We start from the raw sequence: 72,089 nt of genomic DNA on the forward strand, positions 1-72,089 counted from the left end.
TACCAAACACATGGCATCTGCTCAGGGAACTGAATTACTTTGAAATTTGTGGGTTTTTTTTTGTTTGTTGCTGTTGAGATGAAGTCTCACTCTGTCACCCAAGCTGGAGTGCAATGGCATGATCTCAGCTCACTGCGACTTCTGCCTCCTGAGTTCAAATGATTCTCCTGCCTCAGCCTCCCAAGTAGCTGGGGTTTCAAGCAAGCATCACCATGCCTGCCTAATTTTTGTAGAGATGGGATTTCATCATGTTTGCCAGACTGGTCTCAAACTCCTGACCTCAGGTCATCTGCCCACCTTGGCTCCCCAAGGTGCTGGGATTACAGATGTGAGCTACTGCGCCTGGCCTTGAAATTTGTTTTAAATAAAATTAAATCTATCTTAGAATCTCACTATTCAAAGTGGCATATAATTTTATGTGTCTCATTAACAGGGGTGGGACAGGCAATAGTTACAGTGACCAAGGATTGGGATGAGGGCCTTCTGTTCTTCACCACTAAGATGCTCAGTTTTCAAGCCCATGTGGCCCATTCTCCTGAAGAGCTAAGTAATCTTTTTCCAAGAGCCTGTAAGCTATGGTATCCATAAAGCAGACAGCAATCCCATTCAAAATCTTGAGCACTGTGTGTGGACACACATCTTTCCCTGACAATTGTACATATGTGCCCCACGTCCATTTTTCCCAGTTGCAGAGAATCTCCATTTTTCCTTGACTCCCTACCACCTTGGGTTTCCCTCGACATACTCCTAAGATCCCACCTCTCTTCCTCTCATTTGCCAACCATTCTCCTTCCAAACGAAAACTGAAATCATTTGTTTGTCTTTAAGGTCTATTGAAGTAGTGCCTGTTTTCAGCCATGAAACACAAATCTTATTAATACTTAAGGTAAAAAAAAGCTCAAATGCAGAACACAGAGATTTGGCTAACTTTGGAAGATGAGAAAGTAAACATTCTTAACACTTTGTTTTCAATTTATTTTGGTCTATAGGCTGTGTTCCCCAGGAAAGATAAGCTCTTCTCTTCAGATATGGGTGTTGGGTAAGAATTCAATGTCAGACCCTTGTTTATATCCAATCTAGTGAGTTTAGGGAAACCAGAAAGTATAAGTTCTAGAATGAAGAGCCCCAGGTACTACCTCCATTTGCTGCCAGCCCTTAAAGAGGCTCTTCTGAAAAGGGATTCTTCCTCTTTTATTTTTCATTTTTTATTTAAAGATGGGGTTTCACCATGATGGCCAGGCTGGTCTTGAACTCCTGACCTCAGGTGATCCACCCACCTCGGCCTCCCAAAGTGCTAGGATTACAGGCATGAGTCACTGCGCCCGGCTCTTCCTCTTTTTTTAAGTTTTATTTTAGCTTTAGGGGCACATAGGTAAACTTGTGTCACAGGGGTTTATGTGGTTGCTTTATAGTGACACTGGTCTGTCTGTTTATATTAGCTGGTAGAAGTCTTTCCTTTCTATATTTAGCGCTCCTTTCAAGATCTCTTGTAAGGCAGGTCTGGTAGTAATGAATTCCCTCAACATTTACTTATCTGAAAAGAATCTTATTTCTTCTTCACTTGGGGAGCTTAGTTTGTCTCGATATGAAATTCTTGGTTGCAGACTTTTTTTCTTTAATAATGTTAAATATAGGCACCCAATGTATTCTGGATTGCAGGGTTTCAGCTGAGAGGTCCACTGTTATCCTGATGAGGTTCCCTTTGTAAGTGACCTGCCTTTTCTCTCTAGCTGCCTTTAACATTCTTTCATTTAGACCCTGGAAAGTCTGACAATTGTGTGTCCTGGGGATTATCTTCTTGTGTAAAATCTTACAGGAGTTCTCTGTATTTCCGGAATTTCTCTGTTGGCCTCTCTAGGTGAGGAAGGAGACCCAGGCATCTGAGATCAAATTCTCCTTTGACTATCACACTGCATTTCAATAGAAAAGGCTGACCGACTGGCACCTCCTGTTTCACCTTCCTGTAGGTGGCAGGCTTGGTATTGGGGAAAGTCTCCGGAAGACACTGTTTTTATGTAAAACAAGATCAAACCCGAAACCTTTTCATATGTGAGTCCTGAAGCTGTAAACCGAAACCCTTTTCATATGTGATTTCTAACGCTGTAAACCTGAGATTCTTCCACGTGTAATATCTAAAGCATAAGCCTATATAAAGGCAGAACCTTCCTTTGTCTGACTAGCTGAATTTGGACAAATCATTCCTCAGCTCCTGGCTGTAATAAAGACCTCTTCCTTCTCCATTCAGTGTTCGGGAGCTTTGTTTCTTGAGGCTGCTCCTGCTACATAGCAAGGTTGGGGAAGTTTTCATAAAAATATCCTGAGATGTTTTCCAAGTTGTTTGCTTTCTCCCAGTTCCTTTCAGGGATGCCAAAGACTTATAGATTTGGCCTTTTTACATAATCCCATACTTCTCAGAGATTTTGTTTATTCCTTTTTATTCTTTTATCTTTATTTTTGTCTATCTTATTTCAGAGAACCAATCTTCAAGTTCTGAGATTCTTTCCTCAGCTTGGTTTACTCTACTGTTAATACTTGGGATTGCATTGTGAAATTCCTGTATTGTGTTATTTAGGTCTGTCAAACCCACATAGGTCCTTTTTCATACTGGCTATTTCATCTTTTAGCTCCCATACTGCTTTATGGTAATTTTTATTTTTCTTAGATTGGGTTTTGTCATCCTCCTGAATCTCAATGATATTCATTCCTATCCATATGCTGGATTCTATTTCTGTCATAGACAGGTCAGCCTGGTTAAGAACTCTTGTTGGAGAATTGGTGCAGTCATTTGGAGGATAAACAACACTCTGGCCATTTGAGTTACAAGACTTCTTGTGTTCATTCTTTCTCATCTCTGCATGCGGGTGTTCCTTTAACTGTGGTATAGATTGAGTATAGTCAACAGACTTCTTTTCTGGATATTTTCACCAGGCTGAGGCTTTGTGCAGGGTCTTTATTTGAAGATGACTTCTCAACTCTAGTTTCAGAGGGGGGTAGGTTAGTGAGGTATTTTTGGTGTTGAAGATCTGGGGTGTGATCCAGCAGGTGGTATTTAGGATTATTGATCAATTGGTAGACTCTTGGTCAGTTGCGTGGTTCCCCTGTTTCCTCACAGTTGCAGTCATGTTCCCTCTTAATGCTCTGAAAGTATAGGTTCCTCTCCCCCTGAGTGTTGGCTGTAATTGTGACTTGGCACTCCTGGGATGCCCACTGTAGCTCTGGGGCAATCCCTGTGTTTATATTCCTTTCTCAACTTGGAAGGAGATGAAGAAGGGAACTTAGTAGTGATTGTAGCCAAGGGTCTTTTGCTTGTTTCCTTGAGGCTCCACCCCAGAAAGACGCAGGTCAGCAGTCTCTCAGTGCAATCAACCCAGGATAGAGGGTCTATGCTGGAAGCCCAATCCAAGGGTTCTCTGTTTGGTGATGAGCAGTTGGGGTGTTGGGGGAACCCATATAAACAGACTGGCCTTCTTTCCTTGGGTTGACTGCAGCTTGTTGGAGGGGTGGATAAAGCACTTAGGGTCTTTGCTCCTTCATTAGTCTGAGGGTAGCAAGGGCAGTTCCACTGCGGAGGCAGTGGCAGAGAAGCTTTCAGTTGACACTGGAGGCTCTGTTCAGGGAGTTTCCGAGTTGCAACTGGCTCACTAGCTCTGGCAGGGGTTGGCTAGAGGCCCAGGCCTGGAGGACCTGCCTCACAGAGACATGGAAATGGACACTCATGTAACAATCTGGCCATTTTCTGTCAGGCTGCTGCAGTATGCTGGGGCCCACCCTAGTCCTTAGTTGCTGCAGATTTTCTAGTACCTGGAGGTATCACCAGTGAAGACTATGAAACATCAAAGATGGTAGCCTGTCCTTCCCTCTGGGAGCTTTGTCCCAGGGAGGTATGGACCTGTTGCCAGCCCAAACATATCTTTAGGAGGTGGCTGGAGATCCTGGTTGAGAGGTCCAAGCCATAAAGGAGGAATGGGATCAGGGAACCTACTTGAAGAAGCAGTCTGGCCACATTTTGGTGGATTAGCTGTGCTGTGCTGTGCTGTGCTGGTTTCCATCCCTGGTTGGCTCAGACTCTCCAAAGCCCAAAGGCTTGAACAGCTAAGTCGCCCAAACAGCAATGATGGCAGCCTGCCCCTCCCTTTGGGAACTTTGTCCCAGGGAGCATTCAAGTGTCTGTCAGCTGGAGAACACTGGCAGGGTGGCTGGAGGCCCCATCAGTGAGAAGGAATTGGACTGGGATACCTGCTTAAAGAAGCAGTCTGTCCATATTTTTGTAGAGCAGCTGTGCTGTGTTGGGAAATTGCTCCCACTCCCAGTCAGCTTGGACTCTCCAAAGCCTGAATGCTGGAGTGGCTAAACTGCCCAAATAGTAGCAGAGATGGCAGCACCCCACCCACAGGGAACTCCGTCTCAGGAAGGTACAAGACTACTACCAGGGGCTGGTTGGATTTCCAAGCCCATGGGTCTTCTCCTATGAATGCTGTGGAAGTGAGGCCTACAGATCGTCACTGTGCAGCCTTTTGGATTCAGCCTCTTTCTTACAGGTATATTCGGGGGTCTAATCTTCTGCTTTGCGGCAGTTGCAGTTACTTTTGCTGGAAAACCTGATTTTCTAAGGCTCCTGGGTCTCTACCCGTGCCTGACCGGTTGCTCTGCTAAGACTCTATGTAGCTGTCTGTCAGACTGAAGGCCCTGGTGGAGTGGGTTAGTGAGATCTCCTGACCTCTGGGTTGCAAAGATCCACAGGAGAAACGTGGGTTTCCAGGGTCACACATTCATTCACCATTTCCCTGGGCAGGGGAGTTTCCCCTGGCTCTGTGTCACTCCAAATTGGGCTGTTGTCCTGTGTGGATTTTCTTTGTTCTCTGTGGGTCAAGTTGTTTCCTTGATTAGTCTCAATGCAAGTACCTGGATGTTTCAGTTGAAGGAGCTATATATATTTAGAAACCCCTCTCATTCCTGTCTGTGAGAGCCATGCACACTACCTGCTTTTCGTCAGCCATCTTCAAATTATGCCAGGGTTCTTCCTTTGAAAGAATCCACTTCAGCATTTTATCAATTTAAGCTTTTTTCCTGCTAGATTATCTTAGTTTCCTAGGTATATAGTTATGTCACACACAAAAATGATAGCTTTATTTTCTAACTCACATCATTTATTGTATTTTCTTGCTTTACTTCATTTTTTGAAAACCTTCCTAAAAACCACATTATACAATAATGCTATATAATAATGCTAGTACTCTAGCTTCTGATTTTAAATAAAATTGTTTTAATGTTTCATTGTTTAGGATACTATTTCTTACTGGTTTCTGATAACTAGTCTTTGCAGTTTTACTACTTTAGTAATAGTTTCACATTGATATGTTTTCTAATATTGAGCTATCATAGGATCTCAAAATAGAGTAAAATATTCCACTCAAAATACATTTCATAACATCCCTTTCTCTCCCTTAGAAAATGGGAGTAACATATGAAGAATCTATGAGTGGACTATTAAGCTTCTATAGTCAGTCATTTACGAATAAATGTATTTTTTTAAATATATTTTTTGAGTAATTACTGTATGTTACTGAACCAAACTTAGGTCCATCCACCTAGCACAGCAAAGCCAAACACTAACACCAAGATCTTCAGTGAGAGAAAGTAAGCATTCATTGCAGGGCACCAAGCAAGGAGAATTGGGCAGCTAATGCTTAAGACTCAAACTCCCCAGTGGCCTATATGCAAAGGTTTTTAAAGGTGGTGAGGCAGAGTTTACAGGCAAAGTCATAAATCCATACATGGAGCTTATGGCCTCCATGCATGGGGCACTGGTTTGGCCCCAAAAGGTGAGATGTCTTGAAGCAGAGGTTTACAGGTGATTAGGTAGATTCAGATTCTTCAATTCACCATTGGTTAAGGAAGCAAGGCTTTGTCTAAAAACTTGGGGTCAGCAGAAAGGAATGTTAAGGGTTTGCCTGAGGGTGTGACTCTGCAGGCCCCTCAGGTAGAAATTTAGAACAAATAAGTTCAGGCCTTAGTTCCTCCTTATCTGAGGTTTACAAGACAAGTCAGCATTTTCCATCAGATGGAGGTTCAAGTTTCTGAAAAACAACTCAAGGACAGGCGTCAAGATGTTATTTTTAGTTTCTATGGGAACCAAACATCTTGCGACTGGAACGAACTTGGGTAACTATTGTTTAAGCTATATTACCTTCTTGCTTATTAAATTGCTCATTTACTTCTCAAGGCTAGCTAGGTCCTTGGAATTTTCCTTAATTTCCATGCTTGAGGGGATCCGGCAGGCCACTAAGAGGAGTCTCTGCCCTGTCTCATGTGTGTTGTACTGTGTGTGTGTGTGTGTGTGTGTGTGTGTGTGTGTGTGTGTGTGTGTGTGTGTGTGTGTGTGTGTGTCCTTCTTAGTACGTTGCAAGAAACTCTTTTTTCAGACTAGTACATACAGCTCAATTTGACTAATGAGGAAATAGACCTAGTGAGGCAGGAGAATAGGGTCTGGAGACAGGGAACTCAAAGCCAATTTGTGCTAACTTTTTAAAAGAGAAAACACCAAGGCCTAGGGGCAGGAAATCTAACGCCAAATCATGCTAACTTCTCAAAGCTGCATCTAAAGGAAAATACCTGGGTCTGGGGGCAGGAAACCTAAGGCCAATTCACACAAACTTCTAAAGCTAAACCAAAAGGGAAAAAACCCATCTCTCTAAGCCAAGTAACAAAGGATCAAAGGCTACTCTCCCTACCACTTCCACCATCTGCATAGGGGGCCAATTCACCTCAGCTCTTAACTATCCCAGCCTAAATCCTTCATCCAGATAAGGGGTAGATGATAAGAACCTCAAATGGGATACTTAAAGCCCAGAAAACTTTGTAACCGGGCCCTTGAGCCACTTGCTCCAGCCCACTCCCACCCTGCAGACTGCTTTCCTGCTTTCATAAATTCCTGATTTTGCTGCTTAATTCCTGCATTTCATTCTTCTGCTACTTTGTTTTGTTCGGTTCTTTGTTCAAATGCCCAGGACCTAGACAACTCCTCGTCAAACCCCTTCACTGGTAACACTAGATACATTAATAATGTGCCCAAAGTCCCACTCCCAAGAACCAGATTTGAATTCAGGTCTAGAGCCTGAGCTTTTACAACTATATTATAATGTTTCTCAGTAAAGCATTAGCAAAGAGCAAGAAATAACAGAAGCTTCAAGATGGCAGAAAAATCTCATGTGCTTATATTTATTGTCTCAAAATTCTACTGAAATGACAGTAAATATTTTTTAAAAGGAATAAATCCAAAACCATATATAGAGCAAGAGGGAAGGCCCAAGAATTTCAGAAATTCTGACAAATTTCTACAAGACAGAAAGCAAGGGGCATCAGAGTAGAGTCATAAACCAGACAAGGCGGCGTTACTTTTAGTCCAGCCAAGTCCCAAAAAGGACTCCAAGCTGAGTCTATAGATACAGAAAGTGGAACTAGGTTGGCAGTATTCAGTTTGACATAAAGGACATTTGGACTAGTTGGTCCTTCCCATACCCTAGTCCACTCATTAACCATCAGCAATGGTATGGAGAAGTGGGGAGTAGCAGTATCTGCACCAACGTTAACAGAGAGGTGCTTTTAAAAGAAATTTGACAATATTACATGCCTGGAAATGGAGTCAGGATCCAAACATGGGAGTTGGCCCCTAGATTATCCCCTCTTCATCACTTGGCGGCAGGGAAGACTTCCCGGAGTCCTTGACCTAATGTACAAGATGAAAAGCAGCCAGCTAAGTAAAACAAAAGAGAAGGCAAGTCATTCTAAGCAAAAGGCATAACTTGAACTTGAGCAAAGGTATAAAGGCAAGGAATAGCATGGTGGCTGAGGGGAATATTTTATAGTTGTCAAAGGTTAGTCCTAAGTATGAGAGATGCTGAGGCTGGTGGGGCAGGCAGTAACCAGATCTAGAGTTTGTACTTATCCTCTGGGCAAAAGAGACAGTGAAGGATGTAGTGCAAAGATGTGAAATGGTCAGGACCATTGTTTTGACAGCTGTGTAGATGAAGGACTGGGAACGAATGAATGCCTTCTGGGTATTCTAATACAGTCTTTCCCAACATGTGGCCTTGGGAAACAGCATCAGGACCTGGGAACTTCCTAGAAACACAAATTATTGGTTTACTACAACCTACTAAACCACAGCCTCTGAGTGTAGGGCCCAGCGATCTGTTTTAACAAGTCCTACAGGTGACTGTGATGCACACTCATTTGAAAACCATTCTTCTAAGGAAGAGTTCATTTCTCAAGACATTTCATCTCCTTTATGAATTCTGTCCCACTCATGTTGAATGGACCATACCCTCTATTGTTAACCCCCAGTATCCCGTGTATACCTCTCATACAGTAGAATTTTATGGTGCTTCCTTATGTCAGTCTTTCCATGATAAGCAGCAAGCTTCTTTATATCAGGTACAGTCTCAACAGATTTTGTAGCCCTGGCAGCACACTACTCGTGTAATAAATTGGCTTGCAAAACGAATGAACACAAAAATAACGATTAGCAGACATTTGCTGCAGTCTAGTCAATAGATAAGGAGGAAATGAGGTCTTAAGCCAAAAGAGTAACAGAGATGGGCACGAGAGTTATTTAGGAAATAAGAGACAGAATGCTAAATAAGAGTTAACAATTATATTACACTTAGTATATATCAGTACTGTTTTAAGCGCTTTATAAAAATTTTCCTATTTAGTCCTCGCAATAACCCTATAAGGTGCTATTTTAATTCCCATTTTATAGACAAGTAAACTTGAGGTTAAATAATTTACCCAAGTCTAACAGCCAGGATTTACACTAATATGATATATGATGCCTGTCTGTAGAGTCCTTCTTTTTTTTTTTCTTGAGACACGGTCTTGCTCTGTCACCCAGGTTGGAGTATAGTGGTGCAATCTTAGGTCACTGCAACCTCCACCTCCAGGGTTCAAGCAATTCTCCTGCCTCAGCCTCCCACATAATTGGGGCTACAGGCATGTGCCACCACATCTAGCTAATTTGTGTTTTTTCAGTAGAGATGGGGATTCGCCATGTTGGCCAGGCTGGTCTCGAACTCCTGACCTCAAGTGATTCACCCACCTTGGCCTCCCAGAGTTCTTGTTTTTTTATCATATTCTGCCTCCAAACTCATGCTATATGAGGCTTTTAGATTTCCAGTTTGAATGGTTGGGGAAATGGGATGCCATCAGCAGAGACAGGAAAAAAAGAGAAAGATGAGTTCAGCTTCATATATGCTGTGTTTGAGTTACCTTTATGAGATGTATGGCAGGTGGTTGGATATAATAGTCTGAAACAGGGGCACGGACTGGGCTAGATGTATAGATTAAGAAATAGATCAGGTGCGGTCGCTCACGCCTGTAATCCCAGCACTTTAGGAGGCCAAGGCGCGTGGATCACCTAAGGTCAGGAGTTCAAGACCAGCCTGGCCAACATGGTGAAACCCCCATCTCTACTACAAACATTAGCCAGGTATGGCGGCACACGCCTGTAATCCCAGCTACTAAGAAGGCTGAAGCAGGAGAATTGCTGGAACCCAGGAGGCGGAGGTTGCAGTGGGCCAAGATCGAGCCACTTCACTCCAGTCTGGGAGACAGAGCAACACTCCATCTCAAAACAGAACAAACAAAAAGAAATCAATAACATTGGGCTGGACAAGGTGGCACTTACAATAATCTCAGCAGTTTGGGAGGCCAAGGCATGAGGACTGCTTGAACCCCGGAGTTTGAGATCACCCTAGACAATGTCATGAGACCCTATCTCTACAAAGAAATAAAAAAATTAGCTGGGTGTGGTGGCACACACCTATACTCCCAGCCACCAGGAGGCTGAGGTGGGAGAATTACTTGAGCCCAGGAAGCCGAGGCTGCAGTGAACCATGTTCATGCTATATACTCCAGCCTAGGCAAGAGTAAGAGCTTGTCTCAAAAACAAACAAAACCTGTGAGGTTATTTGTATTTCAGTTTCCCTTAAATACTGTTCACTAGGTATTTCAGCCCACCTGTCTTATTATTCTATGTAATCCTCATTCTTTTAGGGTCATTTCATTTATTCTTATGGCTGCATGTTGTTTTCTTTTCTTTTTTTTTTTTGGTGGAAACAGGGTCTCACTATGTTGCCTAGGTCTGGTCTCCAACTCCCGTCCTCAAGTGATCCCCCACCTTGGCCTCACAAAGTGCTGAGATTACAGGCCTGAATCTCCATCTGGCCCTGACGTACAATTCTTTAATATTTGTGTGACAGCATTCTACACTAAAATCATTCAATATCCATCAACCATTACTTACTGGTAATAGCAAATTAATTCCAATAGTTCCTAATCTGGAAAGAATGTAATTTTACATAGCATAGGCTTTCTCTCTTCTAAGACCTCAGCAAAATAATTAAACTTGCTAAAATCACCACTAATAAGGTATGAAAGGGACAGGGTATCAAGACTCCAAAAAACAAAATTAAGTATCTCTGTCTACTAAATATCATTCTGAAACCTGACACACTGGCATTATAGGGTCCAAGAAAGCAAAATTATATGCATTACTCCCTTCAGTAGTTTCTGGATTCAGAACTAACTTTCTAAGTTACGAGGAGCAAAAACATGTTGCTGAAAGATCTTGCCTGCAACTACAGCAAAGGTGTTTACAAAATCTTTTCTGGTATTAATAGGAAAACAAGCAACTTGCTGTATTGGAAAAGGAAAATGTATAATTTCATTTTGTAATTCCTTTAAGAAAACAATCTTATCTGATGAGATTTTGGTAGCCTGTAGCCAAATACTTCCACTGTGTTCCATTTTTGCAACCACAAGTATCAAATGAATTTTATTGAAATGGAAAAGTCAGTTAAAACCTGAATATACTTTGTCTAATCAGTAAATGAACGGTTACCATACTGTCAATTCTCCATTTCATAAACAAGATTTCAAAAACAGGTATAAATCTGGGATAGCAGTGGTTTGAAAATTAGGATTGAATTTAAAACAGAGCTAGAATCCAAAATTTACTTGCTGTAATGTTTAAGGTCTTTAATTTCAAAACACTTACTAAGCATAATATATCTAGAGATTGGCAATTCATTTTAACAATTTAGATCTTTAGTAAAATTAATGTGGGCAAAAAATGTTACTTCATTACAAAGTATTACTATATACTTTGTCTTGTGACTAATTACAGCTTACAGGAGTATAAACAACTCAATTGAATTTTTCAATGGCTGAGGATTGTGTATGCTTCCTCATTTTGTACTTCAATCATGATATATAATCATATTCATACATCTGAGACTGAACTAAAGTTACCAGGACACCCACTAGAACTGGTTAATTAGATATGCCCCTATGTTATTTCTTTACTATTTACCCAAGTATGAAGAAAAAAGACTAATTTGGTTTAATTATGGTTACATAAAAATTATGTAAATATTCATTTTATGAAATCATCATATTCCAACCCTTTAAGAATTCTAATTCCTTATGGTTAAACAGCTTTCAGAAATCATTAATAAAATACATGACCATCATTTATAAAATTATCATTCAGTACTATTGATTTTATAAATAACCTTTTAGGTTAAGCCCTGCCTTACCAAATTTCCTTTCTGCCTTCTTTTAAAATACATCAGTTAGACCAAAACTAACTTAAATGTTCTCAAGAAAATGAATAAACAGCTTGGTTTTGTATTAACTTTTAGATCTCCTCAGGAACCTACATGTGGAAAATTGCTAAGTAGAACACCTTAATATTACTAGTAAGCAGCATGAGTGGTAGACTATATCTGGACTCCACACCCTGCCACATCCATTCCAGTATCTGGACCACATCACCACTAGGAGTATGGAGTTAACCATCAGTATGACAAAGCATTTAAATTCTAAGCATTGCTATGTTACCAATTCTGTTAATGTATGTGTATAAACAGGTATCTCAACACTAAAGCCATAAGAGCAGCATCTATTTCTTTAGTACTAAAAGAATTTCAACTGTTAGAAAAATGAGCTGGCTTGCAAGACAAAAACAAAAAACAAAACAAAGATGCATCTAGAAAGTTAAAAACAAATAAACTGAAGAAAAAGCCAGTTGAAGTATGTGGATTTAACTTTACCCAACTAAGACATTCACACAACATATGCATGTCAGTCTCCTATTCAGTCCTAGAGCCTGCAGTATTGTAATTTATTGTGAAACCATGTAACCAAATACTTAAGTATATCCACAACATCTATACCACAGAAATGCATAGTACATAATATACTAACATCTCAAAATAAACTTCTATTACAGTTTTATGCAAATTATGGTATAAGATTATTACCTGCCACATTTAGAAATGGCACCAACTTCAACATCAATGCACTAGTCAAAATCCTTACTAGTAGTGATGTCTTCTGTATTATTATGTGAACATTCAAAATCAAGCTGTTAATCTAATAACCACAGTATGTTATCAATTAAAATCACTGTATATTTGGATGTTAAAGCAGGTAGTAATACAGCAGGTAAAGTGTTTCTAATTCACAGTTTCAAAAATAAAGGGTGCAGTTTTCAAATATCTGATTGCTTAAAACTGGTCACTCATAACAACTGCCTCCTTCAATACATGTAAACTATGTTTGCACAGCATTAGGAGATGTCTTTTATTTCAGAATTAGTTCTTACTGTTACAGGAGCACCACAAATTTGAAAAAAGAGGCTACAGTGTGAAATGAGCTCACTGAAGGATATGTTAAATAAAATTTTAACTACAATATAAGGTACTGCAAAAGCTTTGTTCCCCCAGCACAGATCCCTTAATCAGGAAAAGTAATTAACACTTACCAAATACAATATGTAAATTAGCTCTACAGGAGATGGGGAAAAATCTAACTCAACTAAAAGAAAATACTATTATTGGCTAACAAACCTGTGATAGCTGGCTTCAGAATTTTCCTAAAAGTAAAATTCAAAAGCATACACAGTATTTATATCCTTTGATAAGGAATGTAGACATCCAAAGGAAATGAAAGAAAAATCTGGTTTTAAGAATTTCTAGGTGGAAGCACACGCACACAAATGGTAACTAAGAAAAACTGAGCACTTAAATATTCAAATTTTAAGTGTGTAAGATTTATAATAGAAAAAAGTGGCAAATTGTTACTGTGACTTGATTTGCTGAAAACATCTGCAAATTCACACTGGCATTAGGGAAACCAAAGTCTCAAAAATTTACTCCTTTCTTTCTCTCCAGATAATGTGTTTTCTGTGCAAAAATAAATATCTGAAAATTGCACTAATAATACTTATTTTAACTTCTATATTACGAATAATCTGCACATGCTGCTTTACAGACAATACATTTTTGTAAACTTGCTCATGCAAAATTAGTGTGCGCAACAGGGATATTAATTTTCATACTTAAAAATTATACCTTATTATCATTTTAAAATTGCCAAACCCTCTGAAATGAAAACAAATCTTATATGGATATTCTTGTCTGCCAGCTAAAAATCAATTTATGTCGCTGAAAACAAAGTTATACAAGAAAAAGAAACATGGTTTTTGTTTTGCAAGATTTTTGATTTTTAAATGAGAAAATTATATAAAAGAAAGAAATTCATGGTCACAAAATTTTAACATTTTAATCCTAAACATTACAGGGTAAATATATACTGGACCCTATCTCCATACTCCATAAAATCCTAACTTTTAATTTCCATTTTAAACGTTGCCACAACCACTAAAACAATAGTGGTTTTACAACCTCTGGATTATGGAAATACACATTTCTGAAATAAATGCTACAAAAACAACAATGGAAGAAAGCCAAACAAACTGTCTCCATGAAGGAAAAAAAAGCGGAACATTTTGAAGCTTTTAGACACTTCTCTTTCCATGTCTTATGATTAACCTGTCAATTCAGTGCACTGTATGGTCATATGTAATGGTCCCCATGGTGAACAAACATCTAACTAGTGTCCATTGATTCCAAGTTAGTAGATGATGAATCTTTTTGGATACTTTCAAAGATGGCCGCCAGCTCAGGGTTAGAACTGATCTGTGACTGGAATTCACTCATCAGTGGACTCTTCTCTGCTTCTGGAATGGTTAGCAGTGCTGCTACTGCTCTCATGGCAGATCGCTTTAATTCATCTTGTTTTTCAAATTCCTGCTTTACTGAGTTTGCCTTCACCTGTAACATGGAGTAAACTTAGATTACATGCTATAAAAGACAGCTCTTACAATAACAAAATTTAAGCACAGAGGATCTTTCTGGTAAAAGCTACACTTACAGGTCCATAAGGCATATTATATTCTAAGCACAACTGTTTTTAAACTTATTTTTAAAGCAGCTGTCTCCTTTTGAGGGAATATTTTACACAAAGCCCCATTATAAAGAGAAAATCTAGATCCACATGGTTGAAACAAAGAGTGTAGGACACAACCAGAATTAAAAACATCCTCTTTTGTGGCCTGATCATTTCATCCCATATCAGTACTTCAAATATATATCAGTACTTCAAAATATATATCATAATGATATAGCATAAATAAAAACTTTTAAGAATGGCAGTTAACAGTGCTAAGCTTTAAAAAACATCAGTATTCACTAGGTTAACTTTTTAAACCAGCTGCTACTTAGGGCACTGGAATAATTATATTTGGAAAACTAGAGAAAAGAATTGGCTAGGAATCCCCATTATACCAAATCTAACCTAGGTTGATATTTATCACTTCTTACCTTAGTTGTACATGTTGCACGTAATGGCTCAACAAGTCGGTCCAACCTCTGCAGTACTGCACTTGGACAAAGGGTAGACAGTCTCACCAGCATTAAAAATGTCAGCATCTATTAAGAATAAAAAAGACAGAATTTAGACTTGACATTATTTTCTAAAAACAAAATTCTAAATTTTGACAAATCCTTTACAAGCAAAATAACTAGCATACAAAGTATAAAAGCTTCCTTTTAATGTAATCTGCCTATCAGAATCAGACAGATTTGTCTCAAGCCTTATCTGAGTTAAGTGCTGAAGAGACCTCACCAGATCGTATTTTAGGTAAGGTCTCTTGAGCAGCATATTATAGGTGAAGTGTCTTTAGCACTTCACTCAGATAAGGCTTGAGACAAATCTGTCTCAAACAGATGTGAGAACTAGAAAAGTGGTTTTCAATCTTGGTTGCACATTAGAATCATCCAGAGAGTTTTAGAAACATACCCATTCTTCAAGTCCCACCCCCAGAGAGTTTTACTGAACCTGTCAGAATATGGCCACAGATTCAGTATTCTTTTTTCTTTCGAAAAAAGCTCATGTGCACCAGAATTGAGAATCACTGAACTAGAAAATTACAGAACTGGAACACAAGTTTTGTAGTAAGTTTCCACTGTCATAACAGATTTGACCAGTTAGTTATTCAGATTAATCCATGTGAAACCTGATAATCCATAAACTTTTTTCACTTAGACTATAAACTCATAGAATTAAACAAGCATGTCCTTTTACTTTTTGATGGGGAGCCCTCTTGACTGAGAGGCTCAGGTCACTACCACATATGGGAAGCCTAAGAGTAGGAGTTCGGGTAGTATGGCTGAATTACTTAGTTACCACTTTTGCTCTGCTTGGCCAAAAGCCCTAAATGAAAGAGTAGATGAAAAGACACAATGTATGTATTTTTTTTTTATTTTTCAAATCACCCTTTTACTGTTTACATTTTAAATGAAGTTGAACACACAGGAAAACAAAGAACACTGATAGGCTTCATGCTCCAAACATTGTAAGACAGAGTATGATTTCTCTCAAGTTGCTTCTACAGATTACTTTGTATATCTGAAAAGTTCCATGTTGTCCTCTAACAAAATTCTTGATATTAAACAAAGTATATTATATTGAAAAACAAAAATTCCTCATTTGGGTAAATAATAGTTATAATTCAGATTAGCTCCAAAGTTAACTCAGGAGAATTAATAAAGAATGCTGGGAAGCTAAGAAAACCCTCCATGGGTAGCAACTGCAGTCCAATATTAAGACAGGCCAAAAAGTTACAGATTTATACTTTAAACAGCAAAATCTGTCGGGACTCTTCTGAGGTAAAGGATCTAGCTAGGTGTACTATTCACTAAGCAAGTGGATGCAGAGCATTTTGCATCCACTGCCACTTCCTCCTCCAATAAAAAGAGTTCTGGATCTTTCTTGTATGTCAAGTGATGTGACACTGCCTATTACTTTTGTATATTATAGTTTACAACATGCTTATCCTCAAAATCTTGACAGACAACCTAATTTTTCTCAGACACGTGAGTAAATTATAAGGGTGAAAGCTGCTCTAGCAAAGTCGTCTTCTAAAACATTGTATAAATAGGCACAAACGTCTTACCTTAATATCATAATGGTCCTTCAAACCATCTTCAACGTGATTTAGAAATTCAAAGATATCAAGTCTATCAAGACAACTATCTAGAAGTGTGTACATACATTCAAAAGCTGCCTTTCTAATATCCAGACCATCATCAACTGTATGTTTAAATGGACCCATTTCTACCTGTTAAAGCAAAACAGAACATGTCGATATAAAATACTTAAGTCAAACACAAGGTTAGATAAACTGTGTGATCTAACTTACCTCTCGTATAAGCTCCTTCCTAACTTTTGTTTCATTGTAAAGATGTGGAAGAACAGTATCCAATAGATCTCTTATTAATGATGGCTTATTATGTGCTGCTGAATTAAATGTGACCAAGGCTACTCTTCTCACATTCAAATCTGGGTCTTCCAAAGTTTTCAGGAAATCACCTGAAATATTACAAGAAAAGCAACAGACAGACATGGTAAACTTATAATATACATTTTATTTTCTCTAAGTTGATATAATTTTTTTTTGCTGTGTCATTGCTGTTTCCTCAATAAAAGTCATGGAAGAACCTGATGAAATATTAAGTGAACCATAAAGTTTCTTTCAGCAGCACGACAAATATCATTTCTGAAGGTGAATATATTTTTAATTGATAATCCACTCACAGCACCTATAATGCAGAGGGTGTGGAAGAAGAGTCCATAAAGTTTTTCAATATCACTTTTATAGATACAAGATACGATAGAGACAGCAGCTAAAAAGACTAATAACATGTATGATTCTCCTTGTAGTTCATTAAAAGCAGCAATAAGAATATTTTTAAACCAAGTTCAAAATAAGAATAAAAAAATGAGGTGACAGATTCACTGCTTAATAAAGATGGAGTACTATTAGCAGATATATACAATTCATCAAATGAAAGAAAACTGTGCCTCCAGAAGCCCTACTTTATTTCTGTCTTCAATAAGAAATACATGAATTCACAGAAAAATAATATAAAAGGAGAAAATTGTAACCTAACATAGGATAAAAGCCAGAGAAGGCATCTAGGTACTTTTAAAGTCTGTGTATTCTTGCAAATGTGGGCAAGAAAGTATAATGCAAAGACCTTTGGAGTCATACAGATAATGGTTCAAACCATTTTACTTGTTAAATCTATGATTTCGTGCAAGTTACTTTAGGCAAGAAACTTGCCTAAAGTTTCTCACCTAAGTTTCTCAGTCAATAAAATGAGGATTATAAACCTTTTAGAGTTAAACTGAGCAGAATAAATGGTGTGTACATTGTTGAAGACAATGTTTAATACCCAATAGGTATTCACATATAGCTACTATTCATCATTAAATGATCTCAACTCTATCATCAGTAATCTTTTAGAATATGCAGGGAAATGAAGGAGAGGTAACAAAATACTTGAATGCTAACTTAGAAAACCAGCAATTTGAAAATATGAGAGAAAAGAGAGACTTCAGACTATGTAGACTGGCAAACCCAATGTTGATATCCAGAAAAGTTCCAGCACTGACTTAAAAAAAAAAGTCTGAGAGACAGCACGGTTTCAAAAACAATATAAACATACCAAACTAATCTCCTCTCCCTTTTATTTGCATATGAAACTGGTAGATTAAAAAGAGCAATTACAATAGAGTATATATCTGCTTTCAAGTAAAGCATCTAAAATATTGCTATTATGGACCAAATGGTGTCATGAACTAGCAATTTCAATTTTTTTTAAGTTTGCTAGGTGATTCTGATGTTCAAATAGTCACAAATACTGAACTAGATCATAATTCAATTAGAATGGTAACTACCTGGTTAAGTAACTATATCAACAATGCATACTGGTTGGTTGTTGTCAACATGGAAAAATATTTCTAGAGATATGGGATAGGCCTCTTTCTCTGTCCTATCTTGCATAATACCAAAGTATCAAAGCGGAAAATGGGTGGGGGAAATTTAAGTAAGAAATTTCTCATATAGACTTTAAATAATTTCTAGGCCCTAGCAATAGAATCCATTTGTGCCTGTCCCTTCCTTATTCTGAATTGGAAATCCCTTTCTATATAGTTCAAATTTTAAATTGTATTTGTTTTTTTCTTTCTGACACACTGCAGAATGGTGCAAAGCTACAAAGTTTCTTTGCCAAATCCCTCAATCCTCCCTGATGGTTATCTCCATTATCCTGGCCTCAAGAAAGCAACAAACTAAGTTCCGAGGGTTTTTTGGCTACTACCAAACTCTAGGAAAACCAATAATAAAAACAAAATGCAAGGAGGCTATAAAATCAGAAATAGTCCCTAACGCTAATTCTTGTCTTCACAGAAATAGAGAAAATCCTAGTTTTTCTTGGGTTATCTCCTCTAGTTCTTCTGGGAATTAGCACTACCCAACTTTATATTTTATTCTTAGGTTGTTTCAACCTTAAATACAGTAACCTCCATAGATCTCCTTGGGTATTGAGGGGTTAGCAGTAATAATTGAAAATTGAGGCCTCAACAGCTCAAGTGAGACTCATTTACATCTGGGGAGAAACTTCAGACTGGTCAGATAAATATAATACCTTTTTACTTTTTCCACTAAAGCTACCTTAAGTCAACCCAAAAATGTGGTTATCAAATATGTAGTTGACTCTAAAGATGCTGATATAACTTCAGTTATATGCAAAATCATCTAGGAATAATTATAAACAATATAGGCAAACATAATTTGTTAAAGTTATAAATTCATATCAATTATCTTTTAAGCAATTATGAGCATTTTAATTCCTCGATATTTCTAGTTACTAAATTCAAGAGTTTCCTGGCAATTCTAAAGTCCAAAAATCAGTATGTTTATCTTTGTTTCCACTTACCTATGCAGTTCTTTAACAGTGGATCAATAGGTTGTGGATGGTCAGATATTGTAAATTTCACAGCTGTAACCACTGAGCTTCGGGCATATGATGAGCCTAATTAAAAATAAATTGCAAGTCTATTGGTATGACATAGTCCACTAAAACTCATGGACATCATTTTAAAACCACTTCAAATAACACTAATGCCTTTAATTCCTTAGAATTCTCCTTGGACAAGAAGAGTATTTCTTATTGCATGCATGAACCCAAAGTAACAAAGTTTACTCACTTTACGAGTATAAAATATAATCCCACTAAATTTCAAAAGAATTTCTTCTGGGAAGGGGGGACCTGAAGCAGCAGTGGCAGAATTCATCCTCACAAAAGAGAACTAGCTAAATCTAAAAAAAGCTTAAAAATCTTCAAATCTACTAAAAACGAAAGCAATATCAAAGAATGAATGGCTATTACTGCTATTAATATTACTACCTTCTACTTATTCTAATGGGGATGACATTGGTAATCTGAAAACTCTTCAAGAATATTTCATTCGAAATAAGTATTTTCACCAATTTTACTTATTGTAACTAGTATTAGCAAGCTCTTCAGATTATATTAATTCATGAGATATGTCTTTTCCACATTTTAAGACAATATAGTAACATTAAAATGTAGTCATTATGAGGAATTAGAACTGATTTAACCATTATCTAATTACACTCTTAACCATTATCTAATTACACTCTATCCTTGAAAACAACAAAGTGTCATTTGACTACTGCTCCATACTACACAAGGCAGTTCTTTTTCATCACATACTTAGCTTTTAGGTTTAAGAAAATATAGATACGGCTTAACTTCGTTATTAGACATCTTTTAAGGCAACCAACTACCAAAAAAAATTTTTTTTAAGTAAGAAAATCTAGAAACCCACCTGATATCAAGTACCCTTTAAGCCGTGGAAGGAGAGTTTCTGGATCAATCAGAGTGAGTTTTCCTAGACATTCAGCAACAACATTTCTGGTTCCTTCCTCTGCGCACTCACAGTGCTTTAACAATAAGGCCCAGATGTTTTCAACATATGGTTTAAGGCCCACCACTGATGCAGAGCTAATAATTTCCTTCAAGGAATGAAGTAGAAGATACTGCCTTTTGGGCTGACTGGTTATTTCTTGTAGGACAAATGGCAGATATTCAGGAAGGTTGCCCACACTAATGCTGCCTAATGCATAGGATGCAGCTGATTTGACTTCTTCACTAGGAGATGAGAAAGCTTCTAGTATTACAGATTTTAGTTCCAACTGTCCACTTAAGTCAATATGATGCCCAACTTCTCCAAGAGAAAGTAGAGCTAAGAGACGAATGGAATCTGTAGACCGTGAGTTCTTGACATCTTGAATAAACTGACCTACTACAGCAGGTCCCTCTTTAGGGCATGCTCGAGTAAGGGCAGCTACACATTTGGCAATGGAATAATAAGACTGCTTATGAGTAAGAGCTGTACTCTGAGAGTAAACTGGACCAGTCAACATGCGCAACAAATCCATGTATCCTAAATTATTTGTTCCAGTGACAACCAGAGCTTGGAAAAAGTCTAGCATGGCACTAAGAGCTCCCCCCTGCAATAAGGGTGATCTCACAAGTCCAATAAGTTCATTGAGAATGGATCCACTTATCTTTGAAAGGGAGGAAGGATACACTTTTGCCAGAGTGGTAAGAAAACTGATAGCCATTTGTGAAACATGCATATCACTTTCGCTGATAAGAGGTGGGAGCTCATCTAGAACTGCATCAATCATGGCAGCTGTCAAGCTGTCACTATAGTTTTTTATTAGAATATCTAGGGCAGAAAGAGTACCCAGTTTCAAAGCTCTCTGGTTTTTCCTAAGAAATGAAGCGAGGATAGGAACCCCTTCTCCCAGAACAGGCCTCAAATCTATCTTCAAAGGTGACCCAGCAATCAGTGTCAATGCCTTTACTGTAGTTAACCTGGTAATTTCATTCTTTAGTCTCTCCAAGAAAATCTGAAGTGTATTAGGCAAGTCAGAACCCAAATTGTCTCCAAGGTTGCAAATAATTTGTCCCATACAGGAAATAGCCCTTTCCTTGACTTCCTGATCAATGTCAGCTGCTTTTAATCTCTTAATGGTACAGGTAAATAGATCTTTGATGTAAGGAGTTGCATCAAACGAGGAAGGCTGATCTAAAGGACGAATTACTTTGACAAGCTGTTGCGTAACAAGAAGTGCTTCAGATGTAATTTTGTAAAATGGGTCTCCAACACAAGCCACCACTGGAGGAACCAAAGCCTGAACATGAGGATGGAAGACTTGAGGAGAATGGTTACAGAGGATTACGTATAGACACGACAAAGCATCAATCTTCAAATTCGATGAGCTTGATTTATCATTCAGTGAGAAAATGATTCCTAAAAAGCCAACAAAAAAATCCAATCATTGCTGTGAAGATGTTTAAGAAAGAAAAAATTAAAAATCAACCCCAATAGTACTGCTAATGTTTCCATTTCATTATATTATTTCTACAAGTAGAAATTTTCACCATCTATAATAAATATTAAAGCCAAATATTTCAGGGTAAGACTTTTAATTTGTTACTTACAAACTTCTAGCTTCAGGTATTCAAGACAGTTAGATTTAAACATTTAGCTCTATGCGCATATTAAGTTGTCACAAATATTCCTTTAAATGGGAACATTATTTAAGCTTATCTAAGTCCTAACAAAAAGAGGCTGAGTCCCAAAAGAGTTTTACGTTTCTTTCATACCTGGTACAAGTACAGGAATGTGTTGCGTTAGGGCCCCAGGTAATACATTTACCAGCTCAGTTAACATGTTAAAACAACACTGTCTGGTCTTCACACTTTTTTCTTTCATCTGTTTGTGCAGAGCTTTAACAATGTTGGGAACCTGCAATTATTACATACTCATTAGCTGGTTCAGTTGTTGGTATTTCATCAGCACACTTAACATGAATTCTAGAAAATGAGGATAAAGGGAACAGTTTATCTTTTTTTGTTAAATTCCTAATTCAGCTATCTACTGCTATTGCTAACACTAACAAGACTGTTAGATATGAACAAAGTTTGTTGCATGTATTATATATGTTCTCTTGTAACTATATTTGCTTGATACTTATTAAAAAATTACGTCCGGGCGCGGTGGCTCACGCCTGTAATCTCAATACTGTGGAAGGCCGAGGTGGGTGAATCACGAGGTCAGGAGTTCAAGGCCATATGTAGTAGGCACTACAATGAATGCTCTACACAGAACATCAAGCTCTTACTACCACAGGTAGATATTTCTAAGTACATCCTTATTACAAATGAGAAAACTGAAGTTTAATAAAGTGACTAAACAACTTGTCCAAGATCACACACCTAAATCAGAAGTGAAGCCGGATACGTGAACACAAGTAGTATGACTCCATGGCTCTAAGACTTCTCTATGAACACCAAAGATAAAGATTACTTTACTGAATTTTAAAATTATTTAAATACTGTTTATAAAGTAAAACCAAGAATACTTCGATTAGAATGAACAGTTTATAAGTAACATAATATGAACATACATTAACTATATAAACATATCCCAGAACTTTCTGCCTCTCTATATTCTAGAATTCATATTTCCATATAAAAACAATTTTAACAGCATTGCATTTACTACCATGACTTTCTAAACTGTACTTTAAAACCTACCTGACTCTGAAGCATTGTTAAAGGTGTTTCTCCCTGTTCCATTGCATCAGGGTCACATAGCCAACTTTGTACAGGACGAGTTTGCTTCAAAAGAGAAAGGTATGCGTGAAAAACATCTGCCTTTACATTCTCTTCACGCTCTTTAAATCTGGATATTAGTGCAGGAGAGACAGTCTTGTAGAATTCTGGAAGCATTTCATGCCTTGTGCTAACTACAGCATCCAAGCACTTAGCAGCTGCACGTCTCACTTTCCAACTCATGTCATCATCATCACTGTATTCATCATCGCTCCCTAAAGGGTAAGTTTTAATGTAAACAGGCTATTAATGACAAAAGAAATATATCACTTAAAACAGAAAATGAATGGATATTCTTAACCAAGTCAGTTAATCTAACTTTCCAGTAATATATACAGCAACAGGTAGGTTTCAACAGAACTGGCACTTGAACAAAGAGCTTGTTAGTTCCATACATCTGCACATAAATTCACCTTAAAAAACAATCATAATTGGATTTTTAATTAAACATTTTCTCATTTATTTTGTAATGAACTGCTGCTTATTTATAACTCTTTAAAATAATCAATTAACACATTCAATTTCTTTAGAATGTAAATACTTATAAAGTCATAAATTTCCCAGCCTTTGAAACAAAATTCAAAGAATTTACTTAACAGCATAGGAAAAAAATCAAGCAAACAATAAGGGACTTTATAAGACAAACTATGAAATGGATTTGTAGTAACAGATTAGGTGATAAAAAGAATGGTTACCAATTCCAAAACACTGTAGAACTAATTTTCTGGGAAAAGAAAGAAAGTTGACATCAGCTTTGTGACTACAAAGCAAATTTTCACTCAACTTGTTGATAAGCTATGAAGAACAAATACGTATATTCTAAACCTTTCACAATTTTGTCTTAAAGTACTTTAACAAACCATTTTTCCTTAATTATAACAAGAAAATGCTGCACACTTAACAGAGGACCATTTTCTTCTAGAGGACCATTTTCTTCTAACTCCTAATGCTAAACCTTAAACATTCAAAGCAGTAGCACTAAGAATTGTATCTCGCTTATCTATACTTGATAAATAACACGTGTGTGAAATCTTCAGAAAGTATTTCTTTCTAACACCATCAGGTTTAATTAGTTGGGTAATATGAAGTCAGAAAGGTGGCAGAAATATTAAGCAGTTATCATGATTGTCTAAAATTATCTAACAATAATTTTGTTATTCTTAGATAAGACAATATATAGCCTTGGAATAATTGAGCAGGGTGGTAACTCTGCTGGCTTTTATTCCAATTAGCTTAGCAACAGTCAAATGTAGCCAGCTAGGCCTTAGAAGATTCTATGATACATAAAAAAACAGTAAAATTTCCCAATCTCCAAAGCTTAAAATTCACCTTAGCACATTATAGGAAAATACAACCAAATACTGCTGAATGCAAGGCATTTGCTTATTTACCAGTTTATCTATTTAAATAAAGTTAAAAGACAGTGCCAAAATATACTCTCCATTTAAAAGCACATAAAATTTTTTCCATGTCAATACACCATAGTAATTGCATCCCAGAAATGTGCTTTATTGAAAAGATTACAAAAATTAACAAATGTCCTAATTCACTAAAATTATGTTGATTTTATAAATAACAAAAACATCATCGTAGAAAGACATTTATTAGGTATGATTCATATTAACTGATAAAACAGGTGAAGTACCAGGTTTGTTATAAACTACACAAAAAAACCAATATTCAAAACCTGGAACATACATTGCTACTGTTTTCTTCAGAAGATATTCATAGTAAAATATAAGCTAAGGTTTCCCTTCATTAATATAACCCATTTATTGATTGCCTGTGTGTCAAGCACTGTCCTAGACACTGGAATAAAACAGTCAATCAAGAGATTAAAATATCTAGCCTTCATGAAACTTACATTCTAATAGGTAAGAGACCATCAATTACAGTATATCAGAAAGTTACTAAGTGTAATAAAATAAAAACAGTAAAATGAAAGATAGTTCTGAGGCAGGAGACTAGATGAGGGATGTGTGAAAAAGAAATCAGGTATGACTGCAAGGTTTTTGGCTTGATAAACTAAGAAGAATGGAGGTATCATTCTGAGATGGTAAAGGCTAAAGAACAGATTAGGTGGGAGATGGGGAAGGGGTAGGGAAAAGATATTTTAGATATCCAAGCAGCAATGTTAATTAAGGAGCTGAATATGAATCTGGATTCACAAGCGAGATCTGGAGTAAAGACAGGATCTGGGTTGCCAGCATTCTGACATTAAAGCCAGGAGACTACATGAGATCAACAAAAAATCAAGAGTATAACAGATTAAGTTCAAGCACTGAGCCTGTTCAAGCACTAAGTACAGTGGTCAGGATGAAGAAGAACCAAGCATGGAAGACTGAAGTAATCACAATGATAGAACACCCAGGCTTGAATGGTATCCTGGATGCTAAATAAAGAAATGTTGATTGCATGTGTTTAATCCCAGCACTTTGGGAGGCCGAAGCGGGTGGCTCACAAGTTCAGGAGTTCAAGACCAGCCTGGCCAATACGGTAAAATCCTGTCTCTACTAAAAATACAAAAATTAGCTGGGCGTGGTGACATGTGCCTGTGGTCCCAACCGCGCAGGAGAATCACTCGAACTCAGGAGGCAGGGGTTGCAGTGCTCTGAGATCATGCCGCTGTGCTCCAGCCTGGGTGACAGTGTGAGACTCTGTCTCAAAAAAAAAAAAAAAAAAGAAATGCTGCTTGCTGCGTGGTGGCTCAGCACTTTGGGAGGCTGAGGCAGGCAGATCACCTGAGGTTGGGAGTTCGAGACAACACTGACCAACATGGAAAAACCCCGTCTCTACTAAAAATGCAAAATTAACTGGGCATGGTGGCACATGCCTATAATCACAGCTACTCGGGAGGCTGAGGCAGGAGAATTGCTTGAACCCAGGAGGCAGAGGTCGAGGTGAGCCGAGATTGCACCACTGCACTCCAGCCTGGGCAACAAGAACAAAACTCTGTCTTAAAAAAAAAAGAAAAAGAAAAAGAAATGTTGCTGAGACTGAGCAATATGATAGGCAGACTCAAACATTTTCAATCTTGTCCATCACTGGAGGAGTGGATTCAAGAGAGAAGGAAAAGTAAGAAACTGAATTGCATTGTTTTGAGGAGTTCTGTGGGAGAAGACAGAAACTAGGCAGCAGCTGCTAGAGGAGTATAGGGTGTTAAGAAACTTTTTGGTAGTTGGTTGAAATTAACGACTTGATAGGAAAGTTGTTATATGAATTCATTCAAAGAATCAAACTAAAAAGTATTCTCAAAAATTAACAAGTCTACCAGCCTGTTTACCTAGTGATTTACCAACTTAAATATCTGTTATTATTATTATTATTCCAATATAAACAGAAACAACTGAACATGAGCAACCTGTATGACCGTGAAGTGCTGCTACTCCTTTCCAGAGTAAATATCACAAATCATAGTGTGATGACATGAGGCTTAGAAGCCTCAGAAAAGTTGTAGGCTCTTAATGAAAGTTAAATGGGGCCTCAAACAACATTTAGATTTTTTCATGAACATAACTCTGAATAAACAAACTAATACTCTTTCAAACTAACCTGCCCTAAATATGTCTACAGATTCAATTCTAAAACCTTGATTTATCTCCTTAAAAAAATGCTTTGTAGAAAATCTGAGTAGTACTTAAAATCAAAAATCATATATAGTTACTAAGAGAAAACAAGTGGTAATGGTACTAGTTGTAAATACACAGAATTTTTTCTGTATACTTAAAGAAATAAAATTGGGACATGGTGAGCAATTTTTGCTACATACTTTTCACTCATCTTATTAACAGCATTAATAAATATTTTTTGGCATAATTTTTTAAATGTGTTGCACAACAGTTCAATACATAAATGCCCTTTAACTTAATCAATTTGCTATTATCAAATATTGAGATCACTTCCCTTGTCACTACTATAAATAAAACAGTACAATTTGCACTAAAAATCATCTCCATCCATACCACTGTCTTTCATAAAAATTTAAAAGATTCTATTTAATTTGAAATACCTTGATCATCATCATCACCACCATCAGCGTCCATTGCATTTTCATCTTCATCTTCATCATCATAATTATAATTTGGATCATAGGTAAGATATTTAAGACATATATTTATAATGGTAGAAACATGAGGATATACTTCCTTAGGACATCTAAAGACAAAAACAAAAGCTTCCTTGAAGAGCTGTACTTTTCTCCTTGATTCATCATCTGCCACATTTTGCTTTAATTACCAGCAATAACACAGGAGAGTAGTTCCTAGACTAGCACCAATGATTCTTGGTGCTTTTCTCTCCTATGGATTTAATATTTTAAAAGGTTTACCTTCCAAATTATACTTAATCAATTTTAAGATGATCTTCCCTAATTCCCATTTTAACTATGTTATGGTTACTGTGTGGCAGCATAGAGAGAAATCAGCAAATATTCAACATGTTACAGCTAGGGCTCGACTTACGACCACGTTTGGGACCGCAGACCGGTCGTAACATGATTTGGTCGTAAGTTGAGTAGGTTATATGTACATGTTGAGTAGGTTATATGTTGAAATGGTGCACGCGGAGATGGTAGTGTTGCTGGAAGCTGGTCCGCACTGTCGTACGCCCAGCTGGGCAACGTTTGCGCTGCCAGACGTGGAGCAGTCGTGGCTAGCGATTGTGGTCATAAAGTCGAATGGTCGTAAGTTGCATAGGTGGTAAGTCCATCAATACCTGTATTTAAAAACCCAGCCCAGATGAATGTGCTCTTCAGTAATGATGGTTATTTGTGAAAATGCCAGTGCATAATCACCTAGGCTTGGTATTCTAGCTATACAATGAGGACAGAACATATAAATGCCCACAGAGCCAACAAATAAAATACTTCGTGTTTCTCAATTAAAGGAACAAAATGAATCCAACAATTTCTGATTTTAATAATATGACATGATTAAAAGCCACTTATCAAAACCAGGAGTATCAAGGGATAAATGCAGAAAACAACCTGTAAGGTCTCAAGACACCATGCTAATACATTAGGCACGAGCAAAAATTCTGTTACTTATCTAGTATTGCCTTCTAGTACACAAATATACACTTTTTACTAAGCTTTAAAAAAATATATTAGAATCAATTTCCAAATTGAGAATCACTGACCTAGCAAAATTGATGTGACCTAAGAAACTGTTAAAAGACAATTCACTATATATTTCTGACTGGATAATTTACCCTGCTGTGCTTTCAGTATAAACTATATTATTACACTGGCATTTCTTCCCTTCTAAAGTAAGCCCAAAATAATTATAAATACCTTTCCCAAATTATTTAAATAAAGTCCCAACAATGATAAGACATTTTTCAAAATAAATGTGACGACATTTTATAACAGCAAGATGACATTAGTTTCAAATATTGTATTGTGTCTTGTATCTGAAATCCAATAGGTTGCTTCTACTCACACACCTAATCTAGATCTTATGATTCTATTCTTAAGGGAATAAAAATAAAGATCTTAAAAACGTACCTTCTTACAAATGATTCAAAGGCTTGAATACAGTATTCTCTTAATTCATCATCATCTACATTGCAAAATTTTACCACCAAAGGAATTATCTTCTCAAGGTATTCACCTAAGAAAAGCATAATGGTTCTTTTAAAAACTGCATTAATTTTTTTATTAAAGAAAACTTTAAAACTTTTAAAAATTCCTTACCTATTCTATGACCAGCTTGCCTACTAATAGCAGCAATACATTGTATGTAGGTTCTTGTTGTTGACATGGAATCATTTTTGGACAACTCTGACAACAGATGTTCAATAAGATCTACAAAAACTATATTTCCACAGCTCATAACCAGATGGCCAAGAGCAATAATGGTTCTTTTCCTCACTGCAAGTCTAGGGCTGGTCAACTGGGGAAGCAGACAGGTCAGAATTGAAGGATGGAAATTAACAAGAAGTCCTCCTTGCCTTAAAATAAAATAAAGAAAGAAAACAACAAATGAATTCAAGATGCCTGAGCACTACTACATGTCTGGCCTCTGACCTCAATGTAAATATTCAGAACACAAATTTTGTTGGGACTCAAGGAAAATTAAATTCTCAATTTATCTACCAATTCAATGGAAACCTGAGTTAAGTGAATGCAGCCTTGCACTTTACATTGCCAAACTGACTCCTGGAGTCTAGACCTAAATCCCCAATTATAGCATATCCAATCCAATACCAATTGGCTTGGTATTATAAATTTAAAAAAACCACACACACACAAAACCACAAGGCTGGGTGTGATAGCTCACACCTGTAATTCCAGCACTTTGGGAGGCTGAGGCAGGCAGATTGCTTGAGCCCAGGAGTTCGAGACCAGCCTGGGCAACATGGCAAAACCTCAGCTCCACAAAAAATACAAAAATTAGCCAGGTGTGATGGTGCATGCCTGCAGTCCCAGCTGCTCAGACACTGAAGTGGAAGGATCACCTGAGCCTGATAAGTTGAGGCTGCAATGAGCCGTGATCATGCCAATGCACTCCAGCCTGGCCCAAAACCTGTCTCAAAACCAAACACAACCACCCACCACCAAAAACACACAACAATCTTGTCACTTTCTCCTTTCAAAATCTTTAAATGATTTTCTGGGCCAGTTGCGGTGGCTCACACCTGTAAGCCCAGCACTTTGGGACGCCGAGGCAGGTGGATCACTTGAGGTTACGAGTTCAAAAACGTCCTGGCCAACATGGAAAACCTGGTCTCTACTAAAAATACAAAAATCAGCCAGGCATAGTGGCAGGCGCCTGTAATCCCAGCTACTCAGGAAGCAGAGGCAGAATTATTGAACCTGGGAGGCAGAGGTTGCAGTGAGCTGAGATCAAGGAACTGCACTCCAGCCTGGGTAACAGAGACTCTGCCTCAAAAAAAAAGTAAAAATTAAAAAAAAAAAGGTCTCTAAATGATTTTCTGTATTCTGACTTTCTGTATTGCTTTTTTGGGAGGATTCACAGTACTAAAAATTGAGTTTCTCTTGAGTTCTCCCTCTGCCTTATTGTCTTTCCTCATATATACACACACACACACACACACACACACACATATATATATATATAGTTTCATTGTTCCTGTTGTTCCAACACCCCTTTTCTAAATCATCTCAAATGTACAGTTCAGTGAGTCACTAATACCCAAACCTGTGTCAGGACAGTGTTCGTAATTATATCACATACAGGACAAAAAGTCTGAATTTTCACCATTTACCAAATTAAACATAAATTCCTTATCCACCTCAACATGACCACCATCTTTCAGAATGATTTCCTACTGCTTTTCTATTCATTCTATATTTTAGAAAACTAGAATACACTCCCCCATCCATATACTACTTCTGTTACTGGGCACATCTACCTATTGAAGTGCTACCCATTCTTCAAAACTCAATACAAATGCCAATTTCCATAAAAACAATTTTCTTGAATCCTTCCATTTTAAAACCCAAAACACACTATGCTCCCAGTTAGTCTTTAGTCCCATTGCCCTGTAGCCATTTGTGTTCTTATGTCCTACAGTAAAATATAAGCTCTTTGAGTGCCAGGATGATAGCTCCTCACTTTACACACACACACCCCCACACACTCCACATGAAGGCACTTGATTGTATTTAAGTTGAAATGAATTTGCCACAAAAAATATATGTACAAATAATGGTGGCCTATAATGATTATCAGAATCAGAAATTGGCAGGACCTTTAAAGTATTTTCTCCTAGGAGTTGCTTAGGTCTATGTTTTAACATCTAACTTCCAAAGGAAAGTGAAAGGCAATATATAAAAGCCAAGGTCCTTCCTCCCCTAAAATATGCACTATAAATATAGTTGCTGAAGATTACCAGCATTCTTTTAACTAGAAAATCCGTAACTACTGGCACATCTCTTTATCTAAATAGATCATTGAATGCAAGTACGTAAAACAAAACATGAACTGTGCTAACAAATTTAAAATCACAAACTTTATTAAAGAACTACAAAATGTTTACTATGCAATATTATATACTTATACATAAGTGTAATTAGTTTATTTCCTCCTCACTCCTAATCACACAAATTTATAAAAGAGCCATCATTTAAAAAGGAATAATTTTTGACCAAGTTTACTAGAAAAGGTTTTTAGTAAATCAATGTAATATCTATATTAAAAGTAATGCAAATAAACAGGCACACTTACCTGCTCAACATATCAGCCATAATATCCAAGGCTTCTAGCTGAACAGAGACATCTTCCTGCTTTGCTATTGCACTGGTAAGACGTCCCGTAATCTTTTTACATACGTTAGCAGCTAATGCAGAGCCTGCATGAATAAGAAGCATAACTTCAAAGCAAGCATGTTGAATTCTATCTCATATTCATGGTAGTTACCAAATATTTAACAACTCCACACTTGATCGTGAGACACAAGAGACTCATGGCAGAAAAACACATCTTTTGAAACAGGCTGCTTTTCAATAAAATAATGTATTAGAAATAAACAAGAATTAGGCCAAATATTCAAGAACTCCACACTTGATCATGAGACACAAGAGACCCATGGCAGAAAAACACTTCTTTCAAAGCAGGCTGCTTTATAATAAAATAACTTATTAGACATAAATGAGAATTAGAGATGACAACTTCAGAAGAAGTAAAGGAGGGAAAACAATACGGATGTCAGCAATTTCTACTGGATTAATAGTAGATACTATAGATAACTATTAATAGTAGATAACTATTCTATCTATCAGATAATCTGTATGCACTGGTATGAATGCTAACTATGGGGCCAGTTGTAACTATAGTGCTTGCACCCAGCGTTGACTAAAAAGCAGCAAGGAGAGTTTTCTCTATTTGAGTATTTTCTATTAGACTAGGCTTTCAAACTTCAGTGAATTAAAAAGCATATACTCTGAGCTCCAATGCTTGGCATGTTCTTAAATTAAAAAAAAAAAAGGCCCCGCTCGGTAGCTCATGCCTGTAATCCCAGCACTTTGGGAGGCCAAGGCGGGTGGATCACAAGGTCAAGAAATCGAGACCATCCTGGCCAACATGGTGAAACCCCGTCTCTACTCAAAATACAAAAATTAACCAGATGTGGTGGCATGCGCCTGTGGTCCCAGCTACTCGGGAGGCTGAGGCGGAAGAATCACTTGAACCCAGGAGGCGGAGGTTGCAGTGAGCTGAGATTGCACCACTGCACTCCAGCCTGGCAACAGAGCAAGACTCCCTCTCAAAAAAAAAAGAAAAAAAAGATAACCCTAACTTTTAATAAGGTCATTTCCAACCCAAAGAGTACATAACTTCATTATAAAGCAGAAATCTCATTCCAGAACTCATAAATCAGAATTACTACTTAAAGTAGGTCATGTTGTTACTGAGAGAAAAAAAGGAACAATTAAGAATCTGAATGGTTAAAAAAATTCTTGTAAGAACCAGAAACTGGCTCAATCACAAACACATTTCAATGAGAGAAAAACAGTAAAAAAATATACATAGCTAACACAATTATAAATAATACACTTCTGAGTTGGTGAACTGTTTTATTGAAATAAGCAACTATTTAATAAGGGTAAAATAACACTGGTATGATACACTGGAGAAAGCATCCTTTTTGGATTAAAAGATAATGGATTTGAATCTTTACCCAATTAGCCACCCAACTTTGGGTGAATTAACTTTATCTCCCTCAATTTCAGTTCCCCCATCTACAAACTAGAAAGAATAGTAAGACCTCCCATATGATTGATGTTTAGACTAGTTATATGTATGCAGCATTTAGCAAGAAAACTAGCACAGTGAATGATTTAAGTAAATGAGTGAAAATAACATACCCAGACTACATTATTATTAATCTAAATCTTCACATGAGATAGGCGATAATCTCACTTTTTGCAGATAAGACAATAGCTTTTAGCCTGCTAATTTTGGCAACAGTTTAGTAGTCAAGACCGGTTCTAAAATTTATATTACCTACACATTTCTATTAGAGGCCAAAAGCTATAATTAGTGGACAAATTCATTAATTATAGTTTTAAATTTGTTCAATTACAGAGTAGCTGTTAAAGGCTCAGCTTTAATTAAAGCTACTAGTAAACTGAACTATTTCGCAGCTACGTCTGAACTGTGTTAAATTTTATGTAGCAAATACTGACGCAAAGTGAAATTAATACTGGAAATAGAAAACTAATCAGGACGCATTATTTTGGTTATCTCTTCCCTAACCACATAGGTTAGCATAACTCTAATCTGCAGTCATGGTACACACAGTATAAAATTTTGCTCCAACATATAAAAGTCCTTCACTGACATTCATATGACATACAAGTTCAATGAAAACATTCATTTAACAGCTAATTTACTTCTAAGAAAAACAAGGCTTCAAGCTTTAATTTTCTTAATTGTTCAAAGGGATTCCTAGGAAGATCTGTAAGGACAGCCACCTCCCTCCCTCCCTTGCCAGAAGAGGAAAAAAAAGTGGGAAGAAATACCTCCACATAAAAAGAAAATAGGAAGGAAAATATGTTCTTGCTTACCACTGGAAGCTGGAGGAAGTTCTCCAATCACTGTTTTAAGACCAATACTTGAAATGTCCCGAAGTTGTTCTTTATCAGAAAGCATGTTAGTGCAGAGGGTATCTACAATTGTCTCTACTTGGTATTCTTTCACTTTACTCACTAAAGGACCAAGACTGTAATACAAAGGAGAAATTGTTTTAAAAAATCTAGATAAGCACATAAGAAGGAAAATACATAAGTAGAAATATTAACCTTTCTGCCTAGAACTGTCAATATAAAGTATATACAATGTCTGTATCATAAATAGTATACAAATAAGGATGTTAAAAAAAAATTGTGATTGGTGATTTTTGCAGTTGGTTTCCAAGTTTTTCTCACTGATTTCCATCCTAGTATCATGAAACTGAAGATGCTTTCCATATCATACCCCTAAAGCTAATTAGTTGACAAATACACAGAAAACCTATTTCTTTTTCTTTTTCTTGAGAGAAAGGGTCTCACTGTTGTTTACAATGGCCTTGAACTCCTGGGATCAAGTGATCCTTCCACTTCAGCCTCCTGAGTAACTAGGACTACAAGGGCACACCACCATGGCTGGCACAAAACTTTTTAATAATAAAAAGGTGAGGCTAGATGTGGTGGCTCACGTCTGTAAGCCCAGCACTTTGGAAGGCCAAGGCAGGTGGATCACTTGAGGCCAGGAGTTTGAGACCAGCCTGGCCAACATGGTGAAATCCCATGTCTACTAAATATACAAAAAAATTAGCTGGGCATGATGGTACATAGTCCCAGCTACTTAGGAAGCTGAGGCACAAGAACTGCTTAAACCAAGGAGGCGGAAGTTGCAGTGAGCCGAGATCATGCCACTGCAATCTAGCCTGGGCGACAGAGGAGACTTGTCTCAAAACTAAATAAATAAGTAAATGGAAGTTCCATCCAATACATAGGTTTAGCATCCCTCATCTGAAAATTCAAAACTCTTTGAGTGCCATGATGGAAAATTCCAAACCCAACCTCATGTGCTGGTCACAATCAAAACTTTGTTTCATGCACAGAATTATTTTTTCCTCTTCCTATCCTCAACGTACATAATTACTAAAAATATCATATAAAATTACCTTCAGACTATGTGTATAAGATACATATGAAATATAAATGAATTTCATGTTTAGACTTGGGTTCCCTCCCCAAGTTATCTCATTTTGTATATGCAAATATTCCAAAATCTGGAAAAATACAAAATACTCTGGTCACAAGCATTTCAGATAAAGGACACCAAACCTGCAAATCACTTTGCCAACGTTGACCCTTTCTTCCTATTACCAAACACCACCTCATGAACCAAAAGAATTTCCACTGCCCTTGAGTCTCCTTAATTTATAAAACAATGTGCTTTAAAATTTTCTTGTCTAAATGTTAAAAGCATAAAGTAATTGGTTGTAAAGACGAAAACGGGTGAATGCTACCCTGTGCTCCTAAAACACTCTGCATATACTTTTCTCATTAGTATTAAGGATGTTGTTACAAATTTGCATTACGTCCACCAATTGAACCACTTCTTGAGGATGGAGAAAGTCCTTCCTTTGTGTCATTCCCATAGATTTCAGTAGGTAAGTTTGGTACATGAACATTCATTAAGACAGCAATCCCACACTGTTGGTGGGAGTGTGAATTAGTTCAACCACTGTGGAAGATAGTATGGTGACTCCTCAAGGATCTAGAAATAGAAATTCCATTTGACCCAATAATCCCATTACTGGGTATATACCCAAAGGAGTATCAATCGTTCTATTATAAAGACACATGCACAGGCATGTTCATCGGGCACTGTTTACAATAGCAAAGACCTGGAGCCAACCCATATGCCCATCAATGATAGAATAGACAAAGAAAATGTGGCACATGTACACCATGGAATACTATGCAGCCATAAAAAACAATGAGTTTGTGCCTTTGTAGGAACGTGGATGAACCTGGAAATCATCATTCTCGGCAAACTGACACAAGAACAGAAAATCACACACCGCGTGTTCTCACTCATAGGCGGGTGTTGAACAGTGAGAACACTAGGACACAAGAGGGTAGCATTACACACTGGGGTCCACTGGGGTTGGCTATAGGAGGGATAGTGGGAGTGAGGGTGGGGGAGGGATAATGTGGGGAGAAATGTCAGGTATAGGTAATGGGATGGTGGCAACAAACCACCTTGCCATGAATGTACCTATGCAACAATCTTGCATGATCTGCACATGTACCCCAGAATCTAAAGTACAATAAAAAAATAATAATAATAATAAGACAGCAGTTACCAACCATTGTGGCAGCAGGAACCAATTTCATGGAAGACAGTTTTTCCACGGATTTGCAGGAGAGGAGGTTCTGGGGTAAATTGTTCAACCTCAGATCATCAGGCATTCATTTCTCATAAGGAGCACACAACCTAGATCCCTTGCATGCACAGTTCACAATCAGGTTTGTGCTCCTATGAGAATCTAATACCACCACTGATCTGACAGGAAGCAAAGCCCAGGCAGTGATGCTGGCTCGCGCGCCGCTCTCCTCCTGCTACACGGCCCACTTTCCAACAGGCCAAGGATCTGTACAGGTCCACAGCCCGGGGTTTAAGGACCCCTATATTAAGAAATCACTGTGTTCAAAATTATTGAATAACAAAGGCAGTATGGCCCCTATCTTCAAAAACTTAACCACCTGGCTGATGAACTAAGGAACTCACTTAACTATTTATGAAATAAGGCATTCACTACCCTGGCATGATTAAAAACAAATTAAAAAAAAAATAAAAAAAAACCTTTTAAATGCAATGTCAGCATTTACAGGGTAAGAGATGGAACAGTAACAGTCAGATTCTTAAATATTAAGCTTTTTTTTTTTTTTTTTTTTTGAGACAGAGTCTTGCTCTGTTGCCCCGGCTGGAGTGCAGTGGTGCAATGTTGGCTCACTATCACCTCAGCCTTTCATGTCTCAGCCTCCGGAGTAGCTGGGACTACAGGTGTGAGCCACCACGCCCAACTGATATTTATCTTTCATGAGATACAGTTAGAAATGAAAAGCATTTTAAATAAGGAAGCAAGTTCTTGTAAACACCAGAGACTAAAAGTAGAATGCATATTGAAAGAAATTAGGAGTAAAATGAACTGCTGGATACAAAAGGCAGATGGAAAACACCACAGGAAAAGTAACCCCCTAGGATATTATAGAGAACTTTTAAAGTCTGGTCAATGACTTTAAATGTGATAAAACTGGAAGCCAATTTATTTTTTCAAGTATAAGTGACATGATGAGAATAGTTTAATTTGATAAATGCTCAGATCAATGTCTTAAATAGATGCTCGATTGATGACTGTTGACTACTTGACCAGAGAAGTAGTAGGCAGAACAATCTAGAGATTTAAAAGAAAAAAAAAAAAAAAACTGAAAGGTTAAATATAGCTTAATCCAAAATGAAGGCAGTGATAACTGAAACATGGCAGATACAGGGGAAGACCGAATATAAAGTAATGAAAATTGGGAGTGGAGTTCATAGGAACTCAAAAATGAATTTAAAGAGTTCTAGCTTTCAGCAGGATAGTGGTGACTCACGCATGTAATCCCAGCACTTTGAGAGACTGAGGCAGTTAGGCTGCTTGAGCTTACCCAACCTGGACAACATGGCGGAACCCTGTCTCTACTAAAAATTCTAAAATTAGTTGGGTGTGGTAGCGTGCACCTGTGGTCCCAGCTACTTCGGAGGCTGAGGTGGGAGGATCACTGGAGCCCAGGAAGTCAAGGCTGCAGTGAGCCATGACCACACCACTGCACTCCAGCCTGGGTGACAGAGTGAGACTCTGTATCAAATATAAAATAAAATAAAAATAAAAAATTTAAATGCTGTATTTAAAAACTAAAAATAAAAAAATAAAGGGCAGAAATTATAAAACTGAGTAAATGAAAAAACAAGATTTAACTGCCTGCTATCTATAAGAAACTATTAAAAAAACAGATAAAATAAAAAAGATACATTATGCACATACACCAATCTTGAAACAAACTGGAGTGGCTATATTACTAACATCAGAGAAAATATATTTCAAGGTAAGGTGTATTAGTAGAGAAGAGGAGAAACGTCTTATACTCATAAAAGGGTCATATCAAGATGACATAACTATTATAAATGTGTATGTACCTAGTCATTGACAAAGACTCTCTCCTTGACCAAACTTTACTAAGACTCGTCTGAGCCCTCTTCTCAACAAGCAGTTCTTGACCCTGGGCCCCTGTCCTTGCCAGTCTTGCACAGCCCTATTGTAGTGAGAATCTCACCACCCTTGATGTTTCTTCTTAGTAATGTTCCAATCTCTGACTGACTTTCTGCTTTTCGGCTATAAATGCCCACTTGTCCTAGTATTTGAAGTTGAGACCAATCTCTCCTATTCCAATAGTCTTTACACCTATCACAACAATCCTGCTTAAAGTATTTCTTACTGTTTAAACAAATGTCAGAACAATTTTGTCTATAACATTATACAGCTTTGCCAGGCGCGGCGGCTCACAACTGTAACCCCAGCACTTTGGGAGGCAGAGGTGGGTGGATCACGAGGTCAGGCCATCCTGGCCAACATGGTGAAACCCCGTCTCTGCTAAAATATAAAAAATTAGCTGGGTGTGGTGGAGCGCACCTGTAGTCCCAGCTACCTGGGAGGCTGAGGCAGAGGAATTGCTTAAACCCAGAGGCGGAGGTTGCAGTGAGCCAAGATTGCGCCACTGTACTCCAGCCTGGCAATAGAGCGAGACTCCATCTCAGAAAAACATTAAACAGCTTCAAAATGCAAGAAAAAGAGACTAATATTACTATAGGGAAAAAGTCATAATTGAAAGTTTTAACATACTTCTCACCAGATCAACTAAACAAAAATTCAGAAAGGATGGCCAGGCATGGTGGCTCACATCTGTAATCCCAGCCCTTTGGAAGGCTAAGGTGGGTGGATCACTTGAGGTCAGGAGTTTAAGACCAGCCTGGCCAACATGGTGAAACCCTGTCTCTAATAAAAATGCAAAACTTAGCTGGGCGTGATGGTGTGCGCCTATAACCCCAGTTACCTGGGAGGCTGAGGCAGTCTGAGAATCGCTTGAACCTAGGAGGCAGAGGTTGCAGTGAGTAAATTCCAGCCTGGGCGACACAGTGAGACTCCATCTCAAAAAAAAAAAAAGCAGAAAAGATATAAAACTGAACACTATCAACTACCTTGACCTCATATTTATAAAACATTTTACCCAACAACTGCAGAATATACTTTCTTTTTGAGTATATATAAAACATTTGCCAAGCTCGCCACAAAACAAATCTCAATAAATGTTAAAAGAAAGTGCCCTGACCACAGTAGAATTAAATTGGAAACCAGTAAAAAAAGTAGATAACTTCCAAATATTTGGAAATTGCTTCTAAGTAACAAATGGATTTTTAAAAATCACATCAAAAATTAAAAATATTTCAAACTGAATAATGAAAATATCAAAATTTGTATGATGTAGCTGAAGACATACTTAGAGGAAAATATACACCTTTATATGCTTAAATTAGAAAAAAAGCCATTAGGAATGCAATAATCACAGAAGAAATCAATGAAAGAGACAACAGACAGACAAAATAAATAACACTTTATGTCAGGTCTTTGATAAGATTAGTAAAGTTGGTAAGTTCCTGATTCAATTAACTGTTGATTTTTAAAAAAGGAACACAAATTATCAAAATCAGGATTGAAAAGAGAGGGATATTCACTGATAACATGTTGTTTAGGTAGAAAATCCTGAGGACTCAGCAAAAACGACTTTGACAAGGATGAGATAATATGGTTCATGGTTGAAAGACTAAGTATTTTAATATAACGTGAATTCTTCTCAAATATTTCTAAAGTTTCAACAGAATTCCAATCAAAATTCAAGCAAGCTTCTTTTTAAGAATAAAAGTTGACAATTCTAAAATTTACATAGAAATATAAAGGACCTAAAAAACTAAACTAATTTTTTTTGAGAGTGAGTCTCACTCTGTGGCCCAGGCTGGAATGCAGTGGCATGATCTCGGCTTACTGCAACCTCCGCCTCCCGGGTTCAAGCAATTCTCCTGCCTCAGCCTCCTGAGTAGCCAGGATTACAGATGCGCACCAACACACCTGGCTAATTTTTTTTTTTTTTTAGTAGAGATGGGGTTTCACAGGTTGGTCGGACTGGTCTCAAACTCCTGACCTCATGATCCACACACGTTGGCCTCCAAAAGTGCTGGTATTACAGGCGTGAGCCATGGCACCCAGCTTAACTACTCTTCAGAAAGGAAGACGAAAGCTAGAGAACTTAAAATATCTTTTACTTTACATTTAAGATCTAGACCCGTGTTTCTCAACAGGGCAATTTTTGCCCTCCAAGAGACATTTGGTAATGCCTGGAGACATTTTTGATTATCACAATTGGGAGGGAATACTACTGGCCAATACCGAGTAAAGGCCAGGAATGCTGCTAAACATTCTAAAATACACAGAATACACAGCTCAACAACAAAGAATTATCTGGCCCAAAGAGTCAGTAATGCCAAAGATATTAAACTCCTGAGCTACAATGAATGCAAGTGTTGTACCGGTATAAATATAGACAAAGCAATGGAACAAAACAGCATCTACAAGTAGACCCACACTTTTATAGTCAATTACTTTTTTGACAAGGATGCCAAAGTAAATCAGTGGGGAAGGAAGATCTTTCCAATAAATGGTGCTCCATCAACTGGATATCCATTTGGGGAAAAAAAGAAAAAGTTAATTTCTGCCTCACATCCTTTGCAAAAATAAATACAAGATCCATCATAGAACTAAAAGTAAAGCTAAAATTAGAAATCTCATTTGGAGAAAATCTTTACAACCTAAGGTAAACAAAGATTTCTTAGAACACAGAAAATAGCCATAAACAAAAATTTAAATTAACTTACAAATTAAATCAAACTAAACACTAATTTGAAACCAAAATTTAAAACTTAAGCTCATCAAATTCAGAAAAGAACTACAACTTCACAATAAAAAGTCCACATACACACAAAAATATAGCCAAACAACACATGAAACAGTGCTTGACATTATTAATTATCAGGGAAATATAAATTAAAACCACACTCATACACTTACTGAAGTGGCTAAAATTAAAAACTGACACAACCAAATGGCTGGTGAGAATGTGGAGCAACTGGTACTTTCACATAAAATGGTAGACAGACTTTGGGAAACAATTTGGCATTTTCATAAAATACTAAGTGAACAAGAGCAGTTTCACTCTTGGATATCAATAAGAAATAAAAACACATGTCCTAAAAGGGACTTGTACAGGAACATTCACTGTATATTTATTCACAGTAGTCAAATCCATGAAAGAAACCAAATGAATAAACAAACTATCAATATACTAATTAATAAAAAGGCATGAGCTACTAATATAAACAACATGGATTAATTTCTGGTATTATGAGAGCAAAAGTAGCCAAATACAAGAGCACATACTGTGTAATTCCATTTATATGAAGTTTTTTAACAGGCAAAGCTAATTTAAGGTAAATAAAACCTGAATAATAGTGACCTTGATTGGAGATGTTGTACGATAAAATTATACAATTTTGAAAAAGGTCCATCATTTTCCCAGTGATGCTACTTTCATAACATACTTTACATTCTATTTTACTTCACTGGTCTATTAATGCTCCACTGCCTCACTGCTTTGATTATAGAGACATAATATTTATAGGGCTAACCAACACCTTTCTACCTGCAGCAGTTTTCTGCTTTTTCAGCATTTTCTTGACTATCTTCAGCACATGCTTTCTCTCAACCCTAATATACTTTATAGTCAATTTGTCTAGCTTCTAAAAAAAACTTAATGATTTTTCAAGTTAGGTTAGCATAAAAGTAACCTGAAGAGAACCAAAAACTTTATGGTGTAGAGTTGTCCCATTCAAGGACATGAGATGTCTTTCTGTTTGTTCAAGTACATTTTTGTATCTTAAAGTATTTAAAAATTTTTTTCCCATAAATTTGGAACAGAAAACTGTAACCTTACCTTATACCACACAACACTGCAATCCATGGTCACCATTATAACATTTCTTGTTACATTTATTCCTGTGTATTTTGTCTTTCTATTGCTGTAATAAATGGGTGTTCATTTCCATTATGTCTTCTAATTGGCTATATGAAAAGCTAATGATTTTCATATCAGCAAATGAAAAGCTACTGTATCAAAAGCTTATATGAAAAGCTACTAATTTTGTAAATTTTACATCCTATCTCACCGAATTCTTATTGTAAATTCAATTTTTCTTAATTGACTTGTTTTTCCCACTTAAACTTTTCAATTCTTATGCCTCTAATTTTCCTCCCACCCCTGTCCTACAGTGGTTAATACTCTCAAAAGAAACAACAGAGAGATGCACATATTTGCCTTGTCCCTGACTTTAGGGTGAATGTATCTGGTATTTTATAACTTTTGGGCTGAAGTAAGAGAGAGAGAGAGAGAAAGAGAGAGAGAGAGTGTGTGAGTGTGTGTGTGTGTGTGTGTGTGTGTGTGTGTGTGTGTGTGTATTATACTCCTTTAATGTAAAAGAAAGGACCTATCAATTCCTATGTTGTTACATGTTTTACCTGGAACACATGAATTCTGTGAAGTGGGATAATATATCTTCAACTTGTTTTTAACTTAATGTCAAATCAAGTATGCTGGTTTTTGGAAGTTCTTCACCTCTCTAATTATAGTAAGTAAGCTAAGTGCTTTTAGCTTTGTTTTAATCAAGAGTCAATGCTGACTCTTATCAGTGTCTTGATAACTAACCAGATAGTTTTTTTCTCCCTTTGACCTATTAACATAATAAAACAACTTCATTAATAAAGCAAATAATACTGAACTACCCCCCCTTATAATCTTGGGGTAAACTCTACTTGGTCACAGTATGTTACTCATAATACACTGCTATATTTTACTTTGAACATTTAAATGAAGCTAGTCTATAATTTTCTTTTAAGTGTTATCATTAGGATCTGTCATCAGTATTTAAAGTGTGGAAGGTTTTCATACTTACCCTACGTTGTGGAACAGTACTACAACTCTCTGTACTGGAATTATCTGTTCTTTGAGGTTTTAAAGAACAGAAATATTTCTGGACCTTTCTTTTGAGTGATTAATTCTTGTTGAATTTTTCCAAAAACTGAAAATTTTTGTTCAATTTTTCCAATTTTTTTTATATGGCTGTTTTATTATTTATTGGGATTTTCCCTCCTCCAAGATTCAGCTCTTAGATTATTTACTCATTACCATTTTATCTCCAATATATTTATTTATATCCTACTTCCTTTATTTTCTTGAATATATGTTATTTCTTCCCAACTCCTCTAATTATAAATATAAAAGATCAACAAAAGGTCAGGAAACTCAGGTTCCTAATGAGTAAAGATACATACTAAAGTGACTAAGAACTACATACCTCCCAACTCTCAATTTGGGACAAAGAACTTTTTTAAAGATTTTTTTTTTTTTAAAAACTTGAGAAACATACAGGACATACTCTGAACAAAGCTTAATTTTATTAGGCACATGGCAAAAAAATTAAAAGATAAGAAAATTAAACTAAAATTACTGACTCAACTGTATTATTCTACACCACCACTGTTTTTTTTCTTTTTTGAGACAGAATCTCGCTCTGTCGCCCAGGCTGGCGTGCAATACCGCTATCTCCGCTCCCTGCAACCTCTGCCTTCTGGGAACAAGAGATTCTGCTGCCTCAGCCTTCCGGAATAGCTAGGATTACAGGCATGCACTACTACGCCCAGCTAATTTTTGTATTTTAGTAAAGACAGGGTTTCACCATGTTGGTCAGGCTGGTCTGGAACTCCTGACATCAGGTGATCTGCCTGCCTTGGCCTCCCGAAGTGCTGGGATTACAGTTATGAGCCACCACTCCTGGCCTACAACAGCATTTTTTGAAAGACCCATTTTATTTTAAACTTGCAAATATTCCAAGTTAAAAATATCTGTATTGCATGTCTAGAAATTCTATGCTGACCAATTATTTCTCATATTTTTATTTACTCTTACAAGAGATATGTAAAAGTTTAGGCTAAAACAAATTTAAAATCCTTTGAAAAGGAGTAACAATGGGATGTTGTATTTAAACTGACACCAAATATAATGATGTACAAAAAGACATAATTCCACAACTTTTATAAGGCTAAAGGTTATATAAATAACTATGTAAATTAAGAGTTTCCTTTTGTTTTGTTTTGTTTTGAGATGGAATCTCGCTCTGTTGACCAGGATGGAGTTCAGTGGCTCGCTCTCGGCTCACTGCAACCTCCGCCTCCCGGGTTCAAACGATTCTCCTACCTCAGCCTCCTGAGTAGCTGGACTACAGGCTCATGCCACCATGCCCTGCTAATTGTTTTATATTTTTAGTAGTAATGGGTTTCACTGTGTTAGCCAGGATGGTCTCAATCTCCTAACCTCGTGATCTGCCTGCCTCAGCCTCCAGAAGTGCTGGGATTACAGGTATAAGCAAAAAGGTTGACATTCATAAACTAAATTAATGTTAATGGAATTTATTGAGAACTCAAATTCTTTACCCTACTAAAAATTAGACCAAACTGCCAACATCATGCATAGCAGGAAGCTCCCACTGCATAGTATACAAAAAGGCAATCAGAATCTCCATAACTCTTAAAAAAGACTCTGTAACTATTGTATCATTAGTGTTGTTTTGAGTTAATGATGGTTTAAGTGCTGCTATTCTTTATTAAGAATTTTATTAGTAGTAGTTCTTTGGCCAGGCACAGTGGCTCATGCCTAAAATCCCAGCACTTTGGGAGGCCAAGGCGGGAGGACTGCTTGAGTCCAGGAGTTCAAGACCAGCCTGGGCCACAAAGTAAGACCTTGTCTCTACAAAAACATTTTGAAAAATGAGGCAGAAGGATTGCTTGAGCCCAGGAGGTCAAGGCTGCAGTGAGCTGTGATCATACCACTGCACTCCTACCTGAGTGACAGGGTGAGAGCCTGCATTTAAAAAAAAAAAAAAGGAATTTTATTATTAGTTTTTAATTTTCCTTAATCATTTGGTTTTAAAATTTCATCCCTACTGGAATACAGAGACAGATTGAGACAAGTAGGCCTTTAATCCAGCTAAAAATGTAGGCTATGGTCAAATGAGAATCATTGTTTTTGGAGTTCCCTACATGTACTTCCTAAGAATTAAAAAAAAAAAAAAAATACGATGAAAGGCCACATTTAGCAAGTTATATGCTGTAAGGAAATATATTACATGTACCATATACAAACAGTAAACATTAGTCACCTAAAAATTCTAAATACAAACATGAGAAAGACACAGTACAAGACTAAGATAATTTACTACTTATCATAGAGATTTTAAAAACAGGGTTGGGGGAGCAGGGAGAAAGACTCAACCAGTGAAAAACAACTTACCATTTGACAGCTAAATTCTGTACTTCTCCATTTTTATCTTCCAGTAACTTTAAAATCATTTTCACTACTTTCCTTTCACTATCATCATCCAACTTGATGGAATCTTTCTGCAGTTCCGTCATCAAATCATTTGTAGCCATAAACCTATCAAAAAAATAAAATGTGTTAACTGTAAAATTTTATAAGCATTAATTTTAAAAGCATGATTTTTCAAATTCGGTGCTATACCATTCACTCAACAGGAACATCCTTTATTACAAAACTCATCCACTTTTTAAAAAAGTGATCATAAATTTAATCTAAAAGCTACCAAGGAAAAGAGCAATAATGTACTTAAAATTCATTGTACCCAGAGAGAGAGAAGGTGACAGATTTTTAAAGTACTGATATGCTATATGAGGTATCATTATCCAAAATTATTTTCCCCAGGTTGGTCTTGATTCCAAATTGACTAACAGGACCTACAGTGAGTACTCTTTCATTCTAATTAATTGCATCACTGCTTTTTGGTGTGAAAACCTCCTCTTTACTTTTTCTTTACATAAGATTTGAATTCTATCTAGGAAGCCCTTAACCATAAACATTAGGATCACTAAGAGCATCTGCCAAACATTAGGACATCCAAAACAAGTATGTTGCAATGGGGGTGGGGTGGTGGGTGAGTTACATATTACTGGAAATTTTCCACAATACCCATACCCATCGCCAGGTATGAGATTTCTTTTCTTCTTCTTAAGAGCAAGTATTACTCTGTCACCCAGGCTACAGTGCAGTGGTGGAGTCTTGGCTCACTGCAACCTTCAACTCCCAGGTTCAAGCGATTCTCCTGACGCAGTCTCCCAAGTAGCTGGGATTACAGGTGCCTGCCACCACGCCCAGCTAATTTTAATCTTTTTAGTAGAGATGGGGTTTCACCATGTTGCCTAGGCTGGTCTGGAACTCCTTATCTCAGGTAATCTGCCCGCCTTGGCCTCCCACAGTGCTGGGTTTACAAGTGTGAGCCACCTGCTAGCCACCAGGCTTATTTTCAAAATAGTGAAGAGGGGATTCTAGAAAGTAGCTCCCCCGACATCTCCCGCTTCCCCTCCCCTTAAGAACCACTGCCAAAAGAAGGTTTAAAACTGAACAGCCTGGCAAAAATACAGTGATCAATCATCTAATCTCAGCTTTAAATGAAATAATTGAATAGTAGACAAGGTAAATAGAGTCTCAGGTAAAATAAGGTATAGAGTCTCAGATGTTTTTCTCCATATGTCTTACCAAACAATTCATTGTTTTAAAAGTGATTTCTCAGAATATGAAATAATCACATTGAAATAAAGCCCTAAGACCTCTTTAAAAGCCAAATGAACTTTTCCCATAATTCTTGGCTCCCCTACACTTATGGAAACAATCCAACTAAGATAACTAGTTAATGCTCTTTTCTTTTATTCAAACCAGATCCAGTTTTAGTAAAAATACATTATTTTGTACACTACAGAGAACTGTCAAAATCTATGTTAAAATAAAAAGACTATTACAGTTGAACTGATAAACAGCTATGGAGACAATCCAGCCACATGGGTAATAAACTATGTGGTAAAGGTTGGCAAAACAAGTTAATAATTTAGAAATTCATTATATGTAAGGTAATTTGAAGGATAATTCCAATAACTAGTATAGTTCATTTAATGCTGATCTGACAAAGTTTTACACTACATGCAAGTATGTATTATGGCAAAAAACCACAATTACTTTTACAGCAACCTAATAGTTCAATTCTTACCACATTCTGTAAAATTGCTTATTTTTTAAAAAGCTTATATTTACACTGGGGCTTATATTTACATTATAATACAAGATCAATTTAGCACATACTTTTAAATGGACACAGCTCTCCTAATTGGAAGCCCCTTCCCCATTTTATAATGTGACAAAACAAAATTAAAACTACATGACTAATTTTCATTAATATTCTGGAAAGTGAAAAAACTATATAGCACATTAATGCAGGTACTCCTGCACACAAAGTACTGAAAACATCTTAACCATTTTACTTAAATAAAATTCATTCAATGACGATAACAGTTATGACCTTTAAGAACCGCTGCAATGCCAGTTATCTGTTTCCAGAGAAAAAAATGATGATCAATTTAAGTAAAAAAACATAATCCCAAGCAAAAAGTTGTTTTATGATTCTGTATGGTTCTACTGGCACAAATTCATTCTTTACTTATTATTTATTCACTGCCTATTAGGTAAGAAACCCTAGAGGAAGGAATAAAAAGTTGGCCTCCCCAACTTCAAAGAGCTTATATTGTAATAAAGAAGTCTACTGATTTTCAAAAATCATTAATGGTTAAATATTATTTTAAAAAGTTGAAATGACCACTATCAAAATTAGTAACAGATATTTTTAAAACGCAGAAAAAGTAGATTATTATAATACCAAGAGTTATTTTTCAATGGTGACCCTGAAATCACAAAAGTTCTGGGAATAATTTATTCCTTCTGTAAATTTTATATTAAAAATTAATACTATTAATCTTATTAAGGAAGTTATTTGACCAGTATGAAAGCTGTCCATGGCATATCCATGTCTCTTCAGCATTTACTTTTTTAGGTATGGTGCTAAGGGCACAAATCTCAATCTTACATATTTTATAAAACACTACTCAAGAGTATATGGAAATTATCACACCAAAGAGTTGACTGTTAAGTTGGATCTCAAAGGATAAATAGGGGTTTGCATGGGAAAAATTGGTTTGGTATTTAAATTACTTTTTTCTTTTTGGTGGTGGGGAAGGACAGAACACCTAAGAGTGAAAGACTAAGGAAAGAGTTAAGCATGTAGAGCACAGAAACCTAATAGGAAAATAATGGGAATATAGGTTGAGGTCAAGATGGGAAGGGCCTTACATATTCATGCACCATGTAATGAGAACCTACCACGTAACGGGTACTATACTAGTTGTCGCTGATACAATGGCTAATCAAGGCACACACAATTCTTGCTGTCTTTGAGCTTATATTACAAGAGGCATATTAATTTTTTAAATTGAACATATGAGTAAGCACCTGTAGAACTAAGAATTAAATGCTATGAAGCAAAGGAGCGTGTTATCAAGAAAACACTATAAAGCTGGGCGCAGTGGCTCACGCCTATAATCCCAGCACTTTGGGAGGCTGAGGCAGGCAGATCTCCTGAGGTCAGGAGTTCGAGACCACTCTGGCCAACATGGTGAAACCCCATCTCTATTGAAATTACAAAAATTAGCTGGGTGTGGTGGTGCACACCTGTAATCCTAGCTACTTGGGAGGCTAAGGCAGGAGAATCGCTTCAACGCAGGAGGCAGAGGTTGCAGTGAGCCAATATGGAGCCACTGCACTCCAGCCTGGGTGACAGAGTGAGACTCCATCTCAAAAAGAGAAAACACTATCAAAATAACATTACGTAGACTGGATTGGGAGTTGTGTCAGGAAAGACTGATCTAAAGAGTGAGGGCTGGGCTCAGTGGCTCACAACTGTAATCCTAGCACTTTGGGAGGCCTAGGTGGGTAGATCATTTGAGGTCAGGAGTTCCAGGCCAGCCTGGGCAACATGGTGAAACTCTGTCTCTTCCAAAAATACAAAATTAGCCAGGCATAGTGGTACATGCCTGTAATCCCAGCTATTTGGGAAGCTGAGGCAAGAGAATCGCTTGAACCCAGGAGGCGGTCGCTTGAACCTGGGAGGCAGAAGTTGCGGTGAGCCGAGATCATGCCACTGTACCCCAGCCTGAACAATAGAGTGATACTCCGTCTCAAAAACAAATAAGGACTGGACAGAATTATCATGAAGCAGGGGGAAACTGGTAAACAAGGGCCAGGAATTTAAAGGATTTGTAGACCATATCAGGATTTTTGCCTTTATTCTAAGAGCAATGGGAAGCTACTGAAAAACAACTGGGTTACATACAGGGAATAAATGTAATGATCAGATTTATATTTCAGAAACATTACTCCAGCTACACTGTGGACCATACTTTGGAGAGAACTACGCTTTATTTGGCCAGACTGACTGGCGACTAGTTAGAACTGAGAAATTATGATAGCCCAAGTTAGGGTTATAGAAATTAATGAAGATGGAAAAAATTGACACACAGTTGATCCTCATAATTCCCAGATTCCCTATTTGCAAATTCACATACTCCTTAACATTTATTTGTAACCCCAAAATTAATGCTTCCTATTTCACAGTAATTTGCAGATGAGTGTAGAATGGTGAAAAATTTGAGTAATCCAACACATACATTCCCAAATGTGGTGGGACAAGGCAACACTCTGCCTTCTAGCTCCAGCTCTCACGTTGTTAACAAGGATCTTCTTCTTGGCCTATTTAAGCCCATGTTTTTCACGTTTGTGCTTTTTGTTGGTGCTGTTATTTAATATGGCCCCAAGCATAGTGCTGAAATGCTGCCTAGCATTCCTAAGTGCAAGAAGGCTATAATGTGCCTTCTGAAAAAAAACACATGTTAGATAACCTTCTTTATTTGCTGTGAATTCAATGTTAATGAATCAGCAATATATATTAAGTAAGGCATCTTTAAAAGAAACACTCATAAAACAAGGTTACAAACTCATCAACTGATTAAAACACTGTGACTCATAGAAACCTTATTCCATAATTCCCTCAGAAGCAATGCTGGCTAACTCAGTGTTTTCAGTAACTTTACAAAACATACTACAAATAATGAGAACTAGTTGGTCTGAATTTTACAAATTAAAATTAATAGTTCTTCAAAATGGATTAGATACAGGGATGGTAAGGATGACCTAGAAGGAAAGATGTAAAAGGAAAACCACAAGACTGGGTATTAGAGTCAGCTGATGTACCCTTGTCCAGAGTCTTAATATTACCGTGCAACCACTGTCACATCAGATGGATAAACTGCTCATCTTACGATAGAAGAAAGGATTAACTTTGGTCAAACTGCAAACTACACTGAATGGAAATGCCTCTGATCTTAATAAAATCTCAGCCATAGTGAAGATGTGAAAATCAAAAATGAATGTCCTGCAGCCCAACTTCGTCTGCCCTTGGCCAAAAGTGGGCACTGATAAAGAAAAAAACAGCAGCCCCCACAGTCCAGAAACTTATCTGAGATTCAGACATAAACCTCAATGTTATTACCAACTGATCTGATGCTTACCAGCTAGGGCATATTGTTTTTTTTGGACACAAACAATTTCATAGAACATCCATTTCGGACAAGGTCACTGAGCAACACAAAATACCTAACATTCCGCTCTTCAATTAAATGACTGATACTTCTTTACCAATTACAGCTTTTCCCCTGCTTAGGTCAGCCCTCCCTATAAAATTTATTAAGATGCTGAATCATGGAATTGCCCTCACCTTCTGACAACATTCAATCTAAAGCAAAGCTTCACTTCCTTAGACTCTTCCCCAAATTACTCAAATGAATAGATTCCTTCTAACATCCTCTGATACCCTCAAGTGTGTGTTCTCCCTGACTATTATGGATAATAAACCCAACTTGGTCAGGATGCCCATATAAGAGAATTCCAAGAAGGAAAAAATGGTTTAAAAAAAATGCTTAAATACCAAATAGATGAGCAAAGAAAATATCCACTAAATGAGTTACATTAGGAGACTAGGGAGACTGTTAGGGATTTTAGGGAGAGCAGTTTCTGAAAGTTCAGATGGGCAACAGCTAAGAGATTTGGAGTTCGTCTTGTAGTGAATAGAAATTAGTGAGGGAGGTAATGATCAGCTGCAATATTCAGGAAAATATATTTTTTTTTTTTTTTGTATTTTTAGTAGAGACAGGGTTTTACCATGTTGACCAGGATGGTCTCGATCTCTTGACCTCGTGATTCACCCGCCTCGGCCTCCCAAAGTGCTGGCATTACAGGCCCGGCCTCAGGAAAATATTCTAATGGCCAGAGGGAACAGACTGGATTTAGGAAGAGGCCTGAGGCAGCAAGATTAATTTGAGAAATACTCATCAGAAGACTAAAGAAGACAAACAACAGAAGGGTGACATGAAGGTTTTCTGCCTGTGATTTTAAATGAATGGTAATTTAACAGGCCAAAATAAGGATAAAGGCGGCATAAGATGGGAAAAGTAAAAGGTAAAAGGTTACATTTCAGACTTCAATGGAATTCCCAAATTGATACGACCTGCAGGCAGTGCCATCTCATTCCTTTATTCAAGTATTTTAGCGGGACCAACATAAGGAACTCTGCTCTGCAAATACAGCGATGAATAACACACAGTCTGGAACTTACACTAGATCTAGGCATGTGCTAGATCTTAAACATTTAGCTTACTCTATTGGACTATGGGAAGCACTTTTTCATCTTTAGAAAATCCAACACAGAAAAGCAGAAGCAATGGTAGAGATAGACACCTTGCACTCACAGTAACTCTCAACACAGCTTCTCCCATCATACATAAACACAATTTTACTCTTGCCTTCAACCAGAAATCTAGTTGATATGGTCTTTTTTTTTTTCTTTTTTTCCAGACAGAGTCTCACTCTGCCACCCAGGCTGGAGTGCAGTGGTGTGACCTCGGCTCACTGCGACCTGTCTCCTGGCTTCAAGCAATTCTGCCTCAGCCTCCCGAGTAGCTGAGATTACAGGCTTGCACCACTACACCTGGCTAATTTTTTGTACTTTTAGTAGAGACGAGGTTTCACCATGTTGGCCAAGCTGGTCTTAAACTCCTAACCTCAGGTGATACACCCGCCTTGGCCTCCCAAAGTGCTGGGATTACAGGCGTGAGCCACTGTGCTCGATTGATATGGTCAATTTTACCACTCAGTACACCAATTACCTTTCAGAGATCCTGCACAAACACCACTGCTATTTCACTTTTCCTCGTTAATTCCCCCCTTAGAGTGCTATGAATTCAGTTGGAATAGTCTTTTTTTTTTTTGAGACGGAGTCTCGCAATCTTGGCTCACTGCGACCTCCACCTCTGGGTTCAAGTAATTCTGCTGCCTCAACTTTGCGAGTAGCTGGTATTACAGGCGTGCATCACCATGTCCAGCTAATTTTTGTATTTTAGTAGAGATGTGGTTGTCCAAGCTGGTCATGAACTCCTGACCTCAGGTGATCTGCCCGCCTCGGCCTCCCAAAGTGCTAGGATTTAAAGGCATGAGCCACTGTGCCAGGCCTAAATTGGAATAGTCTTAATATTGTTCATGTAAAGAAATCTAATTTTTACCATTCTTTCTTCCCAGTTTTCTCTGTGAGGTCCCTTTTTCCTCTTTTCCAGTGGTGAGCCCTAATCACTGTTGATAACCAGTTATTATAGCATATATCAAGAAAAAACACCTAAGTAAAATCAAGAAGGTTACTGCCATCTACCTGCTGAGTATTTTAAAAGGTCCCCAGAAATCACCTTCTTAATCTCTGCAAATGTATTTCTGATTAAACCTGCTTTTCTTCAAGCACAAGTACTTAAGATAATTTCATTGTTTCCTGTCATGTTATTATAAATGCCCACACTGTGCTTTCAGCTATGTGATAGGATCTCTAAGGTTCCTTCCAGCTCTGAAAACCTATGATTCCTTAACAGGTTTGAGATTTTTTATAAGCATTTTAAACAGTTTCCAAAAGAAAATACCTCCCAATATCCAAAACACTTAAATAAATAAATCTGGTAATATAAACCTTTAAAAATTGGGAAACACTGCATTCTACAATGTAGTAAATTATTTTAAGAAAAGCCTATCGAGTGGCATATAAACAAATAGTTTAGGTGATTTTACAACAGTTTCCTGGAGGTTCCTAAAATCCCTATATAATCGAACTAAAATCCAATTCTACTTCAGCAACTACCTACTGAGAACCCATATGGTCAAGAGCCAGACAAAGAGAAGGATTCCATTTAGTATGACAAGGTCCCTATTCTTAAGGAGTTTGGTGGACAATATCCATCCAGCTACAGTCAAGATTATCTATTCCCTCTTCCCCAGTGAAGTTTTGTATCATGTGCTTTTATTCTTGTATTCATTTTCTCTTTCTACCTAGCGTTTCATTTTCAACACCTAGCTCAGATCTGTCCATGGACATGAATCTTCTTCCTTTAATATTCTCTGCCACTTAATGCTCGACAATTACATATTGCCCTGGGTTATTCATCTTTTCACAATAGTGTTTTAACTATTCAACAAGCATGTAGATTAGGGAACTGCACACTAGATCTTAAACTTTTTGTAGTCCTTGTCAGGAATTATTAAAGGCATATTCTAGAATGAAATATTCTATAAGCCTAATTTTAGAGGGAGCTGAAATTTAAGGCCTGCATCTTAACATCCCCTAGTCTAAACCCTGGAGAAGTGGCATAGATGGGTAGTTAAGAGTTCATGCTCTGGAGGTAAAGAGATCCTGTAAGTCCCAGACCTACAATCTAACTGACCTTGAACAAATGTCATTTCTCTCCAAATCTCAGTTTTTTCAACTGTAAATGAGATTGTTATTCTCATTTACTAAAGTTGCAAGGATAAATAAAAATCAAGCTCACAGTAAGCACTGATATTAACTATTATGTATATACAGAGAACTTTATTTTCTTTAGCTCTTGATTCCTTGGAATACTTTCAATCAATTGGTGGTTGAAGTATATGAAAACAACTGGCCGGGCACAGTGGCTCAACCCTATAATCCCAGCACTTTGGGAGGCCAAGGTGGGCAGGTTGCTGGAACTCAAGAGTTTGAGACCAGCCTGGGAAATATGGTGATGCACCATCTACAAAAAAATTACCCAGGCATGGTAGTGCATGCCAGTAGTCCCAAGTACTCTGGGGCTGAGGTGGGAAGACTGCTTGAGCCCAGTAGGTTGAGGCTGTAGTGAGATTGTGCCACTGCACTCCAGCCTCAGCCACAGAGTGACACATCTCAAAAAAAAAGAAAGAAGAGAGAGAGAGAACGAGCTGAACTTATTTATCTCAAGCCACCAAATATTCAATATTAATATTCACAAACAGAGTGTCACATGATTCATCCACATTAAAGCTTTCACTCTGGTATCCACCAAATCCCCTACCTATTGGCTACATTATAAGTTTTACTCTTTACTCCTTTATGGAACACGCATCCCTAGAGGTCCTTAAAATAACTATATACACTGGTGTAAATCTTTTCTGGCAAAAGTCTCAGTATACTCCAGAAGTGTTTCTTTTTGGGAGGAAGTGATGAGAAGCACTGTTCTAAGGTACTGCCCCAAAGAATGTTGCTTCATTTTTCTTCTGAAGGTTTATTTGAATTAGCATCCATTATTTTAAAAATAATAACTTTTCACTAGACCAAGGCTAGTAGGTAACAGGCACTATCCTGGTAATTAGAATACACAAACGCCTCCCCCTAAAAGAGCTCCTAGTCTTTTTTTTTTTTTTCTCTGTATATGGCATCAGAGTTCCTAACATCGACATTTCTCATCCTAATGCTTTCCCCATTTCTCCTAAGTCTTAATATCCCAACTTTAAATAATGTACAACACTAAAACACAAAAGAAATATTAGGCAATTTTTTTCAATAAATTGAGCCTATTAAGTCCTACAAAAAGACTCTTTTAAAATGCTGAAATTTCCAAATTTTTAAGCCTGCATTCATTCCTTTACCTTCTCTGTATTAATGGATGATGTATTATCTAAATAGACCTGAAATTTTATGCCTATAAGCAACCTTTTGTAATTAGTCATGTCCACGCCTCTCAGAAGAGAAAATCTCAAATTAAGTAGCTTGCATAAGATCTTACAGTTGATAACAAAGACTCACACATGATTAGAACCCAGATCTTGTGACTAGGTCAACTTCTCTTTGGACTCTACCATGAGGAGAATAAAATTTGCTCTTCATTTTGGCAGCACTGTTTTCCTTCTTAGTCCTTAGGACAGGTAGGGTGCTTTGCACATATTGGTCATTCCATGTTAATTAACTTTGCCTTCAAGATCCTTCTAGTGCTAGGTATTTTTAAATATGCAGCCATAAATCTTGGTATTTAAGCCAAAATAAACTTCTAAAGAGAACAAAGTATTATTTTTTTAAAAAAAGAACAAATGTATTAAAATAAATGCCTATACTAAAAATATCAAAAAAAATTTCAAAATACTTGACTCCAAACGCTATTTTAATTCTTAAATGTCTGTTTAAACTGAATACATAAAGTGCTTTAGTTCCAAAGACTTGTGTATTAACTAGATGGCTACAGCGTATTATAAAAATGTTTTTTAGAACAGTTTAAAAAAACCTTAATTTTGTCAAATTACTGAAAATCACTTACTGCTCTTAAACATACCTTGTTTAACATTCACCAACTATTAGAAATATATTAATATTACACCAATACTCCAGACAATGTTAATTCAGCACAACCAAAATTCATAATCTTTATCAAATTCAGCATTGACTGTCATTTCATAGAGGATTATTTCTTTCATATAATTTATTTTTTTAAAAAACTAGATATGTATATGTTATCTTTCACAGGAAATTTAAGAAAGCAAGCTTTAGTCAATAATCACATGTATGGTATCACCACATTTTTTTAGCCTTTCTAAACTTATTACCCATACAGAAGTCTTACTAGTTGAACTCTATTATTACAAAGTGTTACCTTTAGCCTGAAACTGACCACAATCAGAATAAAATTTACTACTTTTACAGGATGAGCCAAACTGACAGCAAGAGGGAGGAAATCACGCCACACATCTTTGACTTGAATCGGAAGCTAGCAAAGCCCCAAAGAGAATCAAACAGCATTCCAATCCGTAAAACAACACAAAACTTTTATTTCCCCCAAGAATCTTAATTTTGGTCCTACAACTAAACAAATCTAAAATACCCAAAACAAACCTATGTCACTTCCCAAAAGTTACAATCTAAAATTTTTACCATTAGGAAACTGGCTTTTAAGTGTTAAATACAACAGTTAACAGCTGCCTAGGTAGAAATATTTTTTTAAGTAATACGAGGTTTTGTGTTCATTGCCTGTTTTAATAAGCCAGTATATCAATTTAATCAGGAATACAACTACTACGTTTTCATGGTTCTCCTTTCACATATCTGAAAAGTTCTTCCCAGTCCACACGGTTTGGACATATTTTCAGGAGTTAAAACATATTGTTCATATAAAACAAACAAGCTCTTTAGCCACAATTTTAGTTGAGGACTATTTGTTCTTTCCTTTAAAGTGCACCCAAATTACAACCACTGAAGCATTAGAGAACAAAACAGGCATAAGGAAATAAACAGCCTTTCTTTCTTTTTTTTTTTTTTTTTTTTTTTTTTTTAGGTCGAGAACGTATTTGTGAAGAGATGGGAGGCGGGAAAGAATGTAACAATCGCCATAGCATGCAAAGAAAAAAACGAGAACCTGTAAAAATATAACAAATCTTCACTATGCATATTACAACAATTTGGAACATTTACAAATCTCCTGAACAGAATTGCTGTAACAACACTTCACATTCAGCAGCTCCGTATTAAACATCCCTCCCTGTTGAAGAAGATCCGTCTGCTACCATTCAGATCCAGCAATTCACCCCTTTGGTAGTGATTCTGGATATAAGGACGTGAGACCGAAATCCCGAGTTCCTAAGTGGGTTTTACCTGACGAGGGGAACTGACAGTGATGCTGGCGGGAAAACCCTACGAGCGAAGTTTCCTCCATCCTGGCTCCCCTCCCCCTTCTTCCAACCTTCACGAAAAGAAATAATCCAAAAAAGAAGTATATAACCCCATCAGCCAAGAGCCCAAAAGTTCATCGTTCCACCTGAATGCAGCCAGGCCCACGAGCACCTGCGGGCAGGGAGGAGAGTACTGGGTCCCCCAGCAGCTTGGGCCCCAGCGAGCAGAGCGGCCTAGCGCCGCAGGATGGCAAGCGGGTAGGCCCGGAGCCCGGTCTCCCCGATAGAGCAACTCCGTTCTCCACAATGGTGGGTAGTTTCGCCCCTTCGCGCTACCAGAGACAGGAGAATCGCCTCCCAGTGGGGCACGGGGGAGGGTCTGGGGGCGCTTAGAGACGCAAAAGGGGCCTGGAGACCGCGGCGGGCAACGGCCTAGGGGAAAGAATGGGGGGAGGCGGTTGCAAGAAGGGAGAGGAAAGGGCCCCGCCGGGATCCAAAGGCCAGCGGAGCGGTGGGCTAAAGACCTCGGGGCAGCGAAGCTACTGGCTGCGGCCGAAGGGGTGGGGCAAGGCCTGAGTGACGGCCAGGGCCGCGGCTGGGGGAACCCAGAGGTGGAGTGAGGGTCGGATCTCGGCCTCACCTAAAGTCCTTGTCGCTGGATGTCATTTTTTCCAGCAAATTGGAAATGTGGTACGAGGCGCTCGCCATGTTGACGGCCTCGCTCCCGCCCGCTGGCGCTGCTGGAGCTGCTGCCCGCTGCCGCCGCCGCCGCTGGAGCTCCTCCTCTCGCTCGCTGCCGCTCCCGCTTCCAGGGTCGCAGCGCGACGCCGACGCTGACTAGGGAGGCGCCTCGACAGGCTGCCCCCTCCCCGGCGAGGCGTGGGCCTGTCCCGGGGTAAGCCGAGGCTACCGGGCCTGCCTAACGACGGCGCTGTTCGCGGGAGGACGAGCTCATGGGCGGCGAGGCGTACAGCACGGCTACTACGGGTAACCAAACCCTTACACTCAGGGCCGTCTCGCTCCCACTCCCTCCACACTCGCTCCCTAGGGCAAAAGGCCAAAGCCCGCCTACTTCGCTCCGGGGGCGGGGGCGGCAGACGCAGGACGCTACGGAAAGCTAAGGTCAGAGTTCACGAGGCCTCTTCCAAGCACGCTGCGGACGAGAGTTAAAGCACAATTTGGTTGGCTGAAGTCTGTGTCAATTTTCGCCTGACCCGCCTTTCGGAGGCATGACAATGACTAAAAGGAGCTGTTCTCGCGAGACTTTAAAGTGACGGTTAAAGGAAAGGAATGGAACATGTAGGCCTTAATCTGAAAATAACTTGATTATTTAGTGACATTAAGAGAAAAAGATTACGATCCTTGAGAAGGGGAAAGCCTGGGAGTAACGACAATTAAGGAGTTAGCTTGCAGAACCAACGTAAGAATTATAACAGGGAGCTTTCGTTTGGGATCAGACGCGTGGCCTGTATTGCTTTAACCACAGTGGTGTAATGGTGATACATGAAAACCACAAATCCCAGAATTCAGTCGGGTGATACACTGGCTCAGAATGTGATTGGCTGCGGGAACTTGTAGCTTTTTCATTGGCTCCCATGGAAGGAGTGGATGCTGGGATTTGCAGTCTGGCGAGGGAACCATGCTGGATAAAAACCTTTGAATCACCGTGCATTCAGTCTCTGCCGCGGATTCTTATTTTCGCCAATACAGGCTTTTTCTGTTATGCGGTATTTAAAGAGCTAAGCTGCTGCAGTTTGGCCAGGCGCATTGCGGATCCGTTGGTGTTCTTGGCAGAGGCCTAACAGCGACTTCCTAGCGCTACTCTTTGCACCTCCCAAGGCAGCTGAGCCTCCTCACTTCTCTGGCCAGACACACTCCTTCCGTGCGTCGTAAAGCCACCTCTCTGACGCCAGCAGGACCTTAAATAAGACTAATGGGCATGGGAAAGATGACTGTAGTCAAGGCCTACTGTTTTCATAATAGCTAAAGACTATCTCTGTAGTTAGTTTTTGTGGCCTCGTAGGACCTGTAGCCGTGTATTGTTCCCTCAGACATACAATTCCGTGGAGATGAGTTATCAAAGTATTTACTATCTTTTTATCTGTTTAATATTTGGGATTTTAAACACAAGTTTTGCCAGCTAAGAGTGAACATCCCTAAAAGTGTTGGGGATGGAGCTAGCTGAGAGGCCTTTCTGAAAGAGAGCCCGGTGAAGAGATGAAAAATAATCTCACTTGATACTCCTGTTAAAAACAACAAACCTTTAAATAGCTCTCTACTTCCACATACCTCAGATCTGATCAAATCTACCTGACCTTTACCATTCTTTTCTATATTCAACTATTACTGAACACTTTGAATTCAGGCAATAGCATTTAATAAAACAGATGAAACGTGATTTAGCCTCATAACGTGTCTAAATTTCACGCATAACTCCTATCGGCCCTCATGTATCCTTTTACTTTAATATATGTAACATAAAGACTGGGCGCTGTGGTTCACCCTTGTAATCCCAGCAGTTTGGGAGACCGAGGCAGGCTGATCACGAGGTCAGGAGTTCGAGACCAGCCTGGCCAATATGGTGAAACCCCGTCTCTACTAAAAATACAAAAATTAGCCGGGCGTGGTGCCTCGCACCTGTAGTCCCATCTATTAGGGAGGCTGAAGTAGATGAATTGCTTGAAACCGGGAGGCAGAGTTTGCAGTGAACGGAGATCGTGTCACTGCACTCCAGCCTGGGCGACAGAGGGAGACTCCATCTCAAAAAAATAAAATAAAAATAATAAAATAAAAATATATGATTATAATACATTTTTGTCCCCAGTAATGACATATTTCTCCTTTATTTTACCCATCTGCCATCATTAATACGTCTTTTATCGAACTGTCCTTGAGTGCTTCAGCCACAACAATTAATTTCCTTTTGCTCTGAGCAGACTTTCCACAATATTTAATGTAACACACACACACACAAAGAGAAAGAGACAGAGAGAAACAGAGGGAGAGAACGAGAGAGAGAGAGAAGCAGGTCTTTTTTTGCATGTGTGGACCTCAAGGCCTCAGTCATTTAATATTAACAATAATACTTTCTTTTAGCCTGTGTCCTCTCAGAAGCCAAATCATGGTTTGTCTTTTTCATGATTTGTGTGTAAATTCTTTTACTTTTGAATTTCCAGCTGAACTATGATATTTGGAGTCAGATTCCTGAAATATAAAACATGTTTACAGCCACTTACTAGGTGTCATAGGCAATTCAATTTCATCTTTCTCAGCTTCAGTTTCTTCATGGGTAAATAAAGATCAGGGTATTCCTTCAGGGTTGTTTTAAGAGTTTAACTCCTAACCTTAGGATTGTTGTAATAGTTAAATAACTCCACCTTGGTCTCCCAAAGTGCTGGGATTACAGGTATATGAGCCACCATGCCCAGCCCAGCCCAATGTGGTGAAACCCCATCTCTACAAAAAATACAGAAATTAGTCGTGATGGCAGGCGCCTGTAATCCCAGCTACTTGGGAGGCTGAGGGAAGGTGAATCGCTTTAACCAGGGGGGCAGAGGTTGCAGTGAGCCAAGATTTCACTGTTGTGCTCCAGCCTGGGCAACAAGAGTGCAACTCCCTCCAAAAAAAAGAGAGTTAAATAAAATATTTTATATAAAGTGCTTAGTACATTGCCTGGACCGTAACAATATTTATAACTAATATTTCCTGCATTGTTTTTATAGTGTTATTGGAAACATTCAGTGGCTATTACAGAATAAAGTCCAAATGTTTTGGTAGTCGATGGCCTTCATTTGTCCCTAACCTTTTCTTTGTGACCTTTCTGTCACTGTTCTAATATAGAAATTGATTCTACTAAAGTTTTGAGTCCTTCAAAGACACAAGTTCAAGTATTTGTATGTGATAATAATTGTTAAAATTACGAGCATTTTTTTCCCCTTAAGACAGAGTCTGCTCTGTTGCCCAGGCTGGAGTGCAGTGGCGTGATCTCAGCTCACTGCTACGTCCACCTTGTGGGTTCAAGCGATTCTCGTGCCTCAGCCTCTCAAGTATCTGGGATTACAGGCACATGCCATCATGCCCAGATAATTTTCTTTTCTTTTCTTTTTCTTTGCCTTTTTTTTTTTTTTTTTTTTGACACAGAGCCTCACTTTGTCACCCAGGCTGGAGTGCAATGGTGCAATCTCAACTCACTGCAACTTCCGCCTCATGGGTTCAAGTGATTTTTGTGCCTCAGCCTCCCACGTAGCTGGGATTACAGGTGCCTGGCACCATACCTGGCTAATTTTTGTATTTTTAGTAGAGATGGCAGGGTGTCACCATATTGGCGAGCCTCCTGACCTCAGGTGATCTCCTGACTTTAGGTGGATCTCCTGACCTCAGATGATCCACCCACCTTGGCCTCCCAAAGTGCTGGGATTACAGGTATAAGCCACTATACCCGGCCGAGCACTTATTTATGAGTGAGGCACTGTATTAACTCAGTCCTCAGAACAGCCCTGTGATATTGGTGTTTTTCACATTTTAAGTGTGAGAGGCACAAAGAAGGTAAGTGACTTGATAAACGTCACCCCTGCTAGCTAGAGACTAGGAATGTGAAATAAAAGTAAACGGAATTAAAACCCTCTAAATTTTCACTAAAACAGTTCTGATATGGCAGGAGATAAAGAAAACATCAATATTCTTAGGGGAAAAAAACTCTCCAGGGCTTTATATGGCTTTCCATTCTTCTCCCTATTATTACAAGGATGCTCTGCTGTAGGATTTCCCAAGTTGTGAAACCTAGAACACTAGTTCCATAAAATAATAGGAGCAAATACTTTTGGGTCTTGGGTTATGTATTGGCTGGGGAAGAGGGGGTGATGTTGCTGGGGAGAGTTGTGGTTAAAAGAGAAAATGCAGAAAACAGTTTTCTTAATAGTACAGTGTCTCAGAACTTTTTGCTTATTTGGTTTTTTTGTCTGTTTGTTTTGAGACAGAGTGTCGCTCAGTCGCCAGGCGCCAGGCTGGAGTGCAGTGGTGCGATCTTGGCTCACTGCAACCTCTGCCTCCCGGGTTCAAGTGATTCCTCTGCCTCAGCCTCCTGAGTAGCTGGGATTACAGATGCGTCACCTTGTCCGGCTAATTTTTGTATTTTTAGCAGAGACGTAGTTTCACCATGCTGTCCAAGCTAGTCAAGAACTCCTGATCTCAAGTGATCTACCTGCCTCGGCCTCCCAAAGTGCTGAGATTACAGCCACAGCGTCTGGCCCACAGAACATTTAATAATGGCAACATGTAAGAGGAATAGGTAGTATGCAGCTGCTTGACACATTTGAGCATAGAATTTAAAGTTGTACCTGTATCATCTCAAGGAATAAGAATACAGTGACCATGAAACGTAATTTGAAAACCATTGTTCTATAGGTAATTTTTTCTGAACTGAATGCTGAATGGATGATGGGGAGGAGAGTCTTGGAGAAAATAAGTTTGATGTTCATTTTTGAAACAGCCTTCTGCCAAGTACATGTGGCCTGTGCTCAATTTCTACATTTGTTGTAAATTGAGTTAAAGGGAAAAAATAGAGCTATATTTATTCAACTAGTTGGTAATTTCTGAAAATAAAATAAAATAAAATAAAATAAAATAAAATAAAAAGGCATGTTTCCCCCGCATGCCTTGCTTGGCTAGGGCAGAGGCGGTGGGGCGGGTAATCGGACTGCAGAGGGCGCCACCTGGGCTGGGAGTGACGCGCGGTCCTGCCTAGCGTCACTCGCCATGCTCTGGCCCTGGGCTCCCAGCTTCTGCCAGTCAAGAGTTGGAATGCAGCACCTTCCCTTCCCTCAACCCTTCCTTCTGCAGAAGCGAACTCAGTAGAACTTCGTTGTTTTGCCTTTTACTCTGGGGTGAAAGAAGCAGATGATGAGGAGAAAATAATGAATGTCAAAGGAAAGGTAATTCCCCCAATGCTGGTTGTCTCCACTGTGATCCTTGTGGGTTGGAAATGCATCAACACCCCAGAAGGCTATCTCTAGTAGATGTATCACTCAAAACACCCAGAAGTTGTTGACAGCGGCACTCGGAAGAGCCGGTGGTTTCCAAGCTGCTTCAACAATGGAACTCACAATCATCAAGCAGAGGAAGAAGAAGATACAGACAAAGAAAAAGAGAAAGAACAAAGACAGAAAGATGACAAAAATTTTTTTTAAAAAGCTTCAGCTATGGGACTGGTTTAATCCATACAATCACCCAGAGGTGCCGACAGTGACCAGTTGGAATGCACTGGTTGTGTGCGAAGGCACTTAGAACAGAACTATCCTAGAAAATTATTATGCCAAACAGAAAACTGCCGTGGGGTTGATGGTTTTTGCTGTCAGAACACATACAGAGTATTACTTGAAGGAGTTTATAACATCTGCTGATAGGTACTTCATGGTCGGCCACAGAGTCATATTTTACATCATGGCCCATGTCACTATGACGCCGTTGATAGAGCTGGGTCCTCTGCGTTTCTTCAGAGTGTTTGATAAGAGGTAGCAGGACATTAGCATGATGCGCATGAAGACCATCAGGGAGCATCTGTTGGCCCACATCCAACAGGAAGTCAACTTCCTCTTCTGCATGGATGAGGACCAGGTGTTCCAAGACAATTTTGGGGTGGAGACCCTGGGCCAGTTGGTGGATCAGCTACAGGCCTGGTGGTACAGGACACATCCTGAGGAGTATACTTCTGAGAGGTAGAAGGAGTCGGCAGCATACATTTCATTCAGCCAGAAGGATTTTTATTACCACAAAGCCATTTTTGGTAGAACACTCATTCAAGTTCTCAACATCACCCAGGAGTGCTTTAAGGGAATCCTCCAGGACAGAAAAAATGACATCGAAGCCAAGTGGCATGATGAAAGCCACCTAAACAAGTATTTCTTTCTCAACAAACCCTCTAAGATCTTATCCCCAGAATACTGCTGGGATTATCATATAGGCCATAATGCAGATATTAAAATTGTCAAGCTATCTTAGCAGCAAAAAGAGTAAACGTTGGTTAGAAATGATGATTGACTTCAAATTGTGCCAATAGTTTTTTGAATTTGAGAGAGTTATTATTCTGGCTACTTCCTCAGAAAAGTAACAATTTTAGCTTTAAGAAAATATTAACGAAACACCAACATCACAATCACATACTATTTCTCTTTGTAACTTTGAGCCTTGTAATATGAGAGAATGAATCTATGGATCTATGGTAATCAGATGTAAATTCCCAGTGATTTCTTACATATTCTGAATTTGGGGGAAATGCTATCAGCTGAACCAGAAACTTGTCATAGGCAAAGATAAAGCTAGAAACAGGCCAGGCACAGCAGCTCATGCCTGTAATCTCAGCACTTTGGGAGGCCAAGATGGGTGGATCACCCGAGGTCAGGAGTTCGAGACCTGCCAGGCCAACATGGTGACACCCTGTCTCTTCTAAAAATACAAAAAATTAGCTAGGCGTGGTGGTGCATGCCTGTAATCCCAGCTATCAGGAGGCTGAAGCAGGAGAATCACTTCATCCTGGGAGGAGGAGGTTGCAGTGAGCCAGATCATACCATTGCACTCCAGCCTGGGCAACAAGAGCAAAACTCCATTTCAGAAAAAAAACACCAAAAACAAAACAAAACAGAAAAAACAACAGAAACACTCTTCATGTGTCGGATAACATACTGGAGAAAATGGGGTGGTAAGGGAAGGGTTGGCAGTGAGATATAGTTGTGGGGGTTTATTCCCTTGATTTCAATGTTTTCCTGTTTCTGATGGGTCTATAGCAACAAGGAGTTGCTTTGAAGCAGGAGAACTTTGAATAAGGACACCATTTGCCTTGGCAATCCTCAAAAGGCTTCAAGAGCAGATTGCTTCAGGCCATCTGTAGTCCATCATTTTCTCACAAGGATGTCATCTGACTTCTCTGTGAAAGTCTTGTGGAGATTCCCAGTAAGTATCATAATGGTGCATGGTGAGACTGGGGAGAGAAGTTTGGTGGTGTCTGGTTTGTGTTAGGATTTGGCCTTTGGCATTTTAATGGAAATATATGACTAGATATGTGAGTATGCATGTGCTTAACAAGGATTTAAGTAGATAAATATGCATAAGGCTAAGAGTATAGTATGGGAAAGAAGGGGGGTGGCAGTTTATAGTACATTTTGAGGCTGTATTTTAAGGCAAAAGGAAGAAGATACGTAGTTTGTCTAAAGCAATATTTTGAGATTAGGATTTGTAGTTTATTTTCAAGTTATATTTTGAAACTGAGGAGAAAGCTGGAAAGGGAAAAAAGTTTTAAAATGCCATTTGAGGTTAAGCTGTTTGGTTGGAATTTTTATTGTCAAATTTTGTTTTATTTGTCAGGAAAATGGTTGCCATAATTGTTTTGGCTATTTTTTGTTGAGAAGGGGTGTAGTGTGGGGGTATTAGAGTGGAAATGATTTATTTGGATTTGGAAATATTTATGAGTATTTGGACCTATAGACAATATTGATTGGAGTGTTGTACTATAAGGTTTAGAAAGTTTTGGGGAAAGTCTATCTTGTAGTTTTACATGGAGTGTGTAATAGTAATAAGTTTTATAACACAGGGACATGTCTACCCCTGTAGGCAGGGCCAATGTTATAAGTAGTTTTTGTCACTAAGATGGTCCTGACCTGAATTAGAATGTCTACTATTGATTTAGTGACAATGTAGAGTCGCACATAAATTTAATTTTTTGGTGTTTGTTTTGTGGGGCTATTTGAGGCACTTTTTGAATTTTTAATTACGTAGGGTTTTAAAATTATGTTGTTATTGGATTTGATAACAGGTTGGCTTATATATAATAGGCTATAAATAGAGATATGAATATTTATGAAGGACACTGTAAGTATTATTTAGTTTTTGAGGGTGGATTAGTTTAGTTAGTTGTTTCATTTAGAAGGTAGTATTCTAGATGGCCTAGGTCTTTTTATGTGATGAAGGCAGAAAAAAGTTTAATAAGACATTTTTATAGAAATAGAATAAAAACAAAGATTAACGTTGGAAACTAGATGTTAAAGTACTTTTACTTTAGAGGAGGTAGGGCCTCAGGAAAGAGGTAGTAGTAATTTTATTGAGTTTAAGTTGGAAAAATGAAATAAAATAATTGAAAGTATTAGTTTGGGAATTTGTAGTCTAGAAAGAATTTAGGATTTAGCTAAAATTATAGAAAATAATAAAAACTCAAAAATAGTGAATAAGACTAGAATTTAATTACAGGTGTATTATAGTTGGTTTTTTTGAAGCATAATTTTCTTAGTTTTTATTTTTATAAAAGACAAATTATAGTAGGACAAATTTTTAGGCAAAATAAGTTTTCGTTTTATTACATTTGGCTTGAATATTTGTATAAAGTCAGTAAGAATAATTATTTGTCATATAGGCATTCTAAAAAGTTGGCTTAGTTGGAACTTTGTTATAAGGAATTTTACATTAGACTTTTTGAAATGTTGAGTCCAGTCATGGGTTTATTTGCATCTGTAAATATTTGTATTAATTGGGAAAATTTTCTATTTTGAGGTCCCAAGAAAACTTCGGGCCGTGGGATCTGTTAGAAAGTGACACTTTTTATTTATTATAGGTTAGGAATTTTGCATGGAGTCTGTATAGATAAGGTATGAAGCTAGTTTTTTAAGAGGCTTTATAGGCTTTATAAGTTAATTTTTATATTTTAAAGTAGTTTGTAAGTATTTTTTTTGGTTAACATTTTGGTAAAATAGTGTTTTTAATTGTTAGAAAATAGATTTTTATTGAATTTATGTAAATAAGTATATTGTTATAAATTAAGTGTAAGTATAAATAGTTTGTAAATTTTGGAGTGATTAGATAGAGAAAAATACGTCTTAGATTTTGTTTGTAGGAGTGTATTTTATCTGAATATTGAAAGTTGTTAATAGCTTAGAGATCCAAGATGTCTAAATATGAACAGCTCAGGAGTGCAGTTCCCAGCGAGAGCAATGCAGAGGGTGAGTGATCACTGCATTTCCAAATGAGGTACCAGGTACATCTCAATGGGACTCTTTGCACAGTGAGTGTAGCCCAGGAAGGGCGAGCTGAGGCAGGGTAGGGTGCTGCTTCACCCGGGAAGTGCAATCCCTGGAGGACCCCCTTCCCTACCCAGTGGAGGCCATCGGGGGCTTTTCCATCTACTCCAGCACTCCAGTTTAGGTACTGCACTTCTCCCGCAGTTTTTACTTGCCCACTGACCAGGAGATTCGTGGACCGAAAAGCGCCATGAGTTTCCAGCACAGCTGTTTCAGCTGATGCTGCAGGTTTCTGCACAAAAACTCACATAAATCCAGGTGGCCATTTCAACTGGTGCCTGGAACGCCTGGGAGACAGAGCCACCCATTCAACGGAAAAACGGGGCTGAAAACAGGGAGGCAGGTGATCTGGCTTGACGGATCCCACCTGGACAAAGACCAGCAATCTGAAAAGCTCTGGATTGAGAGTTTTGCAGCCATCAGCCGCTGGACCTGGGACAGTCCTGACCTGAATTAGAATGTAGGGGAAGGGGCGCCTGCCATTACTGAGGCAATCCACCGCTACTGAGGCAGTCTGCCATTATTGAGGCAGACCGCCATTACTGAGGCAGTCCTAACTGTACCTCTGTAAACAAAATCGCAAGGAAGTTTACACAGCAGCTGGGCAGAGCCCATGGCAGCTCAGCAACACCTCTGCTGGCAGACTGTGACTAGACTACCTCCTTGATTGGCAGGGCATCTCTGAAAAAAGGCAGCAGCATGTCAGGAACTTATAAATAAAGCCCCACCTTCCAAGGACAGAGCACCTGGGAAAAGAGGCAGTTATAAGTTCCGCTGCAGCAGACTTAAACGTACCTGCCCAGCAGCTCTGAATGGAAAAACGGAGCTACCAGAACAGCCCCAAGCTCTGATAAGGGACAGACTGTCTCCTCAAGCAGCTCCCCGACCCCCGTATATCCAAAGAGGCACCTCATAAAGGAGAGTTCTGGCCAACATCTGGCAGGTACCCTTCTAGGAGAAAGATAACGAAAGAAGAAACTGGCAGCAATCCTTACTGTTCTGCAGCCCCCATGGGTGATTTCTAGGCAAGCATGGTCCAGTGTGGACCTCCAGCAGTCCTGCAGCAGAGGGGCATGACTGTTGGAAAACTAAAAAACAGAAAGAAATAGCTTCAACATCAACAATAAGGACATCCAATCAGAGACCCAATCCAAAAGTCACCAACTACAAAGACCACAGGTAGATAAATCCATGAAGATGGAAAGAAAACAGCGCAAAAAGGATGAAAACACCCAAAACCAGAATGCCTCTCCTACTCCAAGGGATCACAACTCCTCACCAGCAAGGGAACAAAGCTGGATGAAGATTGAGTCTGATGACAGAAGCAGGCTTCAGAAGGTGGGTGATAACAAACTTCTCTGAGCTAAAAGAACATGTTCTAACCCAATGCAAAGAAACTAAGAACCTGGAAAAAAGGTTAGACAAAATGCTAACTAGAATAACCAGCTTAGAGAAGAACATAACGACTTGATGGAGCTGAAAAACACAACATGAGAACTTTGCAAAGCATACACAAGTTTCAATAGCTGAATCGACCAAGCAGAAGAAAGGATATCAGAGATTGAAGATCAACTCAGTGAAATAGAACAAGAAGGCAAGAGTAGAGAAAAAAGAGTGAAAAGAAAGGAACAAAGCCTCCAAGAAATATGGGATTATTTGAAAAGACCTAATCTACATTTGATAGATATACTTGAATGTGACGGGGAGTGTTATCCAAGCTGGCAAACACTGTTCAGGATATTATCCAGGAGAATATCCCCAATTTAGCAAGGCAGGCCAACATTCAAGTCCAGGAAATACAAAGAACACCACAGAGATATTCCTCAAGAAGAGCAACCCCAAGGCACATAATCATCAAATTCACCAAGGTTGAAATGAAGGAAAAAATGCTATGGGTAGCCAGAGGGAAAGGTTGGGTTACCCACAAAGGGAAGCCCATCAGACTCACAGTGGATCTCTCGCAGAAATCTTACACGCCAGAAGAGAGTGGGGACCAATATTCAACATCCTTAAAGAAAAGTACTTTCAACCTAGAATTTCATATCCAGCTAAACTAAGCTTCAAAAGTGAAGGAGAAGTAAAACTCTTTATAGACAAATAATTACTGAGAGATTTCATCACCACCAGGCCTGCCTTACAAGAGCTCCTGAAAGAAGCGCTAAACTCCGAAAGGAACAACCAGTACCAGCCACTCCAAAAACATACCAAATGGTAAAGACTATCAATACAATGAAGAAACTGCATCAACTAACGGGAAAAACAACAAGCTAGCATCATAATGGCAGGATCAAACTCACACATAACAATATTAAGCTTAAATGTAAATGGGCTAAATGCCCAATTCAAAAAGACACAGACTGGCAAATTGGATAAAAAGTCAAGAACCATTGGTGTACTGTATCCAGGAAACCCATCTCACATGCAAGAACACACATAGGCTCAAAATAAATGGATGGAGGAAGATTTACCAAGCAAATGGAGAGCAAAAAAAAGCAGGAGTTGCAATCCTTGTCTCTGATAAAATGAACTTTAAATCAACAAAGATCTGAAGAGACAAAGAAGGGCATTACATAATGGTAAAAGGATCAGTGCAGCAAGAAGAACTAATGATCTTAATATATACGCACCCAATACAGGAGCACCCAGATCCATAAAGCAAGTTCTTAATGACCTAAAAAGAGACTTAGACTCCCACACAATAATAGTGGGTGACTTTAACACTCTGCTGTCAATATTAGACAGATCAACAAGATAGAAAATTAACAAGGATATCCAGGACCTGAACTCAGATCTGGACTAAGCAAACCTAATAGACGTTCACAAAACTCTCCACTCCAAATCCACAGAATATACATTCTTCTCAGCACCACATCACACCTACTCTAAAATTGACCACATAATTGGAAGTAAATTACTCCTCAGGAAATGCAAAAGAATGGAAATAATAACAAACAGTCTCTCAGACCACAGTGCAATCAAATTAGAAATCAGGTTTAAGAAACTAACTCAGAATCTCACAACTTCATGGAAACTGAACAACTGGCTCCTGAACATCGACTGGATAAACAATGAAATGAAGGCAGAAATAAAGATGTTCTTTAAAACCAACAAGAATGAAGACACAACCTACCAGAATCTCTGGGACACATTTAAAGCATTGTCTAGAGGGAAATTTACAGCAATAAATGCCCACATGAGAAGCGAGGAAAGATCTAAAATTGACACCCTATCATCAAAATTGAAAGAGCTACAGGAGCAAGATAAAAACAAAAACAAAAACCTCAAAAGCTAACAGAAGACAAGAAATAACTAAGATCAGAGCAGAACTGAAGGAGATAGAGAGACAAAAAGACCCTTCAAAAAATCAATAAATCCAGGAGCTTGTTTTTTGAAATGATCAACAAAATACACAGACCACTAGTCAGATTAATAAAAAAGAAAAGAGAGAAGAATCAAATAGATGCAATAAAAATGACCAAAAAAGGGGCTATCATTACTGATTCCACAGAAATACAAACTACCATCAGAGATTACTACAAACAACTCTATGCACATAAACCAGTAAACCTGGAAGAAATGGATAAATTCCTGGACACTTGCACCTTCCCAAGTTTAAACCAAGAAGTTGAAACCCTGAATAGACCAATAACAAGGGCTGAAGTTGAGGCAGCAATTAATAGCCTACCAACCAAAAAAATCCCAGGTCCAGATGGGTTCACAGCTGAATTCTACCAGACGTACAAAGAGGAGCTGGTACCGTTCCTTCTGAAACTATTCCAAACAATACAAAAAGAGGGAATCCTTCCCAAATCATTTTATGAAACCAATATCATCCTGATACCAAAACTCGGCAGAGACTCAATAAAAAAAAGAAAACTTCAGGCCAATATCCATGATTAATAGATGCAAAAATCTTCGACAAAATACTGGCAAACTAATTGCAACAGCACATCAAAAAGCTTATCCCTCATGATCAAGTAGGCTTCATTCCAGGGATGCAAGGCTGGTTCAACACACGCAAGTCTATAAACGTAATCCATCACATAAACAGAACCAAAGACAAAAACCATATGATTACCTCAATTGATGCAGAGAAGGCCTTTGACAAAATTCAAGAGCCCTTTACGCTAAAAACTCTCCATAAACTAGGTATCAATGGAATGTATCTCAAAATAATAAAAACTATTTATGACAAACCCACAGCTAATATCATACTGAATGGGCAAAAACTGGAAGCATTCCCTTTGAAATCTGGCACTAGACAAGGATGCCCTCTCTCACCACTCCTATTCAATATAGTGTTGGAAGTTCTAGCCAGAGCAATCAGGGAAGAAAAAGAAATAAAGTGTATTCAAATAGGAAAGGAGGAAGTCAAATTGTCTCTATTTGCAGACTAAATGATTGTGTTTTTAGAAGACCCCATTGTCTTAGCCCAATATCTCCTGAAACTGATGAGCAACTTCAGCAAAGACTCAGGATACAAAATCAATGTGCAGAAATCACAAGCATTCCTATACACCAAGAACAGACTAACAGAGAGCCCATTCACAATTGTTACAAGGAGAATAAAATACCTAGGAATACAACCAACAAATGATATAAAGGACCTCTTCAAGGAGAACTACAAACTACTGCTCAATGAAATAAGAGAGGACACAAACAAATGGAAAAACATTCCATGCTCATGGTAAGGAAGAAAAAATATTGTGAAAATGGCCATACTGCCCAAGTAATTTATAGATTCAACACTATCCGCATAATCTACCAATGATCTTCTTCACAGAGCTGGGAAAAACCACATTAAGCTTCATATGGAACCAAAAGAGAGCCTGCATAGCCAAGACACTCCTAAGCAAAAAGAACAAAGCTGGAGGCATCATGCTACCTGACTTCAAACTATACTACAAGACTACAGTAATCAAAACAGCATGGTACTGGTACCAAAACAGAGTTATAGTCCAATGGAACAGAACAGAGGCCTTGGAGGCAACACGACACATCTACAACCATCTGATCTTCAACAAACCTGACAAAAACAAGCAATGGGGAAAGGATTCCCTGTTTAATAAATAGTATTGGGAAAACTGGCTAGCCATGTGCAGAAAGCAGAAACTGGACCCCTTCCTTACACCTTACACTAAAATTAACTCCAGATGGATTAAAGATTTAAACATAAGACCTAACACCATAAAAACCCTAGAGGAAAACCTAGACAAAACCATTCAGGACATAGGCATAGGCAAGGACTTCATGACTAAAACACCAAAAGCATTGGCAACGAAAGTCAAAATAGACAAGTGGGATCTAATTAAACTCCAGAGCTTCTGCACAGCAAAAGATACAATCATTAGAGTAAACCAGCAACCAACAGAATGGGAAAAAATTTTTGCAATCTACCCATCTGACAAAGGGCTAATATCCAGAATCTACAAAGAACTAACA

General features: G+C 38.2%; 1 protein-coding gene and 1 pseudogene across 1 annotated transcript; one reads left to right on the forward strand and one right to left on the reverse strand.

The window, feature by feature from the left end:
* Positions 1-12,155: 12,155 nt before the first annotated feature.
* Positions 12,156-57,723, reverse strand: CAND1 (cullin associated and neddylation dissociated 1). Its single transcript, XM_032288147.1, has 15 exons — positions 57,230-57,723; positions 44,968-45,111; positions 33,493-33,647; positions 31,154-31,277; positions 28,657-28,913; positions 28,468-28,573; positions 26,974-27,119; positions 22,887-23,179; positions 21,954-22,095; positions 20,104-21,597; positions 19,188-19,283; positions 16,607-16,776; positions 16,361-16,525; positions 14,727-14,834; positions 12,156-14,177 (listed from the first exon to the last, which is right to left on the reverse strand). The coding sequence occupies exons 1-15, from the start codon at positions 57,295-57,297 to the stop codon at positions 13,953-13,955; spliced, it is 3,693 nt and encodes a 1,230-aa protein (XP_032144038.1). The 5' UTR covers positions 57,298-57,723; the 3' UTR covers positions 12,156-13,952.
* Positions 57,724-62,306: 4,583 nt separating this feature from the next.
* On the forward strand, positions 62,307-63,927 carry LOC116556685 (annotated as a pseudogene).
* The last annotated feature ends 8,162 nt before the right edge of the window (positions 63,928-72,089 follow it).

Source organism: Sapajus apella, unplaced genomic scaffold (assembly GCF_009761245.1).
Source record: "Sapajus apella isolate SASKATOON/1434 unplaced genomic scaffold, GSC_monkey_1.0 scaffold2, whole genome shotgun sequence".
Lineage (NCBI taxonomy): Eukaryota > Metazoa > Chordata > Mammalia > Primates > Cebidae > Sapajus > Sapajus apella.

Bases quoted from the DNA above. Each gene is read 5' to 3' on its own strand.
- CAND1 (XM_032288147.1), bottom strand. From the start codon at position 57,297: ATGGCGAGCGCCTCGTACCACATTTCCAATTTGCTGGAAAAAATGACA. The intron at 23,180-26,973 runs GTATTTCAAATT...CTTACCCTTTAG, and splicing joins TGGTGATGATGATGATCAAG to GGAGCGATGATGAATACAGT. The intron at 19,284-20,103 runs GTGGGTTTCTAG...ATTTTTAATTAG, and splicing joins TAAAGGGTACTTGATATCAG to GCTCATCATATGCCCGAAGC.